Source organism: Myotis daubentonii, chromosome 3 (genome assembly GCF_963259705.1).
Source record: "Myotis daubentonii chromosome 3, mMyoDau2.1, whole genome shotgun sequence".
NCBI lineage: Eukaryota > Metazoa > Chordata > Mammalia > Chiroptera > Vespertilionidae > Myotis > Myotis daubentonii.
Genome location: NC_081842.1, coordinates 60708078 through 60780166, shown reverse-complemented (window position 1 = coordinate 60780166; position 72089 = coordinate 60708078). Strand labels below are relative to the sequence as shown.

General features: G+C 44.6%; 1 protein-coding gene across 1 annotated transcript; it reads right to left on the bottom strand.

Moving 5' to 3' along the window:
* Positions 1-13950: 13950 nt before the first annotated feature.
* Positions 13951-69858, bottom strand: FSTL1 (follistatin like 1). The gene is made up of 11 exons (XM_059687726.1): positions 69713-69858; positions 69504-69566; positions 33543-33647; positions 31099-31228; positions 30184-30216; positions 28406-28536; positions 24600-24718; positions 23176-23288; positions 22761-22871; positions 19913-19989; positions 13951-16629 (listed from the first exon to the last, which is right to left on the bottom strand). Exons 1-11 carry the CDS (start codon positions 69713-69715, stop codon positions 16585-16587), a joined length of 930 nt encoding a protein of 309 aa, XP_059543709.1. The 5' UTR covers positions 69716-69858; the 3' UTR covers positions 13951-16584.
* Positions 69859-72089: the final 2231 nt, after the last annotated feature.

Sequence of the window (72089 nt, the reverse complement as noted above, 5' to 3'; positions counted from 1 at the left end):
ACTACAGAGATTGGCAGGAGAACCTGACTGGAACCTGGACACTGAACCTGACTGGAGAGCCTGGACAGAACCTGGCTGGAGAACCTAGCGAGGGAACATGGCTACAGAAGCTCGCTGGAGATCCGAAGCAGAACCTCTCTGGAGATCCAGACCAGAACTTGGCTGGAGACCCGGGCTAGAGATCCTGGCTAGGCTGCTGATCAACTGAACACTGCCCCCGTGTCATTCCTTCTTCGCCAACTCCGTCTACGCCTTTGGGAACCCCTGGACCTGCTGGGGCTGGACCCCGGCACTACTCAATTCTTCAAAAATGTTGGGATGCACAGTATATTCATGTTGAAATATTAACATAATTCAGCTAACTCCAAGTATATATGCAACAATTTCTTTTTAAAAGGCATGTATCCAAAATCTGCAATGTAACTACTCTGAAAAGTGATGAAACATGTTTAGAGTTTTCAGGCACATGCTATCTCTCAGGGACCTATAGCAGTTCTGCTGGACTGCTGGTCTCTTAAAGCTCACAGCAGCTTGAAGGCAACAGGTCTCAGGCTCCAGGGATCTACTCAGGAGTTAGTGCAAGACCTGGTCCACCCAGGTTACTGTAACTGGGTAGTGTGTGTGTGTGTGTGTGTGTGTGTGTGTGTGTGTGTGTGTGTGTGTAGAGGGGAGTAGTAGGTCAAAGTAAGATGATAATTCACTCGTGGTCAGGAACAACCAAAACAAATACATTAAAGGAATGGGTGTGTGTGTAGGTGAGGAAGAGAAAGGTATGTTAGTTCTAATAATACCTTACATTGTAGAGCAACTGTTGACAGCTTAATACTATGTGCTAGGTACTATAAGAGGTGCTTCAGAAATAGTGTCTTTCTACAGTTTTTAAAGTGTTTTCCCATATTACTAGCTTTTTGCTGAGTTTTTACCTCAGCTTGTTAGGCCTTGGGAAACTAAAGACACATGGTCTAGAACAGTGATGGCGAACCTATGACACGCGTGTCAGAGGTGACACGCAAACTCATTTTTTTGGTTGATTTTTCTTTGTTAAATGGCATTTACGTATATAAAATAAATATCAAAAATATAAGTCTTTGTTTTACTATGGTTGCAAATATCAAAAAATTTCTATATGTGACACGGCACCAGAGTTAAGTTAGGGTTTTTCCAAATGCTGACACGCCGAGCTCAAAAGGTTCGCCATCACTGGTCTAGAAATAATACAGTGTGGCTCAGCAGTTGAGCATCGATCTATGAACCAGGAGGTCACGATTTGATTCCCAGTCAGGACACTGTTAGGTTGCGGAAGGAGGAAAGCACGGAGGAATGCGGGAGGCCAGAGTGGTTAGAGATTACGAATTTATTCAATCATCCACGCACCAGGTAGCTGAGCCTGGATGGCTCCAGCACCCAGTCAGGGGAGTCAGTGGCTTTTAAAGGACTTTTGGCGGGATTTTTCTGGGCGGAGACTTCTTCGTGCATACCCGGAGGGGAGATCATGGAATGTGGTCACCGCGAGTGAAAAGTGGTCTTCAGCAAAGGGAATGTCCATAGTGTAATGACCTAAAAAGCCAGTTCCAGGGGCAAGGGTACCAATTCAAATGCTCCATCAAACCTAACAGGCACATGCCCGGGTTATGGGCTTGATCCCCAGTGTGGGGCATGCAGGAGGCAGCTGATCAATGATTCTCTCTCTTTATTGATATTTCTACCTCTCTCTCCCTCTCCCTTCCTCTCGGAAGGAAATCAGTAAAAATATATTTTAAAGAATGCAGATTGAAACAAATAGAAGAGTTATTCAAGTTTAAATAGGACCATCTGCAGACACATCAGAAGTTAGCTTTTATATTACCAATTACATCACCAGTAGTTTGTGTTCCATGATTTGCTGGCTAGAACCTTTGGATTCCTGAGTCTGAGACCCTTTCCTGAGAAGCTTGAATTAAGGACCCTTCATGAGCAAGTTACATATTCTTATGACAGAGGTTGGGAAAAGGGGCAGCTTACTAAGGTATCCACCCATTTGGTTCACTCCTCTGTCCATCTGAAAAATGACTAAGCCATGTCTCTAGGATCCCAAAGCATTTCATAACAACCTGGGGCAGGTGTTCTCATCCTAATTATATATAAGGAACCTATAATTCAGAGATTAAGTGACTTGCCCAATGTGAAATGACTTAGGCATTGGGGACATTTAGAACTTGAATTTACACATCTTCAGACTAAGATTTATTTAAAACTATAATCCATTGCTTCTTGATTATAACCACATTAAACAAATGGCAGCAATTTGAGCAAGACTCGAACTGAAACAGGCTCTCCCTCGTCTTGAGCCTTCAAAGTTCGACTGGAATATACCATTGTATCCCTTTTCTTTTTAAGCATACAAACATACAGAGATATATGGGGATAACCATATCACAAATTGAAGCAAAATGTCCAGGAACAGGGATACGTTACATGCATTCTATTTCCTTTATAATTTCTCTTCCATGTTTTCCAAGATATTTTTTTCAACCATGGTTGACATTCATTACTATTCTGCATTAGCTTCAGATGCACAGAAAAGTGGCCAGAAATCATGCACTCTACAGAGTGGTCCCCTGATGTCCCAAGCACCCACCTGCCCCATACTCCGTTATCATGACATTATTGACCATATTCCCCATGCTGCAATCCATATCCCTGTAACTATTCTGTAACTACCAATTTGTACTGCTTAATTCCTTCACCTTTTTCACTGAGTCCCCTAACCCCTGCCCCTCTGACATTTGTCAGCCTGTTCTCTGTTTCTATTTTGTCTGTTTATTTTGTTCTTTAGATTCCACATATAAGTGAAATCATATACCATTGAATTCTTGCATCTCCACCTTGCCCACTGCAGATCTTGGGTCTCTCACCTCCATAATAACGTGATCTCTTTATATAGGCTTTGTTTGTTCTATTTCTCTGGAGAATCCTGACTAATATGTCAGATAACACTTATTAAGTGTTTTCAATGAGCTAGATTTGTTCTAAAAGCTTTTCCTGAATTAATCCGTTTAATCTTTTTTCTAACACTGAGGTAGGAATTAAGGAAAGAGCATTCTGTACCTAGCATAATGTGGGGACAGGCAAAACACACACATTGCAAATCTCACCTTCTATGCCCATCTTCGGGCTCATTCTTTCAATCTTCCAATGATTTTGTAAATGCCAAATTTCTGTATTAAATTTCTATCTGCTTGAAACAGCTACAGTGATTTCCTTTACCTGTTATTAAATCCTACCTGATACAGTAGGCACTGGTCTTGTTTTAATATTTTTTAATTTAAAAATTTTTTAAATTAAATTAGAGAGAGAAACATCAATGTGACAGAGAAGCAAGCATCCATTGATTGCCTCAAATACTCACCCTGACCAGGAATCAAACCTGCAACCTGGTTATGTGCCCTGACCGGGAATCAAATCTGCAACCTTTGGTGTATGGAATGATGCTCCAACTAACTGAACCACGCTGGCCTGGGCAGTATTCACTGGTCTTTATAAGTGCTTTAGTAAGTTCGTTGCTTCTTTAACCTTTTCAGTGATGTTACCCTCTCCTGCCATTTCTCCTTTGTGGAGGGCACAGAAAATCTTGAGTTTTCTTAGGAAAGAGACAACATCCCAGAGGATTATGAGGTAAAAATTATAAAGAATATTTCCACTTCTTTGGGTACTATGGGTTTGTTTTTTTTAAGTTTTCTCTAAGTTGGTTTACCAATTTCACAATAACACAGAGCAACTAGAGAACCAAAACTCTTTGTATGAGGGAAGAGTCTCCATGGATCAGGTTGAAATTTCTGAGGGGACTCTATCACTTTTACTAAGAAATGTGGGTTTCATGGATGAAGCTATCTACAAGTGCTCAGCCATCTCACCATATGGAAGATTGGAAAGTACAATTAAGCCAATAGTAGAAGGCAAGGAATTACTTGGAGATCTCACAGGGTAGTGGAGGGAGGCATATGGCAGAATTCCTCCAGGGTAGGAGCTGAAAGAGTGAGAAGTTGACAGTGAGAATTATGTTATCTTCTGTATTTCTCGGCAGAGCATATGAGGTCAGTGGGAAATTCGAAATGAATCCCCCAAAAGGGGAAGATTCCAAAAATAAATACAGCAGTAGTACCTGAGACCCAGAGGGCAGGAGCATACATGTTTCCTGATTTCCTCTCACTGTGCCTGGATCAGAATTTTAACTACAGTAAACCTCAAGTTGTGTTGCCTACATAAAAGTTAATGTAAAAACTCAGGGCAAGATTTCTGCTAGCCCGATCCTCCTGGGGCTGAAATAATAAAGGAACTAATTGCTTTGTTATTTTTTTTTTCAACCCAACTCTGAAATGCCCCAGGTGTATTTGATAGGATTGATGATGAGGATGTGGCCATGTGCATCTCCAAGGGCTGGTACCTATAGCCCAATGTGACCTGGTTGGACCGGGCAGAGAGGGACTTGAGCAACCATAGTACTGTGGAGGTCCTGGAGGAGGAGATTAATGGCCTCTCCAGGATGTTCTCCATCCTGAAATACCCTGTCAAGTTGAATGAGAAATATGTCTACCCACATAACAGCGTCAGATGTGAACAACCAACCCTTCAGAATCATCTGCAAGTACCCGAGTAAGTGAGTGAAGGCAGGTTGTATTTCACCACTGGGAAGTTATCAATCATTAATATTTACTGAATGCCAAATGTATCAGGTACTTCTGGGCTCTTTGGAGATTTAAAGAAACATCCGAAACATAAGCTTGTACTTTGGGGCAAGAGAAGGTGGTAAAGTGGAGTCTCTTTGGGTTTGAAAAGAGACCACACTTCAGGGACTGACAACGTTTATCCCGATGGATGTGGCAGTTATTATTGATGAGGCGTCTGTCCCCCTGCTAAGCACATCAACTTTATGATGTGACAGGCCATTTAGCAGCCTCTCACCACATGCCTGGCACGTTATATATTTCATTTTAAGTCCTTCCTCCACCTTGCAAGGTAATTGTTATTGTCCCCTTCCTTTATGAGGAATCCAAGAAGTTAAATAGACTAAGGACATGGCTAATAAGCACAAGAGTTAGGATTCAAACCCATTCTTTCTGAATCCAAACTTCATGCACCTTGTTTTCTTATGCCACACAGCATTTCTATACCTAAGACCACAAACTGCGTGAATTGATCGAAGTCCGGAGAAGGGGAGCCCCTGTGTGATAAGTAATGAGACCAGAAATGAAGTTCCTGCCTCATTCGTGAGTCCTGGGCAGTCTTAATGTTGCTATCTAGCTACATTCTGGGGACCTTCCAGCTCCTTGATAGAGTCCTTGAGAGAAAATTTGATGGGTAATTTTGTGTGTGTCAGTTCTGTTGCTTTCAAACTGTTTCCTGTCCCTCAAGGAGGGATGTAAGGACTTGAAAAAGTGTATAAGAAAAGGAACATGTATCTATTGAATATAAATGGTACGTTAGGGTGGACCTAGGTACCTTCACATACCACATTTAACCCCACAGTGATCTCTGAGGTAGATATTATTACCCCATTTAGCAGTGAAGGAAACAGAGAGAGAAGGTCAAGTTCTAAAGGCCACAGAGCTGAAAGTATTAGATCCTAGGATTGAACCCAGACCTAAATGTTAACAAAGGCCTGTATACTTTCCACAATAACATAGTTGACTCAGGGGGCAGTAAGTTCCTTGTTGTAGCATCCAGAGCCTCAGGCGGCGTCATCCAGACATGCTGCCACAGGTGGCTCTACCTGCCTCTCCTTTCAGGAGGAAGGTGATGGTGATGATTAAACTTGCACTATAGGCTAATTCCTTCTACTTTCCCATGCCCCTGACTTAGATCCTTACCAAGAGCTCCTTGGAGGGTTAGATCTGGCAGGGACTTCAGCCATCATCTCTACTAACCACAGCATGTAAGAGTGAGGAAACAAGTCCAGAGAGGTAAGATAGTGGTCCAAGGTTGTACAGACTCTACCTGAGAAGTTTGAAGGAAGTCTGACTCCATGCAAAGGTTGATTGGTCACCTTTCAGGTTTGGTAAATATGGGCATGGCAGTTAATCAAGCATTCAAGACCCTTTTGCAATACTGGATCTCCCAGTAACTTGCTGTGAATATTTTACAACTATTAAAATTATACCCTAAAAATTTTAATGACATAGGGAAAGGCTCCCAACATAATGTTAAATTAAAAAAGCAAGGTATAAGCTTGTATGTGTCAGATGAGCCCAAGTTGTTTAACTGTATGCATATTAAAAAGATAGGATGTATAATAATAATAACTATTATTATTAATGACAATCACTAGTTATATCTGCATAATTGGATTAATTTTTTTTCTTTTTACTTGCCTGTCTTATGCAGCATTCTATAATGAATATGCATTATTTTTATAATACAAGAGAGCTATACTTTAAAAATCTGTTTAAACACCTTTACGAAATATAATTCACATGCCATAAAATTCATCCATTTGAAGTGTGCAATTCAGTTGTTTTAATATATTCACAGAGTTGTGCAATCATTATCACTCTCTAATTTTGGAATATATTTATTACCCCAGAAAGAAATCCCATATCCATAAGCAGTTACTCCATTCCTCCCAGTATGCCTTCAGTCCTAGGCAAACACTAATCTGCTTTCTGGACAATAGATTTTACTATTTGGACCTTTTATATAAATGGAATAATACAATATGTGGTAATTGGCTTCTTTCACTCAGAATTATAATATTTTCAAGGTTCATGTTATAGCATGTATCTACACTTCATTTATCTTTATTGCTGAATAATATATTCCACTATATGAATATAACACATTTTATCCATTCATCAGTTGATGGAAATTTGGATTATTTTCACTTTTTGGCTATGATGAATGATGCTGAATATTGGTGTATAAGTTTTTGTGTGGACATGTTTTCAGTTTTCTTAGATATATACTTAAGGAGGGGAATTGTTTGGTCATGTGCTAATTCTAATTTCTTTTTTTTTTAATTAAATCTTTATTGTTCAGATTATTACATTTGTTCCTCTTCCCCCCCCCCCATAACTCCCCTCCTCCCAGTTCCCGCCGTACCCTCCGCCCTCCCTCCCCACCCACTGTCCTCATCCATAGGTGCATGAGTTTTGTCCAGTCTCTTCCCGCATCTCCCACACCCCTTTCCCCCCCAAGAATAGTCAGTCCATTCCCTTTCTATGTCCCTGATTCTATTATAATCACCAGTTTATTCTGTTCATCAGATTGTTTATTCACTTGTTGATAGATGCATATTTGTTGTTCATAATTTGTATCTTTACCTTTCTCTTCTTCCTCTTCTTAAAGGATACCTTTCAGCATTTTATATAATACTGGTTTGGTGGTGATGAACTCCTTTAGCTTTTCCTTATCTGTGAAGCTCTTTATCTGACCTTCAATTCTGAATGATAGCTTTGCTGGATAAAGTAATCTTGGTTGTAGGTTCTTGGTATTCATCACTTTGAATATTTCTTTCCACTCCCTTCTGGCCTGCAAAGTTTCTGTTGAGAAATCCGCTGACAGTCGTATGGGTATTCCATTGTAGGTAACTGAGTTTCTTTCTCTTGCTGCTTTTAAGAGTCTCTCTTTGTCTTTTGCTCTTGGCATTTTAATTATGATGTGTCTTGGTGTGGTCCTCTTTGGATTCCTTTTGTTTGGGGTTCTCTGCGCTTCTTGGACCTGTAAGTCTATTTCTTTCACCAGGTGGGAGAAGTTTTCTGTCAATATTTCTTCAAATAGGTTTTCAATGTCTTGCTCTCTCATCTTCTGGCACCCCTATAATTCTGATGTTGGTGTGCTTGAAGCTGTCCCAGAGGCTCCTTACACTATCTTCGTATTTTTGGATTCTTTTTTCATTTTGCTTTTCCGGTTGGGTGTTTTTTCTTCTTCGCATTTCAAATCTTTGACTTGATTCTTGCGCTCCTCTGGTCTGCTGTTGGGAGTCTGTATAATATTCTTTATTTCAGTCAGTGTATGCTTAATTTCTAGTTGGTTCTTTATTACAACCTCGAGGGTCTCATTAGATTTCTTGAGGATCTCACTACATTTATCGGCAGTTTTTAGAAAATTATTGAAAGACCTTAAAAGTGTGATTTTGAGCTCTATATCTTCCATTTCTGACATTTGTGTCCTGTTTCTTTGTCTCCGCATTTTTTTATCTTTTCTTGGTGCACCCCCTAGTGGTCTTTGTGCACAGCCTTGTTGTAGTTAAGCCTTGATTGTTGTAGGTAATACTAGAGGGGATTTGAGCTCCAGGCCAAGTGGCTGTGAGAATCAGCTGTGTCTGCAGTGAGAGAACTTCTGTCCTCTAGGGAGGTGCTAATCTAGCCTTTGCCTGAGGCTATCTGGCAAATGGCTCTGTGCAGGGCTTGGGCAGGGCGTGTCCCAGGGGATCAACAGGGAGGGCTAAGGGAGCAGTTATGGCTGCTCTCAGTCCCGTCCCGGGGGCTCTGTCTCTCAGAGTCCCAGCAACCGCTGCAAACCTCGGAGAGAAAGCTGCCTTCGAGTTCCAACCGAAGCCAGACAGTCCCGCTTCTCCCGTTTGAGTCTGGGTCCCTAGAGACTCGCCGGGGTCTGGAGCTCAGAATCTGAGACTCCCTCCTGATTGAAAACCACAACCGCGCCCTCAGCCGCCAGCCCGCTCTGCGCACCTCCGCACCTTAGTATTTGACTTCAGCACTGCGCCTCCTTTGAGTCTTGCTATGTTATTCTCTTTTCTCCTAGTTGTAGAACTTCCACTCAGCCAGCCTTCCTGTGGTTCTGGATGATGTCCATTCTGTCTTTTAGTTGTATTTTTGAAGTGGTTGTTCAAGGCAGCAAACTCTGGCGTTAACCTATGCTGCCATCTTGGTTCCCCCTAAGGTATTCTCCTAATTTCTTAACTGTTTTAAAAAATGGGCTACCTATTTTTTTATTACTGAGCTGTAAGACTTTATATATTTTGGATTCCAGTCCCTTATCTAATATATGATGTACAAATATGTTCTCTCCTTTTGTGGGTTATATTTTCACTTCTTCATAATGTCCTTCAAAGCAGAAAAGTTTATTTGCCTAGTCCAGGATTACACATATTTACTCTTATATTTTCTTCTAAGAGTTTTATGATGTTAGCTGCTACATTCAGGTCTATGATCCATTTTAAGTGAATCTTTGTATCTGATATGAATTAAGGGTCCAATGTCATTCTTTTGTGTATAGATATTCAGTCTTCTCAGGACCACTTATTGAAAAGACTATTCTTTCCCTATTTAATTCTCTTGACATCCTTCTAAAAAAAACCCTGATTATAAATGTGGGATTTTCTGGACTCTCAATTACATTCCTTTGAACTGTTTAACCTTATGCCAGTACTATACTGTCTTGATTACTGTAGCTTTTTAGTAAGTTTTGATACAGGGAAGTGTGGATCCTCCAGCTTTATTCTTTTATTTAAGAATTGTTTGGGCTATTTTTGTTTTGATATTTCCATATAAACTTTAGGATCAGTTTATCAATTTCTTCAAAAAGGCACCTGGGATTTTGATACACTTGGGATGCATTTCTTTCCTTGAATTGCCTAATGGACTCCTGCTCATCCTTCAAGATTTGGCTCAGACTCTAAACCCTTTTTAATTCTCTTACTCTCATTTCCATTTGTTCAATATTTCATTCACTCATGAAATATTTGTTGGGCTACAACTCTGTGCCATATTCTCTTTTAGGCATTGGGGATGCAACAAGGAATAAAACAAATCCCTACCCTAGTGGAGTTTACATGCTAGTAGTGGGAAGAAGTAGACAGGAAATAAACAGATCATTAAAATATGTAGTATGTCACTGAATGAATCCATTTCATATGAAATACAAAAACAAGCAAAATTAATCTATGCTGTTAGAAGTCAGGATAATGGTTACTTTGGAGCAGGAAGGGGATAATGGCTAGAAGAGAGCATGAGGGGATTCCAGAGGTGTTGGTAATATTCTGGGGTTTTTTTTGTTGTTTGTTTTGTTTTTTGTGTGTTTTTTTTTTACATCTGGGTGCCATGTTCAGTTTGTGAAAATTTTGAGCTGGCTGTGTTCAGTTTGTGAAAATTTTGAGCTGGACACTTACATGAACTTTTCTGTATATATATATATATATGTATATATATATATATATATACACATATATATATTATATTTTAATATAAAGTAAAACATTTATGTGGTATATCATATGGTGAAGTTGTGTAGAGAAAAATAAAGCATGGCAGGCAGATTGGAAAGAGGGGGTTGTGGGACGGAGGGTTATAGTTGTAAATAGGCTGCAATTTCCAGAGAAAACCTCCCCAAGTGTTTAAATTTTAACAAAGATTTGTAGGAAGTGAGGAAGCCAGGCCTTAAGGTGGGTTTGAGGAGCAGTAAGAAGACCAGTGGTTGGAATAAAGAGAATGTGTAGGAGAGTGTAAGAGACAATCTCAGAAAGATAACAGGAGGCTGGATTGAATGGCACTTGTAGGCCATTATAAGGGTTTGGCTTTTGCTAATACTATGGTAAGAGATGGAAAGCTGTTAGAGGGTTTTTAACAGAGGAGTGAAATGATCTGACTTATATTTAAAAATATCTTCCCAGGTCCTTTTGAGAAAAGACCCAAGAGTGTCCAAGTGTGGGAATAGGTTTAGGAGATTGTTACAATAATACAGGTAAGAGAGGATGATGACTTGGTTCAAGGTGATATTAGTGAAAGTGATGAGAAGAAATTGGATTATGTACATATATTTTAAGGTAGAGCAAATAGGATTTGCTGAGAGATTAGATAATAAAGTGAAAGAAGGAGAGGGTCAGTGTTGACCAAGGCTTTTGCTAGAGCAACTGGAAGAATGGAGTCAACATTTATTCTGATCAGAAAGTCCTGGAGTTTGGTTTGGGATGTGTTAAGTTAGAGATGCCAATGTCAGATATGTGAGGGGCAATGAGGAGTAGATGGTTGGATATGAAATTAGAGTTTAGGAGAGAGGTCCAGGCTTGAAACATAACTATGGGTGTTGTCAACCTATAGATGGCATTTCAAATTATGAGACTAGATGGACTCACAACGCAGTCATTATAGATGGAGAAGAGTAGAGGTTCAGACACTGAGTCCTGGGACCCTCCAACATTTGTAGGTCAGGGAGGTGAAGAGAAATCAGGAGAGGAGAATGAGAAGGCGTGGACATTTAAATGGAAGGGAAACTAGGAAAGCACCATGACCTGGAAACCAAATGAAGAAAATGTTTCAGGGAGGAAGTGGTGTGGTGAGCTGTGTCAAAAGCTGCTGATGGTTGAGAATAGATCCTTTCAGGGGAGGAACATGGACTACTTGTGGAATCTGAGAATAGATTACTGGACAGTTAACACAGAGGACAGTTTCTTTTTCAAAGGGGAGCAGTAGAAAAATGTGTATTAACTGAAAAAGTTACAGGGTTTTATTTTCCTTTTATTTAGATGGGATAAATAATAGTGTTTGTTGATAATGAACAAATGGAGAGTGTGAAGTTGATGTTGGGGAGAGGGCGAAAATTACTGAGTAATGTCTTCTACTAGGCAGAGGGGATCGGGTTGATGCACAGGCAGAAGGATTTACTGTAAATAAGATTATGTGAAAGGTGGTTACACAGAGTAGATGGGCAGATGCAGAAAGGGGAGTAGTGTGGTGTTTGTGGAAATTCTTTTCTGCTTGCTTCTAATTTTCTTAGTGAGATGGGAGGCAAGTTATCCGCTGAGTGTAAGGCTGGGATGGTGATGTGGAAGATGTGAGGAGAAAGCATGAAATAGCCACCTAGGAGAGTAGGTGAGAATAATTAAAGAAACAGAACAGGGCCCTGGTTGGTGGTTCAGTTGGTTGGAGTGTCATCCTGTACACCAACACATGCAGGTTAGATTCCTGATCAGGGCACATACCTAGGTTGCAGGTTTGATCCTCGGTTGGGGTGCATATGGGAGGCAACCAATTGATCTCTCTCTGTCTCCCTTTATCTCTTTCTCTCTCTCCATATCCTCTGGTAAGAATTTAAAAAAAGAAAGAAAGAAACATAACAGGCTTCCTGGGCAATACTAAAGGCACTTTTGAGGTTTATGGTCATGAGTTTAAAGTGAAACCCCTCAGCATGATTGTGTGCTTTTTTCCAGCCACATTCAGCTGCTCGTGTGTGGACAGAGAATAGGAGGAGAGTCGGGCTAACCAGATGTGGAGGTTTTGCCATGCAGGTATGACAGAGGAAGACAGATGCAGGCTAGACAGTGATGAGAATAATCAATCATGGGATCTAAGCTGGGTTAGGAAGGATGAAGGATGCCAATGGAAGAAAGGACGGTGAAAAGGTGGTAGGATTATTTTTTTTATCCTGATGGCAGCCAAAAAATTTTTGGAGTTGGGTACTAGAGATAGTGAGATGGAGGATAGAAGGTAGTGTTTGGAGAGTTTCAATGCCTGAAATTGAGATAATTTATTTTTACTTCCTGAACGCATACATACTGTAAGAACATGGTAGAAGGTTAGGAGAGGCCAGCCAGTATTTAAAAGATAAATATCACATGATCTCACTCATATGTGGGATACAATGATCAATATAAATGGATCCAGAGACAAGATGGCACTGAGCAGACCATCCAACCTCGGGGAGAAGGCAGGGGAGGGGGGATTAGAGATCAACCAAAGGACTTGTATGCGTGCATATTAGCATGACCTATGGACACAGACACTGGGGCGGTGGGGGCTTGCCTTCAGGGGTGGGAGCAGGGGGGGTGTTAATCGGGGAAAAAAGAGACATGTAATACTTTAAACCAGGAGTGGGCAAACTTTTTGACTCGAGGGCCACAATGGGTTCTTAAACTGGACCGGAGGGCCGGAACAAAAGCATGGATGGAGTGTTTGTGTGAACTAATATAAATTCAAAGTAAACATCATTACATAAAAGGGCACGGTCTTTTTTTTTTTTTAGTTTTATTCATTTCAAACGGGCCGGATTCGGCCCGCGGGCCGTAGTTTGCCCACGGCTGCTTTAAACAATAAAAATAAATAAATAAATAAATAATAAAAATAATGAATTGCATCACAGCCTGTTAAAAACCTGTTAATTGGAAAAAAAAATAAAACAATAAAAGTGGTTGTGGACAAGATACCCTTCAAATTTGGTTTAAGATTTTCCTCTGTGAATGAAAATTTGAATAATCAAACTATGATTAATGAGGTCAGTAATCTATAACAATAACATAACTGAGTTAGCCTTTTAATATTTGATAAGCATTTGAGTAGTACCCCAAATCCAATCAAGGTATTCTGGCTATAATTTTAGAGAAGCAAGACTTCAACACATATGATTAAAATTAAGAAAGCATAAACCTCATCAACCATAATGAGCTCTTTCAGAAGATAGTATTATTGGGGTGGGGATTACATGTCTATAATAATCACTGGGACATGGGAGAGGAAAGCAAGTGTTGGTCATGTGTCTCTGGGACAGAGTAGAACAGAGGGTCTTAACCCGCCAACATCAACCCTCTTGGGAATATTTGTTCCTATGGATAATGCATATATAGCAGGTAAAAGCCATTAAGGTTTCCCAGGCAGACCCTGGCATACCCCCGTGCCACCTGCCCAGGATATTTGGTTCTCAGTTTCCCTGCAGCCAGCCTCACCTGATGCCATTCCAGTCTCATAAGACCCACGAGGGCTTTAGGAGTCTAGTTTAACCACTTTTCAATACAGGAATGCTCCCTGACTTCTTATCATTTCCTACCCCAGACCATCATTCTTTTAAATAAACTTGTTCTATCCCTGAGTAAATCTTCTCTCCCAGCTGCAGTTCCAAGATTTTATTAGGAGAAAACTTTTCAGGCCTCTTTTAAGGTTCCTGAAACCCAGACCCACCTACATCAGGTAAATATGTTCTGATAACTTTACTTAGGGGGGAGGGAAGGGGAAAGGAAACCAATACGACTGTTATTTTAATTTCTTTATTTATCAAGAATAAAAAAAAAGAATCAGGAGTTACAAAAACAAGTTAAATGCAATATGGAAGCCTACTAAATACAAATACATTTCACAAACACATAGGCAACAGAAACCTGTTTAAATTGCTTCTTGAAATTTGACTGTTTAAAAACATAAGTGTAAAGGAAAGACATTCAGACTGGTTCACATGGACTTACTGGCAGGTGGAGGAGCCCTGCTTTCCAAAAACAGTGATGGAGTCCAGAGTCACGGCATGTGAGGTCTCTATGGACACCGGTGGGGAGTACATGTCTATAGTAACAGATGCTGTAATTAATATGTTTATAAAATAGTATACACACAGAGAAAGCCCAAGGAAGCTTGCAGACTAAGCCTTGTGCTTTTAGAGAGCTGGAGGAACGGAACCCGATTTAATCCTGTTTATTTGCTCCTTGTAAGACTCCCCAGACTAGGCTACTTAGCAGCTTTCCATGAATGGTCATCAGATCACATGATTCTGTGGTGCAGGTAATAGCTTCCCTATTTACAGGAGGAATGCAGATTTGCCCTTAGGAATTCAGTGTTGTAGGTAGGTTAAGTCTTGGGTGGCAACCATTGTCCTAAATGTAACAGGTGAGAAGACACTCTGGTTTCTTGCTTTAAACAAACTGGCATTCCTGCTCTCATTCCCATAGTGTCCGAGTGTTGGCAAACTTGATCAAACCGTGCTGCCGGGGTTCTCCAAGGCACTTGGGCAGGGAGGTGCCTTTCGGACAGCACAAGCGGGGTTCCAGGGGAGCGTTTAAGTGGGATGTCGATAAATGCTCAAAATTCTAAACAAAGTGGAATGTTCTCCTTTCAAAGGAGAATAAGGACATTGTTTAGAAGAAATTCCATTTCCAGTACAACTTTCTCAGAGTTGCCTGTGCAGTGCAATCTACATAATTTCCCTCTAATGGTCTGAAAATGAGATCTTATGTCAAGTTTTAAATCTCTGTTATTCCAAATGCTTGTTAAGTATGGTATTGAGTGGGGTTAATAAGGACACAGGCCAAAAGACATAGGAAAGACTGACTGCTCACCAATAACAATGTTAACATTAAATTTCCACTTTTCCGCTCTTGAAATGGGAAACTTCCTTTTGTCCTCATCTCTAAATGAAAAGCCATTTCTGTTTTCAAGAAGGTTTAAGAGGAAATGCAGAAGTGAAGACCAAGTGGACTGGTTCTCCTCCCACTCTTTTCCAGGGCAGGGTTTATCCCAGAGGGCTCTGCGTCACACACCGCACAACCCGTGGGGCCATTTACTGAGGTCAGACTTGGTCAGCTTGTTGTTGGCTATCCGAATCTTCTTCTTATAACAATAAGTTTGCATTTGTCCTAAGAAGGAAAATCACAGGAACCTGTCTCCTCTGGGCCAATGATCAGAACCACAGACTTTACAACTTATGAAATGGAAAGGCTAATGCATTCATACCTGCTCAGTGAGGAAACTGAGGCCCAGAAATAGGAAGAGCCAGGGCCAAAGTCACTCTCCTAGTTAGCGGTGGATCAACAAGCATTTTGATAGGCTGGGATATCTAAGCCTTGCTTTGGCTGCACTTGTCTCCATCCTTTGAAATACTGACTAGCATGAACTTAGAATAATTGAAAACAAATTAGCTTTTGGATCTAGAAAGCGTGTATGGAGACGCTTCTCTTCCCCTGGCTTCTGGCTGAGGTGTCCACTGCTCCTGGGGTAGACTGCTGACCCACTGGGAGCCAGGGGGCAGTCTCTGGGCTACAGCAAGTATGCGGCAGGTTGGGAAGTCTGGGTTATAGAGGTCCCTGCACCAGGAAGAACCCAAACTCCCCCACCTCTGAAATGGTAGGACTACTGAAAAATAATTACAAAAGCTTAATTCCTAGTCAAGAAAATAAAATATAAAAGAACAACAATAACATAATGATAATAATGGAAAAATGAAGTCAACTTGCCAAAAAAGTTTTACAGAAAAATAGCACCTTTGGTAAAAAGTATTTTTAAAATTTGGTTGGGTCTCTAAGGGGCTGGAAGTCCACAAGTATCTGCATCATTTGGGTGCACGCTCCCATAAACTCCATCAAGTATGAGGGACACTGGGTAACTAGCCAATGGCTGTGTATCTAGAGGCAGTGGTTGGGGCCATGAGAAACAAAGACGCTGGAGCCTTATGCCGACTGGAAAGGGCTGGAAGCAGAATGCGTTCTTCTCCACTGAACTTCCCAAATCCCTCCTCTAGGGATAGTCTGCTAAGTTCTCTCTGGCACTCTTTGCCTCCCTGCAGCGTGTTTAGAGCTGCGGTAGACTCAGAAGTGGTTCAGATCTGGGTCCGCTCCTCTCCCAACCCTGATGCAGTTTCCTTACTTGCCTCCAGCCCCCGAGCCCCATTTATACAGTTTCTCTTAAATCACTCCTAGAAATGAAGTCTATGGCCCTTCCCCTCCTAGCCAGCCACCCCCGTTTCCTTTATTGCAAAACAAATAGACGAAATAAAACGTGTTGCTATACAAGCAAATACTGGTGATTTGGCGATTGTAGCAGACACTTGTGTATACTGGACTCAGCGCTGAAGTGGAGGAGAAGGTGCCGGGCTCTGGACACCTTCCCAGGTGCCTCCTCACTAGATCTCTTTGGTGCTCACTCTTTTGGTCTTTTCAGCTGTTTCCTTTGAGAAGCAAGAGAAAAAATAAATGTTATGTAAAAAAAAAAATCAGTGGCATTTACCTAGTCCTCAATACTTTACCTAGCATTGACAGATTCATGCTTATGCTGAATTTTAGTTCTGGTTACTTGTCTGTCTCCTGCATGGATGGCAAACAACTTGAAGGCAAGGAACATGTTTTAGTCACAATATGGTCACGTAGGGGCTGTCACGGAATTAAGAGCTGACCCTATTTGAATTCCTATGAAACAATCAGACCACACATTTTGATGCCTGTCTTAAAGATGAAGAGAAGGTTACAAAATGGAAGTGCTACAAGACATCCTAAGTCCAAGCCCTGAGAGGCTTGAAGAGCGACAGGCCCTGGAGACACAATACCTGGGCTTCAGTCATGGCTGTGCTACTTTCTGGGAGTTTTGGGCATATTATGAAGCTTTCCATGCCTCAATGTCTTCAACTACAAGACGAGGATAATAAAGTACCATCTCTTACAGCAAGGATACATTTCTTCAAAAGGAGACATTTTTCTTACAGCCAATAAGCTCATGAGGAGACATTCAACGTCAATCATTAGGGAAATGCAAATAAAAAAAAAAAAACTACAGTGAGATGCCACTACACAGGGATGGCTAAAATAAACAATAACGGACAATGACAAATGTTGGCAAATTTGTGGAGAAATTGAAACAGCCTGGCACTTCCTCAAAAGATTAACAGGGTTACCATATGATCCAGCAATTCCATTTCTAACTGTTACCTAAGAGAACTAAAAACACAAAACTTTTACAAGAATGTTCATAACAGTATTATTCATCATAGCCAAAAAGTGAAACCTAAATATACACCAGCCTATGAATGGATACACAATATGTGGTATATTCATATCATGGGATGTTATCTATATATATAAAAGCCTAAGTGACTGGCCGACCTGCTGACAGCTATGATGCACAATGACCACCAGGGGGCAGATGCTCAATGCAGGAGTGACAGCAACTTTGCAGAATGCCCTCTTGCACTCCGAGACCTCAGGGGATGTCAGACTGCCAGTTTCAGCCCAAATCCTGCAGGCCATGCCGAGGGACCCCACTTGCCAGAGGGACCCTGCTCACTCTGCAGATGCCCTTTGAGCCCCAGTGCCACCCCAGGTGCAGCAGGCCAGGGAGGGGCTGCGGGAGGTTGGCTCCAGGGCGCGTCCAGCCTGTCTAGCCCAGTCCTGCCCCTCTGGCCACCTTCTAATTAATTTCCTTTCAATCTGTGCACCGGGGCTGATTTTATCCATAAAAAAGGATAAAACATATATTTCAACAATAATTGAAAAATCTTTAATAAAAAAAAAAGAAATGAAGCACTGATTCATGCTATAACAAGGATAAACCTTGAAAACATGCTAAATGTAAAAAGACAAACAGAAAACACTATGTATTGTATAATTCGATTTACGTATGTCCAGAACAGGAAAATCTATAGAGTTAGAAAATAGGTTAATGATTGTAGAGTGACTTCTAATGGGTATGAGGTTTCTTTTGGGGATGATGAAAATGTTCTGGATACATAGTGATGGTGGCTGACAATCTTGTGAATATACTAAAAGCTATTGGATTGTACACTTTAAAGGTGAGAATTTTGTATGTGAATTACAACAAAAAATTTAATAGGAAATAAAAACAACAGTGACTGGTATCTAACAGACACACTGTTGGTGCCCTGTCCATAGCCCTGGTCTTTAGCATCTCAGTTCACTGACATGGCTTCTTACTGCCAGTACTTGCACCTCTTTCTCTGGTTGGCAGGCCAGAAATGCCAGGTAATTTATGTTTGCTGGAGGGAACCTTGCCAATAGCTGACAGGAGTTCTGGTAGGAATACCCTCAGGCATGAAAACTGCTCCCACAGAGGATTAAGCTCCACTTGCCTACAGTGATAACTGCTGGATACGCACTCTGTTACTTCCTTCCCATCCTGAGCTCACTTCCCAATTTCCCTTCTGGTGTTGCCTGGGATTGCCTTCCAAATAAACTATTTGTACCTGAGTCCTTGCCTTAGCGTCTGCTCTTGAGGGAACTCACATAGACAGAGACACTTAAAGATGAGAGCTATTCTAATTCACTCCCCACTCTCTGATCATCTCTCCATCCTAAATGCAAGGAATTCCTATGGACTTCGTTTTTTCTTTTGTGGAGTTGCACTCATCTGGAAACTCAAGACTGCTGAAATATGGAAAAACAGAAGATGGGAGATTCTGCATTGGCTCAAAAAACTGACATGAGGTTTCTACACTATTAATGATAATGACAAAATGCATGTAAAATCAATAAATATGAACAATTACTATTAATATTAACATTTCTTTATTTTCAAGTGAAATATTTCACTCAATAGTTTAGCAGTTCTTATGACCTTTATATTCCTTAAAAACTTCTAGGAGAGAAAAAAACAACCCTGTAGGTTGCTTAGTGTAAAAAAAAAACCCAAAAACCCCCACAAAACTTCTATGAGAGAGAGAAGGCTTGAATGACAGACCCAGTCTACAGGCAGGTGGTCTAAGGTGCAATATCCTTTGTTAAGACTTTGGTAAACGAGTGGAAGACAGGCCCGGGAGTCCAGCATACCCATGTTTTCTCCCTAGGCACTTAGCAAAATATGTCAGTGGATCACAATTCTGCTAAGAACCTTTTACCCAAGAAGGCCTTCAACTTGACATAGAACCTGAACAGAATTCTTATATCTCAAGTCTCCAGGAAGCAGAACCTCGAAGTTTCCTGTGTTTGTCATCCCAGGCTGTTTTCTAGCCAGCTTAATATTTAACTTAAATCTTTTCTGTTCCAGTCCAAATCCACTAATTTCACTGAGAGCCAACTATATACCAAGCCCTATGCTAATACAGGGCTGCAATGATGAGCAAGCTATACTAGTAGAGCCTGGCCTTCAAGAATCCATGGTCTTTGGGTCTGGCCACTGGTTGTGACAGAAGACAGTTAACTTATTTAGCTCATGTTCATTTGCAAACCACTTGCAACCCATTTGCAAATCACCAACTGGCTGATTCTTATTTATTAAGCAATAAATAAGTTGCCAAGTTGTAATCTGCTAGGACCCGTGGGACCCTGCAAGGACCCCACCAGGGAACTGTATCGTAGTTTGATACTATAGGTGTATCATTCAGGACCTACTGTACTAAGCAGAGTGCATCTTCTTGGTCTCCCAGGACATTAGGCAACATCTGAGTGGTGGAAGGGTCTGGTGGCAGCAGAGATACCCGAATCAGCACAGAGGCTGCAACTCACCTGGTGCTTTTGGAACTCTTGGACATATCTGGTCATCTCCTCCTCTGTCTGGGTCTGGGCCCTTTTCTGATTCTTTCCTGCAAGAAGAACCAAGGCTCAGAGGTGGCTGAGGGAAGCCAGTTGGGGGTTCTCACTGGTATCTACTTTCTAGGTCCTTAATTTCATCTCCCATTTAATCAGTAGAAGAGGTGAATTATCCACATTCCTCTGACACCTCCAAATTAACTCACTGCAAATAAAGCATCCTACCCCCACCCTTCTCTGGCCTCTGTCCCTAGTGACTTTAACTGCTCCAGCCCATCCTTTCCAGGAGCTGACCCTGCAGAAAGAACTACAGAGAAAATCTGGACCCTGACTCAGGCATTCTTCTGGGGCAGTGATTCCCTACCTTTCACAGGTCCTGGAGAACACTTCAAATACAAATGCTTAGACTGCACCTCCAGAGACTCTGATTTAATTGTTATGAGGCAGGGCCTGGGTACAGGGTTCTGTAAAGCTCTCGAGATGGTTCTGATGTGCAGCCAGGGTTGATCACCACCACAACTACAGTGTCTACCAAACTTGCACAGTGAAAAAAAAAAATCACAGAATATGTCTTAAGAACACAGGTTTCCAAGCTGCTCTTTTGTGGCTTCTGATTCAGTAGGTTTGGAATGGAGCCCAGGAATCTGTACCTTTATCGAGAATAGCACTGTTGTTAGGAAATACCACTCCACCACCACTTCCAGACTTTAGCATCAAGTTGCCCCCCATGGCAACTTCCCTTGGCTCTGGTTCCAGCTGGCTTCAAGTCTCAGTGCCCCTTCTTTTCTATGCCATTGGGATTTAGGATCTAACTTTCAGGTATTGACCTGAAAATGCCTTGGATGCCATCTCTACAATGTCCTCTCAGGTCCATGGCCTGCATACCAAGATGTGCTAAGGCCCCCGGGGCACGACCATGGAGAGTGCTCTTTATACATAACCACGTAGGGCTCTGAACATGGGCCATCAGAGAGGATAAACAGCCCAGTTGCTGTGGAAATGGGCATAGTCCCAGGAGGGCAATTATTTGGATTCTGTTTACTGCATGTGATGGGGCTCATTATCCAGATGATCGTAAACCAGCTGTTCACCGATTGCCTGCATCTTAGAAAGGGATGGCTACCTTTACTAAGCCAGACCAGGAGCAGTTAGGTGTGAAAAACTATTTTGGGTAGACGAGTAGAGTACAGGAGGCTTCCTGGTTGAGGCAGGCTGGGTATTGTTTTGAAATGTTCTCTCTTGGCTTCACTAGCTACTGTATGCTTGGCCTAGCTACCATGGCTTTAATTTGGCCTCCAGCAACTTCTAGGCATTTCTACCTCTAAACAGCCTCTTCCTGCTTTTTCACTTGTCTCTGGAGTTAGGTAGGCGTCCTGCCCTCCCACACTGAGAAGAGACTTGTTCCTGGGGAGTGGGAGACGAGGGATCCTCCGAGCTCCATTTACATTATTGATGTCTGGGCTTTTAATCTAGAAGAAGCTCTTCCGGGGTCCTTGACTCTGTCTCCAATTACCAGATAACCTGGCCTTGAACATGATCCTAGGACCAGCCTGCTTTTTCTTGTCTCAGTTTGCTTTTTTAAAAAATATGATTTTATTGAGTTCAGAGAGGAAGGGAAAGGGAGAGAGTTATAGAAACATTAATGCTGAGGGAGAATCATTGATGGGCTGCTTCCTGCACACCCCCCATTAGGGATTAGCCCACATCCTGGACATGTGTCCTGACCTGGAATAGAACCGTGACCTCCTGGTTCATGCATCAACGATCAACTACTGAGCCAAACTGGCCGGGTTCAGTTGGCTTTTTAAGATATAATTTTAGGTTCACTCTATCTAGTGTAAATTTGGGGCTTGATTCCTTCCAACTGACCTTTCTTCCCTGAGCATAAGTGACCTGGCTTCACCCTTGTCTGTCCTGTCTCCACTCTGAATGGTGCCTAGTTTTTCCCAGGGCTTGGCTTTAATCTTTTCCATCATTGTTGTCCAAGACCTTAATGCAGCGGTTCTCAACCTGTGGGTCGAGACCCCTTTGGGGGTCGAACAACCCTTTCACAGGGGTCGCTTAAGACCATCAGAAAACACATATATAATTACATATTGTTTACAGTAGCAAAATTATAGTTATGAAGTAGCAACGAAAATAATTTTATGGTTGGGGGTCACAACATGAGGAACTGTATTAAAGGGTCGCGGCATTAGGAAGGTTGAGAACCACTGCCTTAATGGGACCCTAGTGGTTCTGCACTGGCCTCCCAAACTCTGTCTGACATCTCTATATCCCCAACTCACCCTGCCCATGTCTCAACTTAAGGAATATCTAATTCTGTTAGTTCACAGAAGGTCTACATTCTTCCTTTTTCTGCTGAGAATGGGTGGTGAGGAGGAATTGTTTTATCTTCCAAACACCAGAGTCTTTTACATATAGGATTTTCTAAGCTATCATAAGGATTAAGTGGGTTAATATGTAAAGTGCTTAGAAACTGCCTGGCACATTGTTCTCACTAAATAAGTGTTCACTTTCATTATTATTATCACCATTCCAATCTCATATCAACATTTGTTCTTGCCCTGGGTCTTGAACCTCTTTTGTTCTAAGCCTCTGGAGAGATTTTCAAACTTTTGTGTCTGGGATAAGTGCTTTGTCCTCAATGCTGCCTTCTTGCAGCTCCAATATGACAAGTTTGAGTCTGTCACTTGCTGCCCAGGTTCCTTGCTCCCAGCTACCACCATTGTCTTTTCCATCATCCCCACCCTGACTTCTCTCATGGTGATTTCATGAAGGGAGCTCTGCCCCTGTTGTTCCTTCTGCCTGAGGCACAGCTCACCATCACAAGTCATGGCTGTGCAGACCCAGTTTCCACAGGCACAGACGCAGCGGTTACAGTCCACCTCGGTCTCAGCTCCATCGGCGTACATTTCATCCTCCAGGGCACACTCTGTTGGGAACAAAAATAAGAGGCAATCATTTAGGGTGAAGGTGGAACACAGAGTTCTGACTACAGTCTGTGCACCCTACCTTTTCCCCAGACAAGACCTGCCTGTCCCTCAGAAGCACTATATCTGAGCAAATGCTAACCATCAGCCAAAGGTTTTGGACCTGAACATCACTATGGAGATGAAGGGCTAGAGCCCACCTAGAATCGTGGAAGGGAATTTTCTTAGCAAGCACTGGAGAGGGCCATCAATTTCAGTCCCTCAAAATGCTCCCCCCCACTCCTTTGTTTCTTAGGTGAAGCATACTCTTCTCTGGAGGGCTGAAGGACGGACTGAGGCACTTGAGGAACTCTTGGAAGCTGAGTTTCCAGTCAGCATTTTCATCAGACAGCTCAATGAGAGCGTCGACACAGAGTCCCCTGCAACAAAACACAGGAGAAATGCGTCAGCAGACCTCAGGAAGGTCTGAAAGTAAGTGTCAGGACCACGCACACCAGGGGCCCCAGAGGAGGCCGAGAAGGTGACTGCTAATTGATAAAGTTTCTCTCTACACTGACCTCCCACAACCATCAACCCTCCTGACTCCTGAAAGCACCCAACCTTTAGTCTGATATACCGAATGTCAGATCACTCAAATGTTCCTCCCCAGACAACTAAGACTTCCTGTATGGTTTTGTCCAGTTTGGGTTGACAAATGTTTCACTACCTGCACACCTTCCACCAGTAATTGCCTTTCCCTACGGTGTAAGTGTCAAGCCGACCAAACAGGGAAAATCAAAACAGAAGCGAGAGGAATAGACAATATGAAAGCAATGTGTGATCTGAAAGAACGTGGAGTTCAAGCAAGCATCACCATTCTAGTACAAGACCTTCCAGAAGTTTCACAGAATCTCAGCTCTCTCACTCTCCCCTGGCCTGGATTTGAGCCCTGGCTCAATCACTTACTGCCCAAATGGCCTTGAGCTAGTTATTCAACCTTTCTGTGCCTGCTTTCTCATCTGTAAAATGGAGACAGGACTCCTCCTTCACTGAGATGGTATGGGGATCAAACGTTGAACTTGTAAAATATTGCCTAATTTTAGTTTATCAAAATATGAAGGCTTTTCAGATATTATACTTAGGCCATGGACTATTATTAAGAAGGAATCTTCCTAGAGTCTGGGCTTTCATGCTTGTACTTCCTTTGAACAAAGTGGTGCTTAAACTATTTTAATTCTTACCAATGTACTGGAACCACACCAGAGGTTTCTTAGGGATTCATTTTTATTACTATTTGCTTTGGAATGATACCAGAAAAGGAGAGGGACGTACTCACATTTGTAACCATTAGAGTTCTCTACATGAAATAGCACCGATTGTCATAAAAATCAGATCTAAGCTACAGTTAAATATTGCATTAAAGTAATTCCTTCAGAAAATTAACCGTTAAAACATTACCACAACACTCAGAAACAACTTTGTTCTGATGCAACCTTAATCATTTACTTAAAATTACATGCTTCTATTCCTTGCAAGTTCTAGCCAAAAACAGTAACCGTTTGATCAGATACTAGTGGTGCTCAGTATATTAGTTCATAATGTTCACAGATTAGACCCGGACAGAATTCCCATTTTGCTTTTTACTTCGCATTAACACTGGTGGCTCCTTTGTAGCAGGAAGGAGTTCAAATCCCCTCTCCTATCCAGCCTTCCTCTCATGGACCCCTCCCTGTCGCTCTCACCCCACTCACCTAAGCAGCTTGTTGTTCTCCTGGTCTGCATAGGTGGTGATGTTGATGGCGGTTTCATTCTGCTCCACAAATTTCAGGAACTCACTGGAGTCCAAGTGAGAGTCACCATTATCAAAATTCTAGAAAGGGGATGAAGAGATCTTTCAGGAACAGTTTGTAGAACCCAGTTCCAGCATTCCCCCACTAGGCTGGACCCACCTCTGGTTTATCTTGTTCTGGACATGTTCCAACCAACTCTGCCCTGGCTTAGCCTCAGAGAGCTACAGCACCAAAGGCTCGGATCCCTGGGCACCCAGAGCAGGTGCCTGAGCCTCGAGATGAGAGAGTGAAAGTACCTGGGCAGAGGCCACTGAGGGCCTTTCAAACCCAGACGCTGCCAGGGAGGGCAGCCTGAGGGCGGTCCGCGGAACCCAGAAAGCCTGGGGGGCTTCAGGAACTCTGCAGACAGCCTCGATGGCAGACCTGAGTTCAGGCAGCCACCACACCACATCCTTAAACCCTAAAGAACATGTGGTAACAACGCTGTGAGCCAGAATTTCCATGGCAGAGCCCAGGAAATGTATTTCTAACATGCTACTTGGGAATAATGACACAGGTGGCACTCAGAGCTCACAGGGCCATTTCTTAATGCTTGATTTCCAGCTTCCCTGGCCTGCTCAGTGCTTAACTTTCACACTGGTACCCTTCATCAGTGAGGAGTCAGTCACAAATGGCTTGCAGGCAGAGGTGGTGCAAAATCCCCCACCCTTGTCCTGTGTGTGGGCCCCACTGCAGCACAGGTCCTCAGCTGTCCAGGCTGTCCTCATGGCCCAGCTGACATCCCATGAGCACAGGGTGAGGGTGTACTGAGCTCAGGGATTGTCCCCACTTTGTCAAGATGCTAAACCAAGACCTTGTACTCAGGCCCCAGCTGGAGGGGGTTGTCAGTTTTAAGGCTTGGCTTAAATTCCAAGTTGGACACTTGTTTTCCTAAATAGTTCCAATGGAAAAGATTTTGTCTTTCAAAATTCTTCCCTTAGGTTGCCTCATACGGCTGCCCTGGGAGTAATCAGCACCCTCATGGTACCTTCAAGGTGGATTCCCAGATGGTGTAAGGAATTCTGGAAGAAAAGTCTGTCCAGGTTTCTAGGTGGAGGTAAAGACACAGCTACCAACTGTCCTTCGATAACTGTCACAGTTGCATGTATTCCACTCTAAGGCTGTAAACCTCTCCAGGGTATGTATGACAGCAATGTCTGAGACAACTATGACGGCCCTTGTTTAGTATCTGTTCATGATTCTTGTCCTAATTCCTAGGAAGAGTCCTCAGATGTTCTGTAGTCACCATACATTCACCCGAGTGTTCACCTTCCCTAAGTGTTCACCTTGTGAGGTCTTGATTAATGAACATAGAGAAATAAAATACGGTTGGCCAGGTGCCATTCTTAGCAGCATAGGACTTTCTTGGGTCCAAATGCTGCAAGTGCTGGACAGACTGGAGCAGCTTTTACAGACCCAACCCCATCAGGGCCTGAGTACAGACTGAGTGTGGGGAGAGGAACAATCCAGCAATGGCTGTGGACCCAGAGGGCCCTAGGGGCACCCGGAGCCTGGCACCTACAGCCCAGGCAGCTCTCAAAGGGCAGTGCTGAGTGCACTCCCTGCACTTTCAGTGGGACCAGAGTCCAGGCCTGAAGCTGAGGGAGGGGCCAACCTGCCTGCACTCATCTCATGAGGACCCAATTGGGCTACTCCAGGCCAGGTCTGTATGTGGCAGCCACAGGAAAACAGAGGTTTGAAACCAGCCCTGAAACAGCCTGGTATCCTGAAATCCCTAGGGGGCCTGCAGGGGTGAGGGGGAGGTCGGGTCATGAACTTGGACCAAGAACCTACCGAATTCACTGTGTCTCTGTTCAACCAACCGGCTACAAAGGCATAGTACCTCTTTACACCAGCGTTTCCCAGATCTACACTCGAGATAACTGCCCTTTTCTATGTAACAGGGTTGAGGCAGGGCAGGAAAGTGTGCTTCGAGACCCACGTTTGGGCTTACTGCAAGTTTGGAGATTGCTGAAAGGAGATGGGCTCGGCCAGGCACGCAGTCGCGTACAGAAGCTGGGCTGATGAGAAATGTAATCCTGGGGTAAGGGAGATCAGAAGGCTGGATCCAGTTTCAGCCTGGCCACCAGGAGTCTGCCACCCAGAGTCCGGGTTGTGTGTGTGACATGGCCATGGAAGCCTCTTTCTTTACCTCTTCTCACGCTTTCACCTAAGAAAGATTGACTGAATCCCCAGTTGAGGTGAGGGCCTGATTTTGGTCTTCTCTGCATTCTGATTAGATTTGCTTTTTAACTAATTTTTCTATAAGGAGCGCCAGCTGGGCTAAGGGAGATTCACTGGTGCAGAATCAGTCTCTGTGAGGTATCAGATCGCTTAGAAACAGGCAGCTGTTTGCCTAGTGGGCGGGAGTCTCCCTTTGAAGAGTCCACATACTAGTACAGGTCTCAGATAATCATCAAAAAGCAGATGCTGAAGGACAGATCAAGAGCTTCCCAAGGGCTCCACAGCGTGGGAGAGGTTGAGACAGAGGACACAGTGAGAAGGGCTGTGCTTTAACATCCAGGTGTGACCTCAAACACTTGGAATCCAGAGAGATATACTTGTTCTGCCACAGAAGAGAGAACTCGCCATCTAAAGACAATAACACAAGCAGACTCTAAAATGACCAGAGATCCTATTTCAAGCCAATGCAGTATGTAGGGTCCAGAATGTCCATTGGAAGAGGAATCCATAGCCTGGGCTGGTGCTGACCACATTCGGTGACTGCAGAGCTGGCAAGAAGTTCTTCATGTGCCTGGGGTTGCTCCTGAGTCCTGCCTGGTTAGGTTCTGGGACAGAAGGCCCTGAGGCACGTGAGGGCGTGTATGTTTGGGGATGAGCATTCCAGGGCATCTGCCCAGAGATGTGTGTCTGCAAGTGAAGGGGCTTTTGTGCACATGTGGGAATGTGGGTAACGGAGTGTGTGTGTCCGTGAGTAGGATGTGTCTCTGTGTGGCGTGTGCATCTCTGTAAGTGGGGTGTGTGTTGCTGTGCGCACACGCGCTTGCTTTTGCATGTAGTTCGTTTATCTCTGAGAGGACATACATTCATGTGCGTCTGTGTTCTCGTCCATCAGCTGGAAGGGAGCACCCTTAACTGCTTCTTCCAACAGCTATTTCAAGCTCCCAGAAAGATCTCCTTGACATGGTGGCCTTGCTCATTGCTAAGTACTATTTCTACCCTCATTTCCCTTTTTGAGGTAGCATCTCTCCTGTTCCCAATGGGAATAATCTGTCTCTTTAAGAGAGTAGCAATCTCTAGGTTCATGAAGGATCCTGGACCCATGAAATGCCAATCCATTGACTCTTCTCAGAAGAGAGTTGCTCTGTGGGCCATGGGTAGTCAGTTAATGACTTAGAGAAATATCAAACTAGGTGGGAAAGAGACTAAGGAGGCCTGGGTCTGAGTGAGAGCAGAAGGTATTTTTGTATCGGCAAACAGTTCTATAAGGTGTCATATGGGACAGGGGCATGGAGCCTGGCCATAGTTTTCATACATAAGCTTTATGACACCTATGTGGCTTTAACTGCACAAACAGAGCAACACATATGTGTTTGACCATAAAGACTGTACTGCTGGACTCCCTCTGATCAAGCTGGTCAGAAGGCAACTGTCGCTGCTGCATGGAATGATCTATGGTGAGGAAACACTCAAGGACTCTCTGCTGGTTTGCATTTCCTCGTGGTCTGGCCACGGGCGACCAGTCTTTGACCCCAACTTTGGATTACCTTGAAGTACTTGTCCAGGATTTCACTGTAGTTGCTGCCTTTAGAGAACCAGCCGTCTGGAATGATCTCTGCTTCCAGCCACTGGATGATGCGACGCCGGAGCTCATCACGGTTGGACTGATAGCAAACGACTGCAGGAAAGGGGAGAGGTCAACTGACGGTGAGGACCCCAGTGTCCACCAGCACCCACCATGTGAGTGCGTCATCTCCTTGCAGTCCCACAGCACTTAGGGAAGCAGGATGATCACGCACATGCTACAGAGGAGTCAACCCAGGGCACATACTGGAAAGTGTCGAACCCAGGATTCAAGCTCGCGTTGTCTAAAAAATTTTATAAAGATCAAGAATATTGAAACAGAAAGACTATATTGCATAGGTGAAGGGAAAAAAAGTAAAGCAGCAAAATAAAGGTCATTTTCATTAACTTTAGGAAGCTGAGGGGGTGGGGGAAATCAATCAATCAACAGAACAGCTCTCTTGGCCCAAAGATAAGGTAAAATAATACACGAATAAAGGAGAGCATTGCATTTCTTTATGCCACTGGATTTCTGATTCTCTCTGTATAGCTTTTCCTTCTCTCACCAACTGGGTCTATCAAAACTTTCTTCAACCTAAATTTTGCACTGCCTGCGTTATACTTTATTATACACAACAGAAAATGAGGCCAACGCAGGGCCATGTTGAAGCCAGTCTCTGGACAGCTGTGTAGGCCACATGGGAACAAGAGGTGGGCTGAGAGTTGGGGGGATGGGGAAGCAGGGAAGGGAAAGACTTGGCAAAAGGGAATTCCTGGAAGATAATACATGTTAGGATGTGCAAAAGGCACTGAGCCAGTGAATGAAAATCTGGGCACCTCTCCCCAGTGTGCCACTTTTTAGCTGTGGGATTCAGGGAAATTCACCTGGCCTCTCTGAGCCTCCATCTCCTCATCTGTAAGGTAATTACAATAAAACCTACCTCACAAGGTTATTGTGAGGATTTAAGGAAATGTATATGCTAAAGGGGTCTGCATTTATAAATGACGATGAAATTTTACTTTTTATTCGTAGAAAATCACAGAAGGAATCTTACTGGCATTACAGATTCCCCCCTTTCTTAAAAAGTTGTGCCTCTGATTCTGCTCGTCCCCCGACAACAGGCTATCTTGCAGATCCCTGAAGGAAGGACTCAGTGACTTTCTCATCCTGGCAGTTCAATCCCGACTCAACAAAAATGCAAAACGCAGTCAACATTCTGACCCAACCCGATGCTTCAAATGACAAACACACAAAAAACTGCAATGCAGTTTTGCAGCTTTTCTGAGCTATGCTGAAGAGCCACCAGCTGTGGGTCACAGGGCTGACATGGAGCTCTACTGGTCTTCAGCAGGGATTGCAGAACACGAAGTTTCCACTATGAAGAGAATTTCCTCTCTAAGATGCACACTGCATGGACCTTGAGAACATTATGTTTCGTGAAATAAGTCAGTCAGAAAAAGCTAAGAACCGTATGATTTCATTCATCTGTGGGATATAAAACTGAAACTCCTGAACACAAACAACAGTGGGGTGGTTGCCAGAGGGAAGGTGATCGGGGGTAAAGGAGGTCCCAAGAGGTGGTGGCAGGAGAAGATCTGACTTTGGGTGGTGAGCACACAGTGCAATATACAGAACTTGTAACATAGAAACCCACACCTGAAGCCTATATATGTCCATGCTGATCAATGTCCCCCCTATAAATGTAATAACATTTTTATTTTTTTTTAAAAAGGTGCACACTGTGGAAAAACAGGCACTCACCTGGGCTGGCAGATGGACCTACAGATTTCTTTTCTGAAAGACAAAAGAAGATGCACAATGAAAAGTCAAGAAAAAAGAAAATGTCTATGTATTACTAGGATTAAAATGGCCCCACATTAAGTAGCCACCTGTAACCTTTTCATCATTTTGTCTTAAGTCCTGTCTCCTTTCCTTCTTCCAAGACCCAAGTTTGGGGCAGGGGTGGGGGGTGGGGGGGGGGGAGGCGGTCTTTTCTTTCCTGCTTTGTTTGACATTTTGGGGCCACTGAGTCCCTCCTGATCTCACACCTTGTCCTGCTAGATTGAGGGATGGGGGAGGTCACTGGAACTTTGAGATCTCATATGGAATCACGGTGGAAACAGAGTGCAGACCAACATGTGGGAAACGCCTCTTGTTTCTTCAGGGAAGTTTGAGGCTGAGACAGGTTAGGCAGGGCAGCGGTTAGGCAGGGAGCCCAATGTCTAATTAGCAACAAGCATGGGACCCCTTCCCTTTTAACCTTATGGATAATGGTTTGAATGTAAAATAGAGGAAATATAATACTACCAGGGCTGAGAGGTACCCAAATTTTAAAAGCATGGGAAAAGTGAAATTTACCTGCGTTTTAAAAAGATACAGAATTCATTTAAACACTTCCTTATTATTATTGATTACGGATGTGGTTGCCTATCCACCATTCAGCTGCAGACAGAGCTGGAAGCCCCCTGGGGGCCTGATACAGGAAACCCTGGGCAGAAGCCTGGGCCATCCAGGAGGAACCCAGCAGGCTCATGGGTGCCAAGAGGATATGCCTCCAAGAACCTGGGTGGTCTCCACGGCTTCGGGTGCTGTGGTCAGGGTGGAAAGGACTCCGGTATCCCTGCCACACTGCTCTGCCTTCCTGGCTCCCCAGTGAGCAGTGAGGGCACTCCGTACCTTTGCAGTGTCCATCGTAGTCGACCTGGATTTTGGATCCAGTGAGGCAGGCATCTCGATGCAGCTCACAGTGGTTGAGGTAGGTCTTGCCGTTGCTGCCACACACAGGCCTCTTGTGAGGTTTGCATTGCTGAAACAGAGCTGGATGTTGGTGCAATCAAGGGTGCTGGCACACACAGAGCATGCACACACGAGCACACACAGCCATCTCCTGAGGACTCCCCACCAGCAGCAAAGGCCTCAGCAGGAGCCTCAGCCCTGGCATCTGTGACCGTACCCCACTTAGTGCTGGAGGCACCTTATCACCTTGCAGCCCATATGGCTCTGGGTGCTGATCCTGGGTCAGGGTCTTCTGCTATTCAGTGAAGAGACAGACCCCCCCTCCCTGCCACCTCCCTCCTTGACACACCCCTCCCTGCCACCCCGCTCCTAGACATACCCTTCCCTGACACACCTCCCTGACACACCCCTCCCTGACACCCCTCCCTGACACACCCTCCCTGACACACCCCTCCCTGAAATAACCCTCCCTGACACACCCCTCCCTGCTATACCCCTCCCTGACACACCCCTCCCTGACACACCTCTCCCTGACACACCCCTACCAAACGAACAGAAAGGGCATTTTATTAGAAGCCAGGAGTTTGGAATTTTCATTGCTTTGCCATTTTGTAGTAAGTTACTCAATGTCTCTGGCTGATCTAAGATCCCTTAAAAGTCAGCATTCTATGACACAAAACAGCCAGAGCTGAGGGTTGGAAATGTGGAGACTGAAAAGCAGGCAAACGCCGCACGCCTTCTACTCTTCTGGGGCGGACCCTGAAGGATCTTTGCTCTCTTGCTTTGCTTGTACTTTGGGGCCATTTTGTTTTCCTCCCAATCTTACAACGCCTGCTGTGAGGCTGGGGGTTGGGGTGCCCGGATCTTTGTGAAGTATTACAGAGAATCATTATGAAAGAGGAAGTGGACTAAAGTTCACTTGGCAACTTGGCTATTTAAAGTGCCATGGTCACAGGCAAGCTCAGTTTCTTAAGACTTTTGTGGTTTCTGAAAGGAGAGAGGGAGAAGCAAGTTCAGCTTGGACATAATAAAGGCACCGAAGCAAGAAAGAGCAGACGCAGTGAAAGGAAACACAGGACACTGGAGAGGGAGGTAGCCCAAACTTTCTGATTCACAGACAAGAACACCAAAGCCAGAAAGACAAACTGTGCTTAACCAATACTCATGACTGAGTTCTTCTATGTGCTGGGCATGGGGCAAAGCCAAACACAGTCTCTGTCTTCGTGGTATCCTGTGGCACTAGCTTGCTCAAAAATCACACAATTGTATGTGGCCGAGCTGAGACTAGACGCCAGGTTGCTGAACCCTAAGTCTGGGTGTAAGCCACCACACAGTGGCCAGCGCACCTCCAGTGAGGCCCTGCCAGGTCTCCAGCATAATCTGTTTTCCTAATTTCTAAACTGGAGGACTTCCTTTCTGGAGCAATGGGTCAGGATCCCTCCTCTGGGGACTCAATTGGGTGTATTTATTTGCACAAGGACAGATGCACTTCAGGCTTGGGTTGATTTGGCAGAAAGGGGGTAAAGGGCAGGCCTTCAGGGCTGTTTGCTTGGAGAGTGAGAGCTGATCAGAATCCTGCTTATGAAAGAAGTATTTCTCGAAAGCTCACTTTGCTTTTTATGGTTCATTCAAAACCAAAGCAAACTTGAAAAACCTGCATTCTGTCTATTTTTTAAAATTTGCATATCCGGGTGGAAATCAATCCTACAGAAATAAAGGCAGCAGCATGTAGAGCTCTTTGCATAAGGGTGTTGTTGTTCAGTGGGACGTGTCCATCTATAGGGAAATGATTGCGTAAATCTGGTGCATTTATACCACTAAAGATCACGCATCTGTTAAAAAGTGAGTTACAACTATACATCGTGACCTGCAGGGCTTTCCATGATCTATGCATGAGTACAAAATGCAAGTTGTGTATATACATATCTATAACTATATGTTATGATTCCATTTATGTATGAAATAGAAGGAATCTCTCTACATGTTTATAGTAGCAAAGGCAAAAATGTGACACAAATATATTCCAATCTGTTAAACTGGACTTTGGATTAACTCAGACTGGTTAACTCAGACTAATGGGATTTGAAGGTTATGCGGAAGATTAATTTTATGTTTGCATAAATACCTGTACTTATTTGACTTACATAAAGCAATTGTTCATTTTTTAATTTAAAAATCTTATAAAACTAAACTTTAAAAAAAATCCCTGTATTCACATCTGATTTTTAACTCTTGGGATGAAAATTCCACTCTTTTCAGATAGACCAGGTGTGCTTTCATAAAGTTGATGACATTGTTGGCACTGCTGTGCCGACTGGCAGCTCCAACAAGGCAGCCACCCTAGCCTGGGCAGCTGTCCTCTGGCTCCTGACCTCAGGACTTACCTCAATGCAGAGGCAGGTGGGCTCTCCCTTCTCTGTGACTGCACATTCCCGGCCGGCTCCGCAAAACACATTGGCACAGATCTTGGATTTGCTCCTTAGTTCTTCCTAAAACACAAAATCATAAAAGAACACCATGTCACTGAAATGAGCCCATGATGGGATGAACCAATGGTGGTGATTATGGTTCAAGCCCAGGGCTTGGTCTGGAGTCACAGGTTGAAGGGTCCTGATTAGCCACAAGCTGTCCCCAGCAGCCAGCACCAGCCTTGCCAGCACTGCTCCAGCCCAGGCCACCTACGAGTCTGTAAGATTGTTTCTTTAAGAACAAGAGCTCTTTTCTTGCATGCTCCCATTCTTCTAAGAACATTTATTGGTTAATATAATATTATCCATTATATGCCAACACTATACTAAGGAAAGAAGATATAAAAGCACAGTCCCTGGCCTCAAGGCGCTCTGTGACTCTCTGAGGAAACACAAGAGATCTTTAGAAAGCGATATGGAAGCACCAGGGGCTGGAGGAGAGATGGAGGACACGAACCAAGTGAGACTCTGAGATAGGGGGCTTTCACTGATTGCCAAAGGGTGAGAAGAATAGACTAGGCAGAAACGGAAACTTAAAAAAATATTTTTATTGATTTCAGAGAGAGGAAGGGAGAAGGTATAGATAGAAACATCAATGATGAGAGAGAATCATTGATCGGCTGCCCCCGCACACCCCCTACTGGGGATCGAGCCGGCAAGCTGGGCATGTGCCCTTGACTGGAATCGAACCTGGGGCCCTTCAGGTTTGATTGAGCCAAACCAGGTAGGGCAGAAATGGAAATACATGAGAGAAATATGGCTATCTGAAAGACCAAAATCTCACTGAGTAGTGTTCAAAGCAAAAGAAGAATAGCCAAGCTATTGAAACATAGATCTGCTGTTATTTTATTTGGTCTAATTCAGGTCCTGTCAAGATCTGCCTCTGGCTTCAAGACCAAGAGGGCCAGACCATCTGATAAGCAGTAGAACTAGCCTCAAGGCACTTATGGTCAGATATTCCTGTGCAGACATATGCTCTAGAACTGAAAAGGCAGGGAATGGCTCCAACCTATGCCTCTGAAAATGTGGGTGTTTGTAGTTATTCATCTGTCAGTGACACACTTGTTCTCTCGTGTTAATTGGCGACTAAAAGCCAGCCCCACCTCATTTGCCTCTCAGGCCAGCAGTAGTGGAGGTTGAATGAAGGAGAATGGGATTCCTCCAGCCACTCTTCCTGACTGGCTGCACAGGCAGTCCCACCACAGGCCTCTGGCCTGCCCACCAGGGTGGCATTGGCTGTGCTAAAACCAACAAAGATGGCCAGAGTTGTGATGGGGTCATGGGACTGGCCATAGTAAGGGTGGGGATGGAACCTGAGATTCTGCCCTTCGGGCCATGTCTACTGTGTCAAGCAGAGAACTCACACTCACAAACTCACTTCTTACAGTAAATTCTTATAGCTGATGTTTTATATCCAATAATAGGTCACAGAAAACAAAAAACAAAGTAGATATTGAGAGCTTAGGGGCTGTGTCCAATACAGCTGGTCTGCTGCCACCCGGAGGCTGCTTTGCAAACTTCAGGTGATTGTTTTCTCTCCTGAGCCAGCCTGCGTGTCATACAAGGCTCCCATTGGTCTAGAAACCCTCGCCATGTTCACATCACATTGGTTCACGGGCTGTTGCCACACCCATTCTTTTTTGGATGTTGCTAAGGCGAATTCAATAAAGCTGGCAGGCAGGGAAGAAAAGAGGAAGTAATTCCCAGAAGGCTGGGAGGACTAGCTGTTGTTTCCTAAACCAGGAATAGCGATAAAATCAAACATATTCTCCAAGCAGAGCAGCCCTCTTGGAAACTGTGCCTGGGAATAGAAATCAGCTCTAAAAAAGAAGAGGAAAGGCTATCGCTGAGCAGTGTAAAAAAAAAAAAAAAAAATAAATCTCAGATAAGACCCTATTTTCTCCTTTCCCTTTCAGGAAACAACCAGCTAACATATAATCCTCTGTGTGTATCACAGGAGGTACAGACACACAAATGCATAAAAAGCATGCTCAGACATATGCCTACACTTAAAGGCACACCAACGCACAGCTCCATGGCAGACACCCACAGCCGTTAGCACTTATTAGCTGTGTTGTAACTAGTCACTTTAATACTTTGAGCCTCAGTTTTTCCTCTCTATAATAGGGAAAGATACCAACCCTGCCCTGTGAAGATGAAATTAAATAACATGTCTGGAAGTGCATCACAAACTGTAAAACAAATTGCCTATGAAAAGTGTTATTAATGTTAATGCTTATAGAGTTTACTGCAGAATAATAGCCGGTGGCTTTATGGAGCCTCTTTTTTATCTTATGTTGTTGCTTTTAGTGAGTACTAAAAAAAAAAAAAAAAAAAAAAAAAAAAAAGCTTTTGGTTATAGGTTGAATTCAACCCAAGTCATTCATCAGAAATAGATCTCAAAAATCCATGTAAAGAAACAGATACTTTTTATTTAAAATATAGACTAATACTTGAACAATACAATTAAAATTTACAAAGTGTTTACATACATAAGATTTCCTCTTACTTTGTGAACAGCCCTGCAAGAACATGTATGTTATTAACCCCATTTTATAGACGAGAAAACTAAAGATCAGAAAGATCAAGTAACTTCCCCAAGGCCCAAAGCGAAAAATGAGAGGAATTAGGATTCCAACCTACATCCACAGACAAGAGATGATTAAGCTCCCATTTATAAATATCTGGTACCCTGCTGTGAGATTTTTACTATACATTATCTTAGTTAGGCTCTATAACAATGCCATCAGTTTGACACCATAATCATCCCCATTTTACAGATGAGGGTTCTGAGCCTTATAGGTTAAATAACCAGAAAGTGGAAGATTCTACCCAATCTAAAGGAAAAGTTCTTATACACTGCGTCAGAGTTAGATTTGAATCCCTACGTTCCACCTCTGCTCCTCAGTTGCCCTGGTCACGCCTGTGCGCAGTGATAACACTGATCCCTGTGAGGGCTGTGTGAGATGAAATGAGAGGTACCACATGTCGCAGGGTGCCTGCCACACACAAATGAAAGTGGCCATCACGACAGTGCAAAACCGATGCTCAGGCAGTTTTCCCTCAGAGATGCTGTTACCACTTTGGGCTGTCACATCCCCACCCCTCCTCCCTTACACAGGAATGACAACCCTGAGAGCAGGTGGACCAATTAAATGGGAAAATCAAAGGGCCTACCAATCCTTGTGGCCCTGTTTGAAGACCACAGAGAAATGCAGGTGGCACATCTGTCAATAGGTGGCAATCTCTCTCTTTGTCTCACAGAGCCAAGAGCCGCAATGCAGAGTGCAGCCCTGGCTCCTGCAGCGCCTCTCAGCTCTTCCCTGCCAGATGTGGTGAGGAGGTGGGACACTGGGGTTCGTGCCCTGCAGGCACAGGCAGCAGGAACCAAGAACTGGGGAAAAAATGTCTTACCTGAAGCCCTCAGAGTCCTCCCCAATTCCTCCCATTCACAGGCATGCTTTCATGCAGAAATCAACAATGAAGACAAGCCCTTTCCAAGCCCCATCTTCTCTGGGAGCAGGGGTGCTGAGAGCATTCCCAAAGCTTCTGGGAAGTTCCTGAGGGTGGTAGGTGGTTTTACCCATCGGCCGAGTGACTGATTCTAAGGGAGGGAGAACACCTTGAGATGTTCATGGCAGGAACATGCTCATGGGTATGGAGAAGTGTGGCGAGGAAGAGAGAGAGGAGGTAGGGAGGCAGGTCTCGCCAGCTGACCTGATAGGAGTGAGGATCTTGGGAAGTTTGGAATGGGGCCAGGGACATGATGACGTGGTGTTTGGAATACTGTGTCTGGTCCCATCCAACTTGGGAATTCTGACTCCAGGTGCGGGGCAGCCTGGGTGGAGAGAGGCTGGAGGCCGGGGAACCTGCCAGGCATAAGGCAGAGATCTTGTGGGGTTGACAATGGACGAGGGCCCGATGCTCATATTCATTAGAGCACCTGCACCGAGTGAGGCTCCTTACAGAGAAGTCTCTGTCCTCGCACGTCTGTGCAGGTTTCCATATAACAGATGGGGAGGAAGGTACGATTCAGCAAAGCTCTGTGATGTACGGAGACCATATGACTAGTGCGAGCTGAGTCAGGCTTAGAACTCAGGTCAGCCTGACCCCGGAGCCTCCATATTCTTTTACCAAGAGCAGCAAGGGAGTGAGCCTCGGAGAGAGGGTACAGCTCCAAGGGCAGGCACAGGGAGAGGTCACAGATATACACACCCGTCGGTCTGAATACACTTGTGAGAATATAATTGATTAGGAAGAGGGGGTGTATTCTGGAAGTGTAGACACCCTGATAGATGAATAAAAATCAATATATACTTGTTCCCAATGGGGAAACACCAGGTTTCTAGTTTTATCTGTCTGCATCATCTCCCCGACTGGCTCTATGTTGTTTGCAGTAAGTGTTGCAAGCCATGCCCTGGGAATTTGGCCCCTTGGTTAAGTTTCACAATGCAGACTTCTCTTGGTAAAGGCTGACAGGGAAGATTGCTGACTTTTACAGGAAAAAACCTCCCCTCTGAGCAACTCTCAGCCACTGCATGGGAATAAATGATGCTTTATATTTGTACCGTAATATTGATTAGTCTGTAACTTTGACTATCATTTTTTATTCTCAAAACCTTCAAGGATAGGCAGGCAGGGGTTATCTCTACTGCGGTTCCAGATGTAACATCCTAGGATGAAGAAGAAACCGAGACTTGTGGACGGCTATATGTGATTGGTCCAAGACCTCAGGGGGCTCCACGTGAGGTCTCCAGACTTTAATCCAGCTCTTTCCACTCCACCACTTTGCTTTCTTTACAAATCAAAGCTAGACCGGATCCACAGTCTAAAAAAACAGGAATTATTTTTGCAACTGAAAAAGCAAGTTATTTGCCAAACCACCACTAGAGGTGCTAGTGTGTCTGAGTCTCTGGGCCCACCGGCAGTAAGTCTGAACACAAAATAACACTTTGAATGTTTAAAAAAGTCTTCTGAAGTAAAACAATTTCTGAAAGAACAATGTGCTTTGGTAAGGGAGGGAGCTTATAAGCAAAGGCATAAAACTACATCTTCATATACCATCAACCACGATGTGAACTAAGTCAGCTCTGTGCCTTCCATCCCTTTCCTCCTTCCTAACTTTTCTTTTTGGAAACCCCCCCCCCCAAAAAAAAAAACAAAAAACAAAAAACAGCCCTTACGTATGCCAAGGTGGAATTTTGGCTCCACTTGCCACTATTCTGTGACAGAGCGGCTTTGTTGACGTGAGAAAGGCTCTCCTTGCTTTGCCAGAATTAGTCATGGAAACTTCACAGAAACACCAGGGCTCCTCAGATTCGCACAGCATCATGGAGTTGGGGACAAAGGAACTCACAGAACTGGGGAGAACAGGAGAGCACGGTGGGGGTAGGGTGGGATGCTGGCTGCCCCCGGAAGGCCCTTCTGGAACGGAACCTAGTAGCCCAGACCTGAGAAAGCCAAGGAGAAAGCAAAACCACTTTAGGACCTTACAGTCTACCTGGAGTACCATGGGACCTTGCTTGAGTTCTCTAATTCCTTTCCCTGAAAAGAATGTGTTGGCGCATGCTACTTATTCCAGGTAAAGAGGAAGGAGTGGTGATTTCTAGCAGATGTCCCGATGCACTTGGCAGCAGGCACTGCATTTGCAGGGACTCGTCCCCCTATGTGTTCACAACCCATCCCTCAATCTCGAGTTTATGCACCAGAGCCAGGTCCAGGTTTTGTGGGATCTGAAGCTTACAAAATTTAAGGGGGTCTCCTTAAGAAAAAGGATGCTTGCCCTAGCCCTAGTTGGTTTGGCTCAGTGGATTGAGCATCTGTCTGTGGACTGAAGGGTCCCAGGTTTGATTCCCGGTCAGGCACATGCCCAGGTTGCAGGCTCGATCCCCATTAGGGGGCATACAGGAGGCAGCCAATCAATGATTCTCTCTCATCATTGATGTTTCTACCTATCTCTCCCTCTCCCTTCCTCTCTGAAATCAATAAAAATATATTTAAAAAACAAAAACAAACAAAAAAAGCAAAATAATGCTTAACGATGACTGCAAAATTGGGCACAGGGGCCGTGGATGGGCCTTGTAAGTAACAGGTCTGAAAATGAAGCTTAATTGGCTTTACGGTAAGTCGGACTGTCCACCTACCCTACACTTTCTTCCTAAACGAGAAAGCTCTGCACCGGTAGTCTATTAGTCGGAGCCTTGTTTAATATTTTATGCACATATAGCTTATCTCAAGTAGACTAAGCGCTTGCACATTTTGGCTTCCCACAGACCCACCACATTGTCCTGCCTGAGAGAATGCTTAATGAACGTTTCCTACACTAAATGTCATTTGGGGTCCATTCAGATTAGTGTCAGTGTCAGTGGCCAGTGACAATGGCGTTTGGGATGTCTGGAGGAAGGTGTGGGCTTTATGACACCAAAATAAGGGATGCATTACCCCAGAGGATTCGCTTTAAGATAAAAATATCTATTATGGACTTGTCACTCAAGAATGATCCAGTTCTCCTTTCTGTTGATGTCTGCCTCTATCACAGCTTATGGGATAACATGCTCCTCACCTTTCCTCTCTTGTGATAATATATGGTGTGCCTGAAAATTACTATCAAATTTCAAATGGGACAAAGCTGCTTACCTTAACCACTGTCTTTATTATGTGACAGGTTCTGTCACATTCTCTAAGTGTCTGCCTGAAGCACCTTGTCAGCCTAAAGCACCTAAAGTACCACCTCCACAGAGAAGCCCTTTCTCTGCGACCCCTCTCCTCCATAGACTAGGTCTTTCTTGAGGTGGCCCAGACCCAGCACAGCCACCTGGGTGCTTGGCTTCTCCATGGCGCTAAGTTCTGTTGTCTGTGATGGTCTTGTCCAGTCCTAGCAGAAGTATACATCAGCATCTAGTAAGCACTTACAGAGTTAGAGTTACGCTAGGCACTTCATACAGGACTGAAAACCATCTCACAAGGGTCTAAGACAGTGGTTCTCAACCTGTGGGTCGCGACCCCTTTGGGGGTCGAATGACCCCTTCACAGGGGTCGCCTAAGACCATCGGAAAACACTTATATAATTGCATATTGTTTTGTGATTAATCACTATGCTTTAATTATGTTCAATTTGTAACAATGAAAATACATCCTGCATATTAGATATTTACATTATGATTCATAACAGCAGCAAAATTACAGTTATGAAGTGGCAACGAAAATAATTTGGGGGTCACCACAACATGAGGAACTGTATTAAAGGGTCGCAGCATTAGGAAGGTTGAAAACCACTGGTCTAGGAGGCGGGAGAATGCATCCCTATTGGTAGGGAGAGGACTGTGGCTCTGGATCGCCTCCAGCACCTGAGGAGGGTGTTTCTGCTCTCATGCCTTCAGGTCCTGGTCCTCACTGATGAGCTGGGGTGTCTCCCCAGGGAGTGCCATGCTGTTTCCTCAACTCAGGCACATCCAGTGACTCCACTCTTACTGAACGGTTCCCCAAGATCTGTCTATAGTCCTAAGAGTTATCCCTGGGAGTGCCCGAGATATTCCGTTAGTCTTCCTAAAGAGTGCTTTTTGCAAGTCCCCCAGTTTCGCAAATTCACCCCCTAGCTTTCCCAGAACACCTGGTTGGCGGCGTGAGGGCGGGGGCTTTTAGGTCAGACCAATTTCTGCCCTGAATTAGCCTGTTAGGTCTGAGCATAGTATTCATTTTCCGTTCTCCAACTGTCTGCCTAAGACTTGCCCACATGGAGGACAAAGTAGGGCTAGAGAGAATCCTCCAGTCTTCAGGAAAAGACAGACAGGTAATTTAATCCATTAGAAAGCATGTTTATGGTGAGTGCCTATAACAACAAAATAAGAATAATAAGTCTGTGCCCAGCATGGTGCAAGCTCTATGGCATACACTCGAAAGGAGTGGTCTCGGCCTTGGCAAACAGCCAATGCAGTCCTGAAGGAGATGGGGCTGACTCCAGGAGGTGGGACTTCATGGACGAACTGGGACTTGAGCTGAGCCCTGACGAATGGTAGGATTGGGATGGAGGTTTTGAGCAGGAGGGTTTTAAGAATAGTTTGGCAGTGGTACATGGGAAGAAATGGGCAAGGAGGAATTAATGGGAGGCACAAGGAAATCAGCTAGAAAGAGCCTGGGAATGAGAGTCTCATGTAGGATGTGGCAGAGAAGGAAGGAATCCAAGAGAAATTTCTGAAGAACAAGGAGATCTGGCAACATAGCGGCAAGAGAGAAGTGGGGAAGGAGAGAATGGGGGAATCTGCCAACATCTTTGGCTTCGAGGGCCTGGAAGGTTGTTGGTGTATCTCAGAGATGGAGCCCTGGGAAGGGCCGCGTGAGGGAGGGGCAGGCAATGATGCATCAGTAATGGGCATACGTCTCCGGGGATGTAAAACATTCCACTGACAGTTGAAAATAAAGGACTAGAGATACACATCTGGACATCATCCGTGTCAGAGTGAGAAATGCAGCCAAGAGAACAAATGAGCTCCGGAGGAACGGGTGGGAATGGAGGGATGGGGGAAGGTGAGGAGAGGAAGGGACAGGATGTGCGCAGAGAGGAGCAAGGAGAGCAGACTGCCGCCAGCCCTCGTGGGGTCTCCTCGGGGCAGATGCAACACCTGGCCAGGTTACAGGGCTTGGCAAGCAGCGTCAGGTTGGAATTCAGCCTCCCTCACCTTCTCATGTAGTGAACAGCCTGCATAACTGTATGAGGGCTCTGACGGTGAAGCAGCCAAGAAAGCAGAGTAGGCACATTCAGAAAACTGGGAGCAAAACCAGGAAATCTAGAGAGCACCAAGAAATGCATGATGAATGCCATTATATGAGAAATGATTTGGCAAACGTTGGGATGAGACCCTTCCTCTTCCCCGCAAAAAGCCTTTAAACTTCTGCTAAAACCTGAACCAGTAACCCAGAGGACAGACCAGACAGAGACAATGAGGTTCCATATAAAGAGAACTGGTGCAGAAACCTAGAGACAGGCCTGACATATAACTAACTGCCTGTAACACACTGTGTGGCTTAGGGCAAGATGCTTGACCTCTCTGGTCCTCAGTTTCCCCATCCATAAAAAAAGCGGGGGGGGGGGTGTAGAGTAGATGATGTCAAAGTCCCTTAAACTGTTAGGATTCTCTTAACTAGAAAGCACAGGGATTTACCATTTCAGATGTTCTTGAAAATCAAACTTTATTCTCCCAGGGAAGCTAACCCAAATGCCCAAACTAAAGAGACTGTTTACATATAGAGCCCCGTGAGGGTATTTCAGGGGTTTTGCTGAGTTTGGGCTGAGGGATTAAAATTGGCTTTCACAGTCAAAGAATTTTCATAAGAAATGCCTTTTCATTCCCTCCTGGATCGTGGCAGAGGAAATCAGGGAGCAGTAATGGGACCCCAATTGAGTGGCCTTATTTCACTAACCAGTTAACTGCTTGGAACTCTCTACTCCCCTGGAATGCCATTAATAACCTTTTTATTCTATTTGTGTTTGCCTTGCAAGAAAAAAGGAAAGAGAAGAAGGGAGAGAATGGTTAAAGGAAATTCACATGAGATTCACAGTTCTTCATTCCTGCCAAGAACCTGTCACTGAAGTATGTCTGGGACTGCCAGGGCTCACATTTACTCAGCATTCAGGATCTAATTATTTCCACATGTAGTTCAAGGAGAATGGTTGATTAAAAGTTAAAAAGAGAGAGAGAGAGAGAGAGAGAGAGAGAGAGAGAGAGAGAGAGAAAACCCCACACCTAAATCCCAATACCCTCAACTAAAGGAGGGAGACAGCTCTGGGGCAGCTGTGGGAGAGGGTCCCCTGCAGTGCCTGCCACATCTGGACCAACATTCCTGCAAGCCAACCTTCCATTTCCCCCAGCTTCCCAAGCCGGGAAACAGATAGGATTCACATTCATGGGCTTCTGAATAGAATGTAATATTTACTCCCCTGCTTCGGTGGGAAGCAGGTGAGATACGGATATAGCCTAAGAGCTACGAGTTCTCTCCACCTTTTTGTCCCAGGGGTCAACTAAATTTAGGTAGCCCCTAGGTAGCTCCTGATATACACACCTATTAGGGAATAAATCTACTGATTCATTAACATTGAGTACCTTGAGTACCTTCTCTAATCAGGGAATAGTCCCCCCACCTCCGTGGCTCCTTTCCATTATCCCAATTTGTGCATGGCTCCCCTTAAAACCGAAGGCTATCGTTTCTCCAAGGTGATTCACAAGAGCTGGCACTGATTCAAATGCCTGACACCGTCACCTACTGGCATCTTCTTGGCCACATTTAACAAGGCCTTTGGCATGAAGCTCAGAGTCTTCTCTCCCCTGGGTAACGTCATTGTTAACATGGCCTTGAGATCCTCGGCCTCTTCACCTCCAGTAACTCTCTGGCTACATGGAGCGTCAGCTGTGCATATGGGTAGAGCAGGTAGCCACAGCATACTTAAGTCACAAGCAGACTAAAATAAAAGATATAGGACTCCTGAGGTTCTACATTTTGAAATGAGAACTCATTACCCTTTGAAAATGTCAGCACCGTGAGGTATTGTTAGATGCTCCTTTAACTTTCAGATGGGAGGAAAATGTCCTACAAGACCTGCTAAAAAGATGTCACCACCTGGAAAGTCTGATTTTTTGTCTGGATTGCACAAATTCTTCCTGTCCTTCACAGCTTAGCTCAAGTTACACCACTCCATCCTCTGTGACCTTTCCTTTTGGTTGATATGAATTCCTTCTTCCTTCCATGAATTCTCATTCCACTTTGTCTGAACTCATTTTAATCACTTTTTAAAATTTTAATTGATTGTACAGATTTTATCTTCCCAGCTGAACTCTAAGTTCCTAGAGGACAGGATTATATTTTAGAGTTCTTTCATAGGTCCCAGCATAGCACCCTGTGCCATCCATCAACCTTTGCTGAAAGCATGAAAGGGCTGCCCTGAGGACTTGAAGTAGGGGCTGAAAACAGATCCTGTGCCAACTCCTCTTCTGGGGCTGCCCCCTTCCAGGACCAGTCTTTTGGGGGAAATACCCTACAGGCCCCACCTTTCCCCACCAGGCCATAAATATTCAGCCTGAAAATTCACTAATTAGAAATTGTCTTAGACCCATAGAAAGACATTGGTGTGTGTGTATGTGTGTGTGTGTGTGTGTGTGTGTGTGTGCGCGCGCACACGCACGCACGCACGCGCGCGTGCACACTTGTTGGTAAAGTGGACAGGAGAGCAGTGGGGATACTGAAATGGCTTCCAGTCATTTCTTTTGTCCATCAGCAATGTAACACCTAGCTGACAGGCTGTGGGAATGAGAAATTGGTGGAGAAAAAGAGGGTAGAAGATGAGGTAATGTGGGAATGTGAAAATTGGGTGAGACTCTGGAGTGTAGGGGGTGGCCTAGACAGGGAGAAGTGGAAATAAAGAGAACCAAGTGAGAAGAGGCCAAGAGAAATCATGAAATGGGCTTGTTATCCAAGGCAGCTGCTTTGTGTTAACTCTTCCCAGGAACCCCACCCCTACATTGTCCTATGAGGTAGAAGGGAGGCCAGTCTCCCTACACCAGAAAAACAAGCTTCTTCCCTTGTCCTATTCCTCCCCACCTCGAGAATGCCCCAGGGTCTCCAACCACTCCCCTCTGGCTCATCCTTGTAGTGGGCTGCCAGGGACGGGTGAGGTGTTAGTTGTGCCCAAGTGGTTTATTTCCTCTGGGGCTGGACACCTGAAAAGGAACTGTGATGTCCCACCAAGAGCTAAGACAATTTGACAGATGAAGGGGTCAAGGTGGTTGGGTGGGGCTAGCAGGGAAATCAGGGGAGACTGGAGCAGAGAGACCCAGAGACCCAGCACAGCCGAGCAGTGAGCAGCGTGGGTCTCCGTTCTAAAAACAGGGACAAAGCCCTCAGAACCTTTGGGGACAGTGTGGCTGCAAAGCAGCCATCAAGTTTCTAGCAACTTGGCAATTATTTCCTGGCCTGAGGAATGCAGAAGGGGTTAAAACCCAGCAAGAACTCCAGGCTAAATGAAGTCTCCATATGTGTGTCTCGGTGTGGTTCTAGGAGAAGCAGACAGATGCAATTAGAAGTTCTCAGACACTGTGTTGCCATGGCAACTGCTGGCCAGGAGAAAAGTGGGGAAAACCAGGAGTCCGAGGAATACAGTTTTCGAAAGAAATGCCAGAGGCAGGTGGTGTTCATCACCCTCAGGCTCCACAGGGAGGGCTTGTGCCTCCAGTGACTCTTAAGGACCCTCCCAATTCCCCTGCACCCCCCGCCCCACCCCGGAACAATTCCTAACGCAAATGAAGGGCTCCCTTCAGATGGAGGAGTGTGTACCTGTGATGTTGCTCTCTGGGTGGCCTCTGGTCCCAGGGGCTTTCTAGATCTGAGTCTGAGGATCAGTGAAGGAAACTGTAAGCTTAATTTACATGTCACCATGGGACCCAGTTTCTCCAGGTGGGGGGACGCTGGATTGGTGCTGCAGGGCAAACAGGGGTTTGTGAGCTTGAGCGGGAGAAGATCTGAGCATATATTTTATCAGCCAAACTGGGACTTTTTCCAGACTAACGGGGGACCTTTTAAATAGACTTGGACAACAGGAAAACGGTGACACACGGTCACCTTAAATATTAGGCTGCCCAAGGGAAAAGTGATTATTTTTATTTTATAGAGTAGGAATTCTAACCTGGTGTCTGTGAGCTCTCAGAAACATAGTGATAGATCTTGGAACTCGACTTTTCTAGGGAATATGCTAGGAAAGATGAGAAATCCAATGAAAGTGCTACTCTGAGCATGGACTGCCCCTTGCAGCATTAATTGATTCAACTACCCCATGAGGATATGTATGCATGGGGTTCTGCTGCTGGGAAGCTGGAGAACCTGGGCAGATTTTGAAACTGCTTCAAAATCTTGGTCATTACAAATTCTTCCAACTGCTTCTCTAAGGAGGGAATGATTCATTTCATGCATTGTTGACAAAGGGAGCTGGTTCTCTATGAGTTTAAGGCAATAATGTGGGCAATAGAGTGGGATGATTGCAGAGCAGAGAAAGCTACTAAATCTCCCCTGACGAAGGGAGGCTTCCGGGAGTGCATTCTTGCACATTCCTGAACAACTGAACCCAAAACACTGGCTCGGTGATCCTGTGGTCACAAAACCCAGGGGAAGGTCAGACTCTCCCACGGAACCAGCCCAAATGACTGCATTTTAGGCATCATGTAGCCAGCCTAGAAATTATGAGCATGTGGTTCAGCCACAAGCTCAGTTACAAAATTGTAGGATGTTTAAAGGGTAAGGCCCACCCAGGGTGCATCCCTAGTATTTTCTCAGGGACTCTGAGCATCACAGCCATTTGATAGGAATTCCTGCCAGTTACTTGGCAACCATGGCTGGTGGTGGTCTTCTACTCTCAATTCTGGTTGGCAGTCATGGGCCCACCTGATTTATTTACCTGCATTTAAACCTGAAAAGTGGGCCACATATCTCTGAGCTTAATGTAGAGCTTCCCCAAGATTTGGGGTTGGCAATGAGGGGCTCCTTAGAAAGTTCTGATGCTGACTTGCAGATCCCCTAGATTTTAAGAATCCATTTTTGAGGAATGTTAACCTTTCTGGACAAATTAAGAGCCACATAAAATCAGTCCCTTTGAAAAAAAGCAATACGCCAAACGCAAATCAATTTGCATTTCCTTATCATTGCCTGAAGTGGAATTGGACAAAACCTATTTCTGGGCAAGTAAGCAATATATGGGACAATCAAGCAACAAAATACCAAACATCATGCTGGATGCCAGGCTCAGGAAGAATAAAGCACAAGGCAGATTCCCAAGCTGCTGACAGTTCCGATGGGGAAATGGGACATAACGACATGGAATTCTAAATAACAGGACTCAATCTAATAAAAGATAACTCAAGACAATGTGTGGCTAAATGCAATGTATGGTTAAGCGACAAGTGTCTAGAGCAGTAATTTTCAAACTTTTTCATCTCATGGCACCCATAAACTAATTACTAAAATTCTGTGGCACACCAAAATATATATATTTGCCAATCTGCCAAAAAAATTATGTATAATTTGGATTCATTCACACTGGATGGCTACTGTTGTCTTGGCTGTTGTCATTTTTAAATTTGACAATCTAAGGCAGTGGTTCTCAACCTTCTGACCCTTTAAATACAGTTCCTCATGTTGTGACCCAAACATAAAATTATTTTCGTTGCTCCTTCATAACTGTAATGTTGCTACTGTTATGAATCGTAATGTAAATATCTGATATGCAGGATGGTCTTAGGCGACCCCTGTGAAAGGGTCGTTCCACCGCCAAAGGGGTCATGACCCACAAGTTGAGAACCGCTGATCTAAGGGAAGAAAGGTCAGTGCCCCTGAGTAAATAGTTAGGTATTTTGTGTTTTAAAAGTTCTTATGGCACACAGGTTGAAAATTGCTGGTCTAGAGCAGCACTGTCCAATAGGAACATATCAGTCTATAGATAATTTAAAATTTCCTAGCAGTCACATTTTAAAAAGTCAAAAGAAACAGATAAATTACTTCAGCAATTTACTTTAAGAATAGCCAAAATATTACTATTTTAGTATGTAATCGATATTATTAATGAGACATTTTACACATTTTTCCATAAGTCTTTGAAATTGACATGTATTTTACACTAACAGCATGTCTTAATGCGACCACCCACATTTCAAGAGCTCAACAGCCTCTTGTCGCTAGTGGCTTTTCCTACCGAGTAGCACAGCTCTAAGCCGTAAGTTTAAGTAGTCCTGACAAATCACTGAGAGCTGAAGAGGAGAATTTTTAGGTAGAAAGAGTAAGATGTTAACTTGGAATATTGTAGGAGTTGTGTATATAATTGAAGTCAACATATATTATCTGAACACATGAGTGAGGCAGCATCTGAGCTGTATCTGGGACCAGGCTACACAGTTCTCTGAAAATGGCCAGATATCATGTGCATTTAAGCCTAATTCTGGCTCTGCTTTCAGTGCTCGTGGACACTGTAAGGAATGTCTCCTCTGGTCTTCTGTAAGGAAGGCAAAATGTTTGCCACCTCTTGTCATTAAGACTCTATATGGCTTCTCTCATCAAACAATGAGAAGGGGTTAATTAGACTACAGATTTGGAGCCTTGTCTTAACTATTAAAATATACTTTTTTTTCCTTTGCACAAAAGTTCATGGACAAATTTGGCAGATACACTCTGTTGCTGCCAGCTTTCAATAGTATTACATGTGTACACACACACACACACACACACACACACACACACTTTTAGTGTCTTGAGATGAAAGTCAATGAAAACATGCACATTCTATTCTTCCTGAGACATTCCTGCCTTGCATTCTTTCCTTGGAGCAGTAGGGAAGTCACAGCTGGGGGAAGAAGCTGTAAAACCTACTTGTGCTGGCCAATCAGGCCTTAGCTGGCAGGAGGCCCACCAGTGAGAGGCTGCCAGGTATTCTGCTACATTGCAGCAAAATTCCTTATTTTTGCAAAGATGAAAATCCTGTGAGACCCTCAAACTATACCAACAATGCACAATGACCTCCTTTTCTGTTCATTTTTTTTCCCCCAGGACTGTATTAGAAACCCTACACAAAAACCTACCAGCTCAGTGGTGAGTAGTCTGTAATAGATTATGTATCATTCAGGGTGAAAACACTCCCAAGTATTATATAGCAGCATAGTTCTCAGGGCTCTATTCTTCACCTTAAACAGCCTGAGTAGTACACTTTTTAAAACATATGTCTAATCACCTACATAGAAATGCTACATAGTTAGCTGGGTTAGGTTACCCTGGCTCCACTAAAAAATGGAGCAACAGTTTATGTAAGTAAGGAAATTTGGTCTGTGAGCCAACTGTAAGAGAGAGGGCTGCAGGCAAGTGGGAGACTGGCTCCCTGGGACTCCACCCACTGCTGATCACTGTGAATATCCAACGACATTGTTTTACCCATACTGGTTGCCATTCAAATGAAATAGGAGAGAGCAGAAAGGATCCCCAAAAGTAAAGGTCTCAGCAAATGGTAAGGTCAGAAGACAAAGTGACCAGAAGCTTTGGAGCAAAGACTCACCAACAACAGAATTTAATACTTTATGTTCTTTGGGATATGAGTTTATTCTGGAAATAATGGTCAGTGAAATCATAATGGCAGATCATGGAAGGAAAGAATACAAATATTTACTATTCTGCTAGCCTCTGCTTAAATTTCTACTTCACCTGGAGCTGAGAGAATCAAAATCCAGGTGTCAGACTAAGCTAACTCAGCACTAATATCATGTCAAGGTTAAGCAAAGTGCTGATAGGCAAGTGCTGTTAACTATCTTCCCAGGTGCACATATACTTGCAGAATCCAACACAGGGATGACTGGGGTACAGAGTTTATAGGCAGGATATTATACATTTTCTCATCATATAGGCAACATTTGGATTCATTAACTGACCCATTGGGCCAGTGAATTATTTCAACAAATATTTACTGAGCACCTACTATATGCTAAGCTCATTTCTAGGTGACAGGGATTCACTGGTAAACGAGACAGAGAAGGACTCTGTTGTGAAAAAGTACATATCATAAAGGGAGGACAGTGAATAAACACAAATAATAAGATCATTTCAGATTGTGATGAACATTTAGGAGATAAGTTTGCCAGCATATGTTTGACAGAGACATCTGGGTGAGAGAAAGGGCATCACTTACATTGAGTGGTTAGGAAACCTCTCTTGAGCTTAGACCTGAAGAATGAAATGAGCAATTCAGATAGAGGGGGGGAAAAAGTGCCATGTTCTGAAGCAAGATGGAATTTATTATGTTCCTGGAACAGAAAAACTTGTGGCTGCAGGGAGAGCGGTGAGAGGTAAGCTGGGAAGAGTCGGCCCCAGGCTGGAGCATGCAAGGCCTGGTAGGCACCGATGAAAAATTTGCATTTTATTCTCAAATATACAGGGACCACTGTTGGGTTTTACATAGGAGAGTGAGGTGATTAGACATATGTTTTAAAAAGTGTACTACTCAGGCTGTTTGGTAGAGAAGTAGATGGAAAGAGGTAAGGAGGAAAAAGGGGCGAGAAGCTAGGATGCTACTGCAAATGTCCAAGCACAAAATGATGATGGCTTGGACTAGAGTGGTGGTAATGGAGACCAAGAAAAGTCAATAAAGGCATGATATATTCTGAGAGTTGAAAATAAATAATCAAGAAGATTCCTGAGTACTTCAAGTTGAAAACAACAACAACAACAAAAAATTCAGCTAGTTCTAGGCAATGTATAGTCATAGCCATGCCAATGGTCCAGCATGGAGTCATTCCCAGAAGGATCTACACCTGGACTAGCCCTGGGGTCCAGATAAGTTCCATACCTTCTTGATGAAATGGAATCAGTTTAGGTAAGTGAGTTCACTCACTTAAAGCCCATTAAGACCTGGGGTCAGATGTAAATAGTCTCTGCTTATGGAAATCTGTCCAGAACTGACCCATGTTTCCAAACTGCTCCATGGAATACTAGCCTTGACATATTTATGGTATTTTTTGAAATGGTGTTCTGTGGTGTAATGTCTGGGAAACACTGCTTAGACTACTGTCCCCTAGAGAGGAAAATACCTAATGCATGAACACTGTAAGGCTCTGAAAAGTCCTGCAACTAAAAATCCATTTAACCAAACACATATACTGATATCACTTATACAGTTTGAGAAATACGGATCTAGGTTCTGTATGTCTCTCTCTGTAGTTCTGCTGTCCCCTGGAATTCAAGCGAAAACAAGAAGAATAGCAACCACTATTTATTTATTGAGTACTTACCTTGTCTAAGGTGCTTTAGGTCATTATCCCCCTTGCTACACACTATATACAGGTAATGCTTTAATTTACAGGTTTAATATTATTGTTTGCTCTTGTGAGTTTAATTACAGACCATATATTCACTTAGAAAAAGCAGACATACATCTTTTCCAATCATATACAGTATATCAGTAGTGTTCACGCATAGTATTTCCTCATGAAGCTATAAGATAAAGACCAGAAACTCTTCACTTTATCACCTCATCTTCATTTACTGTACTTACCCTATGACAATTAACAGTGGCAATTTCCCACCCTCCACCACTGCCTCCCTTCCCTTCCCCCAGTCCTCCTCATCACTACTTTCCTTCTTCCTATTTACTCCATTCATTTCTCAACAAGAACCTAAGGTACTTGTGTGCCATGTTGTTTAAAGGGCAGTTAACAGGGGTGGTTCACAGGCTTTGAACTCCCCTGGACTTAGAATCCCTAATTTTTGTTTTTCCCTCAAAAAAAAAGCCAAGACTTTCTGAATATGGCTGTTGTCCTATCTAAACCCACCGATTGGTAACAATAACCCTCAGCTATCTGGACACACACACACACACACACACACACACACACACACACAAATTCATCAACCTGGGCAAAGCGAAGACTTTCCTGGAGTTAAACAACAGATCACTGGGGAATGAGGAGGTCTTCATGCTCCAGGACACTGTAATATGAGTGATTATGGTCACTAAATGACAATGCTACTTACACTGGGCAAAATAATGATAGCATTACCTAGAAAAATAATCCAATCACCAACTGAAATATAGCTGCTGGGGAGGAACCCAGCTTGCTCACTAATCCATGCAGCAATTCACTGAAGCAACTTAAGCAGAAAAGAAGAGCCTTCTATTTGATCAAATGTGTAAAGGGAATTTAGAGGGGAAATTCATTTAACTAAGCTGTAAAATGGCCAACACCATGGGGTTAATAATCCTCAAGCATTGGTTGTTCTTGTAGGATTTTATATCATGTTCATGGTTTCTTTATTTTGTCTTAAAAAATAAAAAGAGTGCCCAAATAGGTCATGTAATAAACACCCACAAAAATAAGTTTTATAGTTTCTTATTATCATCCAGGTTGTGTTATACATGTTCTCCTATAGGAAATAAGGAAAAACCAAGAATTATTTTCCAGTTGTATCTCCCAGAGATAAAGCTGTTAACTTGGTAACTGCCCTTTAAACAACATGGCCCACAAGTACCTTAGGAAATGTTATTAAGAAAAAAAGTCTGCAGTGAGTACTGAATTTATTATACCCAACATTTAGCGAAGACTTGAATGTCTGGCCTTGACTCAAAACACTTCCCAATCCCTTTCTCCCTTCTAGTCTTGTCCCTCAAGAAAGGAAATTGAGAAACCCTAAAAGAGCTCACACCTGAAGAGGGAGTCCTTGTGCTGGGGTTTTCTTTGATCATTAGCCAGCCCTTGGTGCCATGAAGAAAATTACTCTTCTGTTGAACATGACACAGACACCAATTAACGCATAAAGTGAGAGTATTAACCTAAAGTAAGTAGCTAAACCAGGAAGTCTGTTTCTCCGTGTGTGGCTGTTGGCAAGGCCAAGGCCACACAGGATACGAGAGGAAAGAAAAGAAAAATGCCAAGGATAGAAGACTAGAGGAAGAGCACAGGAACAAAACAGAAATGGCCATATTCCTGAAAGATGTTAGAACTCTAAGGAGAAGCCAGATGACTTTTCTGCTTCTGATGTGCACCTACGCCTGGGCCCAATTAATTGTAGTGTCATAATAATAATCTATAATGAAGACCCAAGGATGGGGATGCCCTTGGAGATGAAAAGCTGAGTGTTCTGAGCACGTGTGAATTCTGCCTCCACCTCAAAGGCAGGTTTTTGTGAGCTGGGCTGGGCCCTCCTGATAGGGACCCTAAGAGTGAAGGGAACTCAAGTAGGTGTGAGTCTGCTCAATTCAATAGCTTTTAGCTGCTTTACTAGAAATGTCACACATACCAAGTTCACACTGAAGTTTAGAGGAGCCTGGAGACAGTCACCAGAAATTTCTCTGAACTGATTTTTGAGTTCTTCATCCATTTTATTTTAGGTTGCAAATGTTATGCCACAAACTTGGGTCCTTCTCCATAACTGCAAATTGGTTTAGTTAGCCTGATGCTAACAGAGAAGCTAGTGGGACGTGCTAGTCCTGGGATTTGAGAGGAAAAGTGTACCTCTGGTTTTTGGAATGGGGTAGGAAATGAATGAATGAAAAAATGAATGAATGACATACCTTAAGTTAACCTTCATTAGCAAGCAAACCTCACAACCACAAAAAAACACAAAAAAACAAGCACTCCTCATCACTATTTTCTATATGCCCAGGCTCAGAAAGGAATCAGGACAGCAAAATACCAGTCAAACACTGAACTAAGCAGTCAAATTAAGGGAAATTTAATAATATATATACTTCTCTCCATTAGTTCCCATAGAAACTTGTTTTTGTGAGGGGAGTGTATTTGAGCTATAGGCAGGTAGTCATGTTCTCCAAGTAGTGAAACTTAAGTCAATTAAGTAGTGTCAATTAAGGAGTGAAATTTATGTTTGTGTCTGTGCATGTAATCTACCTTGGAGCACAGCCAATTTTAATTCAATTCTGACACTGTACCAAGCAACATTGGGCGTGCTCCTACTTAGGACCAACAGTCTGCACAATATAGCATACCGGGATTATGTGGGATTCAGGAACTGGAATGCAGTTAAGGTAGCAAGCACTTAAGCAGGATGAAAACATCTGCTCTGGCCTCTGTGTCCTCACTGCCTTCACCCCAGTAAGTCACTTAATTTAACCCAGGAGGTCGAGGCCAAAGAGCAGTGTTCTCAGCTGTAACAAAAGCCCTGGACTGATTTAGAGAGAAGGGCATGGGGACTAGAGGAGCAACTTCATCAATACCTGCTCAGGAAACCCAGGATCCTGGGCATGGGCCAGTAACACGGTGAGAAAGCAATAAGGGCTCCAGAAATTAAAATTACGGGTCAGGCAACATTTTAAAAAGAAAGTGTGAACATTTTAGAAGGTCAGAAGAAAGTCATATAAAAGCTGACGTTGCAAACTTTGGAATTTTGGGTTGTCTTCTTTTTTTAAAAAAAAAAATTTCCTTGCTCAACCCCAAGGGGACTCAGCATTCTTCATGTCTCGCCCAGTGTTGTTGGACAGCTGGTTTCTAAGGTGGAAAATCAAGCGACCCCTTCCTACAGAGCCAACAGCATTTGAACTTCCTGGGCACGAGGACTGTTCAGTGCCCCATGCTGTACTGTTTATGTTACACTCAATGCAGGCGGGAGTCAGTAAGGGACACAGAATGCCTCCTGCTTTTACTCATTCTCTTTTTCCATTCCTGCACCAGCTTCTCTTTCAAGCTGTCTCTCCCAGACAAGAGTTAATCAAATATCCTACTGCATTAAGTAGGATATTTTGATAATCCAACCTAAATTGTCTGCCTGCTTTTGTAGGGATAGGACTGCAGATCTGGGTTTTAGAGCTCCCCTACTCTAACCCCCATTTTTTGCAGATGAGGGGTCCAGTGACTCGCCCACGTTCACACTTCCCATGGAAGGCAGGAGGCTCATCACCTGGGTGCGTGGTCTCCCCGGGTCATGCACTCCAGCCCATCTCTGCCCGGCCCCATCAATGGAGGCTTGTCTGAGGCCAGCTCACTTCCGGGCTCTCTGTAAACTCAGTTCCAGCTTCAGGCAGCACTGCTGGTATCTTCCCAACTCTGAACCTCTCAAGACTGTGGAATCCTGACAGTCTCATAAATGTACTCACCTGCTTCTTACTATACGTGGGGTCAGGCCAGTCCCCGAGACAAGTTTAAGGTTAAGAAAACTGGGGAAACGAGTGAAGAGAGGAACCCAAGTCAGCGCTGCAGAGCTGTGCAGATTGTGCTGAAAAGGCTCAGTGCCAAGCAGACACTGTCTAGACGTTCACTAGCCTCTCCAGGGGGGTGCGGGGAGGAGGGGGAGCAAGGCCGGAAAGCCCGCTTGCTTTTTGTTCAGCTAATGCAACACATGACACAACCCCTGACAGGCTCCGGGCTGGGAGTTCACTGCCTAAGACATTTTTTCTTCGGGGCTGGAATTCCGCTGTGGGCTGAGGGAATTTGTGCTAATCCAGCAATCACAGGGAAGCTGGGAATACTTTTCTTAATTCCTGGGGAATCACAGTTCCCAAACTAGACGGAGTTGGGCAACAGCTAAAAGTAGCACATTGGTGAATGCAAAAAAAAAAAAAAAAAGCAAATTTAAAAAAAATATTTTTTTATTGATTTCAGAGAGGAAGGGAGAGGGAGAGAAAGATAGAAATATCAGAGTCAAATGAGAGAGAATTATTGATCAGCTGCTTCCTGCTCGACCCCACTAGGGACTGAGCCCACAATCGTGGTTCGTGTCCTGACTGGGAATTGAACCACGACCTCCTGGTTCATAGGTCAATGCTCAACCACTGAGCCATGCCGGCCCGGCAAAAGCAGATTTTTAAAAAATTTCCACGTGTATCCCCTTAACGAATCCAGAGGAAAAATTGGCAAAAAGTACAAAACTGCCTTTTGATGGAGGCCTGGAATGAAAATTTTGCAAGACTGAATGATGTCAATTTATAAAATGTACAGATGGATAAATGGCCCAGCATAGTCCAAAAAGCATCATATATATGAAAGAAAATGTTGAGTTTGGGAGCTTTGCACATCAGTTAGGAAAAAATGTCCCTTCTTCTGGTAAGCAGAGTGCAGAATGGAGTCGGCCTCATTTGCCCCCTGAGGCAGCTGCACTGGTGCCGTAGATGGTCTGAACAACCTCACCCAGCAACTCAGCTGAGTCTTAGACATGTCTTGCAATTTGGTCCTATTCAATGTGGAGGGGTTGTGAATATACCGGAAGGACAAAGGGACTGCCTTCAAACATCGCCTGAGCCACTGACCATGATGCTACAAGGGCTCTGATGGAATAACTATACTTCATGGGGGTCAGAGAAGCAGCTGGCTGAACCAAGTCGGGACTAGACTACTAGTATGCCCATGTCTATGTGGCCAGAATGACCAGCCTGAAGTGTCGATCGAGGCGCTTAGCTGACATAATGGAAGAGGACTGTACAGGTTTTTGTGCGTGTGTGTGTGTGTGTGTGTAGTTTGTTGTTGTTGGGTTTTTTGTTGTTGTTGTTGTTGTTTTTAGTCCCTGTTACCTAGAAAAACCGTTTTAGTTTGGTTTCAAAGTCACTTTCAAAGTTAAGACACAGAGGGTCTAGAACAGGGCATTTGCCGAGAGTCGAAGTCCTGTTTACTATGTACGTAGGTAGCTGATTTTGAGTCACTAACTGAATCCTCTGAGTCATGGTTTCTTCACAGATAAAAATAAGATGATAATCATGTCATTATCCGGTTGTGAGAATTAAATTAGATAAGGCTTTTCCCTCTCCTCCACCGGTTGTCCCGCCAACCAGCACTCAGCTTGTGGGGCACCCCCTCTTGGAGGACTTCCCGGAAGACTCGCTGCTGCCCCGTCCTAGCACTTACCACACTGGATCAATCTGAGCCTGATCAATTGAGCACGGGAGGTGCTCACTGAGGACTTAATTCTTCCTCTGGAGAAATGATAGGGCTCTGGCTTCACAGAGGAAACACTATCTAGAAATGTGAAGGCAAGATTGGCTCAGTAGAAGCAAGGGTTCTGATATGAATTCTGGGCGTTAAAGCATCCACTGAAATAAATACCCTGGTTGCATTTTTAAAAGAAGGTGACTGCAAGCACCTGGGGAACAGGGTCTTTGTCCTCGTCACCAGCACTAACTCAGTGCCTGACGGAGAACAGGCTTGTGATGCTTTTTACTTTCCTTTCTTGAGTTACTTTAAAAAGTTGGCTTTGCTCCAGAAGTGTGAAGCACAATAATGCATCAACACTCCGTGCTGCTTTCTCTCTGCATTAAATGTGAGCCTGGTGCCTGAGATGTTCCGACAGCTCCTAATGCAGCCCACACACCCCAGGGTGACCTCTCTGTAATGGTGGAGGAGGAAGATGAGATGGAGAAGGAGAGGCGAGAAGGAAGTGGGGAAACATGAACAGGAGAGCAGACAGCCACACAGGCAGCAATGGAGACCCGGCTCTGGGGCCTGGGAATGGGTGGTCACGTGAGGCTGCAGTCAGGGCTGGACGCCAGATACAGCAGTGCCCGGTCGCAAGGTTTGTGTGCAAAACACCCTAGGCATTGCCGTGGCTCCCAAAGGGACAAATCCAGCCTGCTCCAGGAATACTTCCGACCCTGTCTTGAGAGGAGGTTATTTTTCAAACAATGGAAGCAAAAGGTTCTATTCCTTTGCCTGATCAAATTTTTCCAAACCCCAAATTTAGGATTTGTGGCCCAGTAATAGACATACTAAGGGGACTACAGCAAGAAAATGTGAAAATGAGCATTCCACAAAAAATCCAAGATATCTCGTGGCTCCCTCCATTTTTAAGGAGGGACATAAAAGAGAGAAAAGCTAAATGTGGAAAAATTCCAGACGAGTTTGATTATCTCTCTTTTGTGCTTTTTCTCACTCTGCTTCCCTTTCCAAGTCTCTCCCTTGTTCTCTGTCTCTAGGAAGAACCTACGCTGGCTTGCACAGGTCACTGCCGGTGCACGAGGTGCTCCCTGAGGACTTAACTCTTCCCATGGAGGAATGATAGGGCTCTGGCTTCACAGAGGAAACACTATCTGAAAATGTGAAGACAAGATTGGCTCAGTAGAAGCAAGGGTTCTGATATGAATTCTGGGTGTTAAAGCATCCACTGAAATAAATACCCTACTTGCATTTTTAAAAGGTGATCATTAATCTCTAGAGCAGTGGTTCTCAACCTACCTAATGCCGCGATCCTTTAATACAGTTCCTCATGTTGTGGTGGCCCCCAACCATAAAATTATTTTCGTTGCTACTTCATAACTGTAATTTTGCTACTGTTATGAATCGTTATGTAAATATCTGATATGCAGGATGTATTTTCATTGTTACAAACTGAACGTAATTAAAGCATAGTGATTAATCACAAAAACAATATGTAATTATATATGTGTTTTCCGATGGTCTTAGACGACCCCTGTGAAAGGGTCGTTTGACCCCCAAAGGGGTCACGACCCACAGGTTGAGAATCGCTGCTCTAGAGAAAGTAAAAGAGGCAAGAGGAGTTCTGCAAGCCATGAGCACAGGCATGTGCGTGTGTGTATGCACGCGCACGCGCACACACACACACACATTCCCCCCCCAACACACACACACAACACACACACACACACCCCATGGCTTTGGAACTCTTCCAAAAGATAGGGATGCTGCAAGAATGATAATAATAGCTAACACTTATTGCACTCTATGTGCCAAACCACTTTCCTAATTGCTTTACATGTAATAAATAGCTGTTTAATCGTCACAAGCAACCTATGGGTGAAATACTCTGTGGTAAGCCCATTTTATAGATGAGGAAATAGGCCCAGAGAGGCTAACTAACTTCCCCAAGATCACAGGGCTATAAGGGCAGTGCTTTAAATTAGGGAAATCTAGCTTCAAAGCCCGAGTGTCAAACCATTATGCATACTTTCCCCCAAAGATAAATCAAAAACAGAGCAACAACCTGAGCCAGCACACAGGTCAGACAAATACAGACAATGCCAAGTAAATGCTAATGTGTAACTTGAGAATTCTCTTGCTGAAATCATGACAAAGTCAGCAATATTGTCAGGCCTATTAGGGAATGGCGAGAGGCACTTCATCTCTTGCAGATGTTTGGTGTCAAGTATAAGCCATGAGTAGAGGAAAACTTTTCCATTGCTGAACTGGATAGATAGGCAGAGAGACAGTCATTATTCCCATTTCGAAGATGAGGAAAGTGAACTCAGGGAGATTAAATAACTCATACAAGGTCTCACAGCCAGATGACACCAGAATTGTAACCTGCTCCACTACCCCTTGCTCTCACCATAACTGAGGCCGCAGTGAGGCATCAGGTGGCTTTAGAAAGGTAACATCAACAAGAAAGAAGTAGAGCAGGCGTCCTAAGACAAGGACTCTTTCACGATTTTATAATGTCCCGCTTAAAAATGAGAAGGTTCTGTAACAGGTCCATGTTAAAGATAAAAGTTGGAAACACCCAGATATGAGACCAAGAGAAGAGAATGAAGAAAGGAACTGCGTGGAAGGCTGAGGTGACATGAACATGGGCGATCAGAGAAGAGCACCAGCACTCCAGGGACAGACACAATTTCAGATCAAGTTCCACACAAAAAAACCGCCCCCTACTGGGCAGATTGGCTAGTGGTCAATGGCCCAGCAGCTCCAGTGGAGCCTCTCAAATTCTGAGAAGGCGTCCTCCACTGCCGCACTTCATCATTTTCTGAACCAGCAGTAGGAGATGATTAAGGGTATGGTAATTTCTTCAAAAGCCATAGAGTTGGCCCCTTGACGGCCAGGTCCATTCGAGCTGCACAGTAGGTATGGTGGTAGCAGCTCCTTCAGAACAGGGACCTATGTGGTGTGCCTTCTGGTCCCACACTATTCTTCATAGCAGCACTGGTGCAAAGTGACTAGCATTAATGGCTGGCACTTTCGTGGGAGATTAATAAGTTACACTCATTAACTATGGTTGGAGGATAGGAGGAAAGACTGGGGGGGAAAAGACAAACTTCACTTCAGACACAGGGTTTTAAATCTTGAACACAGTAACAAATAAAGACAAGGACGCATTTTCCCTACATCAATTCAAGCCAATATCCCACGACGCACACATATACAAATCTGGGCCTGCAACACGTCATGGCTTTTGACATGTGTCACATGACTTGTTTTGACAACAGTTTAGTTGGTCACAAATAGTATCCAGGATTATTTAGGGGACATTTTGACATTATTTAAGCTTGACATTCAAACTTAACCCTGCGAATAGGCTCATAGGTGATGGCTTCTAAATGAGCATATAAAATGTCTGTGAAGAGATTATATGGAAATCCCCCAACCACAGCAGAAAATGCTGATTTATAGAATCCATTTTGTACTCCAACTACCCAAAGAGCTTTCTATTAGCAGGTTATTGCCAGGCGCTGCTAATGCAGAAGCTGTTATCTATGACAGCAGCAGCTCTTAGAGCCTCAGCGAAAGCCACGCTTTGCCCCATCAGAACAGCCAAGGAAGCTATCATTATCATATTTTTGTTGATGGCTAACATTAGAGGGTTTGCCTTACTTGAAGGTGTTCGAATCAAAATCATTTAAAGAACTTAAAAGCTGGGGCCAAGAACAAAGTGCTGTTTTATTAACATTTTCATCCATTTGCTACTCTGGTACTAAACACCTATTACCCCAGGTCACATAGTCCCAAACTCTGCCTTCTATGCACCTTCATTTTGGCTAAAGATATAGCAAGGTTGTCAAATTGGATTGACTTTTCTAGCAGGAATGGCAAATATATGTGTATAGATGCAGATGTGAACAAAACCAACTCCATCTCTGTGTCCCGAATTTCATTTCAGTTTTAAGTTTCATACAGTGACCTTTGAACAACCTCACAATATTTAACAAGCATATTAAAGCTTTCTTTTTTTGTTGTTTGTTTTTGTTTTTGTTTTTTACAGAGAGGAAGGGCGAGGGATAGAGAGTTAGAAACATCGATGAGAGAGAAACATCGATCAGCTGCCTCCTGCATACCCCCTACTGGGGATGTGCCCGCAACCAAGGTACATGCCCTTGACCGGAATCGAACCTGGGCCTTTCAGTCCGCAGGCCAACGCTCTATCCACTGAGCCAAACCGGTTACGACCATATTAAAGCTTTCTAGTTGATGATATGTGTTCCTTAAAAATGTAGCCATGAATATTTTTGTCAGTAACAGCCAGAATGGCATGACATTCAAGATAAATATAAGCTGATAATAGTATGGATTATAAACAATCGTCTATCACAAGACCACAAGGAGGTAGGGCCCCTGATGTCCCTTTGTCTTGTTAAGTGGAGAATAATCTGCAGATTGCTGGATTGTCTTTTCTGCTCCACCCCAATCTTCCCATAAGTAAATTACCCTTTAATAAATGTGGTCATTTTCTATGGTGTTGCCTGCTTCATTTTTTGGTCTTAAGATACCTTCTCATTGTGGTAGCCATTACACCTTTTATCTCACAAACAGGATAACTGATGTGAAATAAAAGTTGCTAATGGCTACTTAGAATATTGCTGAGAAAAACTTTCAAACCTCCTCTAGGCTCATAAGGACAGAGTTCTATGATTGATTAACAATATCTGTCAGGGGAAGGGGAGCGGGTAGTAGTGACATGCATGTCATGTTTGTGCTATCTCTGCAGGCCATTTATCTCATAGAATTAAGAGGTACTTATTTTTATTGCCTACAGTGTCTAGTAGGCACATCACATACATCTGCTGATTGATTTTGATTATTTCTCTGAAAGGAGGAATGAAGGACTGGTTTATCTGTAGCTGGTGGAATTATGGGTAATTTTATTCTCTGCTCTAGTTTTTCTATATTCTCTAAGCTGTTATGAACAGAGGCCTTGTGCACAAATTCGTGCACAGGTGGGGTCTGGCCGGCCTGCCCCTATCGGGGTGGGGAAGGCCAATCAGGGGTAGGGGCCTCAGGCTGTTGGCCAGCCGGCCCTGCCCCCGGTCAAACTCACAGATGAACTCCCGATAGAGGAGACAATTTGCATATTAGCCTTTTATTACATAGGATTTTATTTTCCTATTTTGTCAGAAAATAACACATTAACTTTTATTTAAATAAAATAGCATATATTAGGAGGGTAAATTCCTCTTGAAAAAGGAGATGGGTCACAAGAATCTTCATGATGGAGTCCAAGAATTTTCTAACACTTCTCCATAAATTTTTACACAGTTGTGAGGATAAGGCATTGGTGTGAGGGGTGTTGTGCTTTTTAAATGAAATCATAATCATTTGCCAGAGCCTTAAAAATTTTTGCAAATGTAAGTTTTAATGGCACATATTGCTGTTAACTCTTAACTCTTAAATTATTGCATGAGTAATAGGTTTTAAGTTCTTAGCTATCATAAATGCTGTGACAGGCATCTTATATAGCATCCCTTTAAAAGTAAAAATGGCCAGGACAAAGTAATCAAATCTAATTGTTTTAGTTTCTTTCTTTGATTTAGTTTCTCAGTGTAGATTATATTGAGTTTTGAAATATACCCCCTGCAAAGCAGCAAAGTCAGCTCCCCCAAAGCTGATCCAAAGTTTGCTAAAATGAATTCATGTCAATAAAAAATATATTAACTGAATTTACTATATGTCTTATAGCTAATAAGAAAAATAACTTTGTACTGCAAGCAGGTAAGTACATATTAAAATGCTTACAATAGCATCCAAATTGCAAGTGTCATTATTGATGGGATTAATTTACCTTTTCATTAATTATTAAAGGTTTAACATGAATTAAATGTTACTAGGGCCAGACATCAAGAGACTGGACTAATTAAACCATAATGATCCTTGAGTGATGAAATGTAACCTTGATCATATCTACTCACTTTTTTTACTGTAACTGTTTCTACACACCTGGACTCCTTCACTCTTGGTTGGGTGGTGGCTACATGGGTGTACCCTTATGTAAAAATTCATTAAGCTATATATTACAAATTTGTGCATTGTACTAATGTAAAAGAACTCTAAAAATCAAGATAAGCCTTACATTAATGTAAAGAAGCAAAAATAATACTCGCAAAGATACTTGTTCACCATCTAGTTATAATAATACTAGGGGCCCAGTGCACAAACTTTTGTACCTTGAAAGGAACTGTGGGCCACGAGGCAGCAGTGAGCACAGGGGCGGGTCTCAGCCCATCCTCTGTGCCCCCATCCAGTCCCTCCCACCACAGCCCCTGGTCTCCTGTCTGCCAGCAGCCCCGCTCCCACCACTGCCGCTCCCACATGCTGACTGCGCTGGCCCTGCTCGCTTGCACCTGCGCGAGCAAGCGGCTGCTGCTGCCCCCATCACCCCTCAGGAGCAGGGGGAGGTGGAAAGCCCTCAGGGGCTATTGGGGACGACAGCTGCGGCTCACCTGCTGACGGCACCAAGTGATTGGGACCAGTGCCAGGCGCCAGCAGCGGTTGCAAGTGGGGCCATTGCCAGCAGTGGGTGTGAATGGCGGCTGCTGGCCCTGATCACCCCTCAGGAGCAGGGGGAGGTGGAGAAGCCCTGAGGGGCAATTGAGGCTGGCAGCCGCCGCTTGCACCTGCTGATGGCGCCAAGCGATCGGGACTGGCGCCGGGCACCAGCAGAGAGTACAAGCAGCGGCTCTGGCGCCAGCAGCGGGTGTGAGCTGGGCCAGCACCAGCAGCAGGTGCAAGTGCCCGGCGGGACTGCAGTGCACGGGAGCAAAGAATTTTCAGTAACCACCAGAGGCTCGCCCCAATGGCAGCTACTGGAGCCCTGCCTTGGTCTGGCACCCCTGCTCACCTGCTCCACCATCCTGCTGACGCCCATGCCCGCCATGTTCCATGCGCGCCCCATGGTGGCCAGAGCATGTCATAGCCACTGGTTGTTCGGTTGTTCTGCCATTTGGCTTATTTGCATATTAGGGTTTTATATATATATATATATATAGACTCGAGGCCTGGTGCACAGATTTGTGCACATTGAAAGTAAATTAATTAGAAGGTGGCTGGTGGGATGGGACTGGGTGAAATGGGCCGGACATGCCCTGGAGCCAAGCTCTCGCGGTCCCTCCCCCTGCCGGCCACACCTGGAGCAGCGACGGGGCTTGAAGGGCATCTGCAGAGTGAGTGGGGTCCCTCCAACAGGTGGGGTCCCTCTGCCTGGCCTATGGGATCAAGCTGAAACCGGTAGTCCGGCATCCCCCAAGGGGTCCTGGAGTGTGAGAGGGCACTCTGCAAAGTTGTTGTCACTGGGCAGCTCCTCTGTTGAGCATCTGCCTACTGGTGGTCAGTGTGCATCATAGCTACCGGCCAGTCAGCTGGTCGCTTAGCCTTTTATATATGTAGATACGTTGTACCTGCCATTTTAAAGCACCTGGCCCACCATTAAGTTGTAAGCAACCTGAGAGCAGAGACCATGTCTTCTACTTCATCCATGACTCTGTGTGTAGGGTTTGCGCTGCCTGCAGAAGGAATGCTGACTGTCTGATGGCCAGTGAAGGGAAGGTCCATGCTGTTAATGACTCACCCCCAGAGAAAGGAACTGGCATCAGTCACAGATGTCAGAATATAGCACTTTAGAGAAAAGTGTGCATTTGACCTGCAGGACATTAATCACCTGACTTGAAAAATGAACCTACCAAAATGCAAGTATTTTTTCACTCCTGTAATATCTGGCATCATTAAGCTAACACTATTTGTGGCTGCTAGAAATTTTATGTCCAAATGTCCAATTATTTGAAGAGAGCTGGGGAAAAGCCATGGTGAGATTGACAGTTCTCCATGTGTAACCCCTGGTATTTACAGCTCACCCTTTACTTTCTCCATTCTCCTGGAAACACACATCTTTCTGCCTCACTGACTTTATTTCCTTCCTCAGGACATTACATCCACTGCAACCCATGCCTCCCAATCTTCACCTCACAGCTCCTCCCCAACTCATTCCTCTAAGCCTGGGACCCAACTCAGCTTTCCAGCACCCAATCCAGAGACTTCTATGGGAAGGGTAGCATGTTGCCCTTCTAAAGACATTTTCAATGGCCAGGGCTTCAATGTGCAGGGCACTTGCCCATCTGTTTTGGCCATTCAGCTGAGTCCCTGCTATGTTTTAACATCCCAATTTCCAATAATGGTCTTTGAAATCACTGCAAGTAGTGTATTTGCCAAAGGATAAACAAACAAGAGATTATTTTAGTGGTTAATGTGCAAGATGGATATTAAAACCTTAGTTTTGCTGCAGCTCCAAAAAGTCAGAGGATATGGGCGAGACTCTAAGCCTGCCTGAATCCACCATTAGAATAATCATACAGCATATGGAGGAGCTCCCACATCAGCCAATAAAACTGAGACTCGCCAAAACTGGTTTGGCTCAGTGGATAGAGCATCGGCCTGCGGACTGAAAGGTCCCAGGTTTGATTCCGGTCAAGGGCATGTACCTGGGTTGCGGGCATATCCCCAGTAGGAGATTTGCAGGAGGCAGCTGATCGATGTTTCTCTCTCATCGATGTTTCTAACTCTCTATCTCTCTCTCCCTTCCTCTCTGTAAAAAATCAATAAAATATTAAAAAAAATAAAATAAAACTGAGACTCAAGGGCATATGTGCTGGCACCTGGGTTCTCAACCTTTCCCAGCCTCCCAGTCAACTGCAGTCATTCTCAGTGGGAGGGAGAAAGATAAGGGAGAGTGAGCAGGTCCACAAAGCCCCCTCCTAACAGAATCTAGAAGAGGGGAGGCTGTGCAATTGTTAGTTGAAGCACTCCCTCTGCTGTTGCCGCCCCCATTCTTCACCCATATGGGATGCTAATATATGCTCATCCAGAGATGTGCCCCACCCCAACACCCCTTTCAAGCACAGACTCTAAAGCAGCCATGGGCAAACTACGGGCCCGCGGGCCAGATCCGGCCCGTTTGAAATGAATAAAACTAAAAAAAAAAAAAAAAAAAAAAAAGACCGTACCCTTTTATGTAATGATGTTTACTTTGAATTTATATTAGTTCACACAAACACTCCATCCATGCTTTTGTTCTGGCCCTCCGGTCCAGTTTAAGAACCCATTGTGGCCCTCGGGTCAAAAAGTTTGCCCACCCCTGCTCTAAAGAGTGCCTGGGTGTGAGCTCAGGTGGCTGGGCCAGAATGTTGATGGAGACTGCCAGAAGGAACACATTGGTGGTAGCGGATGAAGGCAAAGATAATGCAAGAAAGAGGAAGCAATCAAAAAAGCAACCCTGAGGTGCCAAGCAATAACACTTTCCTTAAATGAGATTTGAGAATAGATTCTTGAATCTAATGAAACAAGATTTATAGCCTGGCATTAACAATGATGACAACTACCTTTCCCCAAGCCTGGGACACCTCTACTACTCCAAAGGCTTGACTTCAAATAGCAATGTAATTTGTCAGGCAATCATATTTATTTATTTATCCTCACTCCAGGATATGTTTTATTGATTTTGAGAGAGAGAGAGAGAGAGAAGCATTGATGTGAGAAACATCGATCAGTTGCCTCCTATATGCACCCAAAACTGGGATTGAACCCTTAACCTAGATATGTGCCCCAACCAAGGATCGAACCCGCAAGCTTTTGGTGTACAGGACAACGCTCCAACCAACTGAGCCAGAGCATGGCAATCACATTTTTAAAAATTATGTTGAATTGACTCATTGTGCTTGTATTCAACCAAAAGGCACCAAGAAAACTTGAGTTTATTTTCTAAATTTCAGTTTTAAAAGGTTCAACAATATTTGTACAATTTGAACCCTAAAGTCTACTGAAGTGGAGTCGTGTCAATGAAGACTGCAAATATCATCACTTGGCTTTGTTTATGTTGTTATAGCTAACAAGGAAACATTTTCTACTGCAAGCACCGTTAACTGCATGATAAAATGCTTAAAATAACATCGAAATTGCTGGAGTTAATTTACCTTTGTATTAATAATTAAAGGTATATTATTAAAACATGGATTTAAAAATTGCTGAATGTTACTAAGGCCAGACACCAAGAGAATGGATTGGGCCCAAGACAGTTTTGTTCAGTGGATAGAGCATTGGCCTTTGGACTGAAGGGTCCTGGGTTCGATTCTGGTCAAGGGCACATGCCTGGGTTGTGGGCTTGATTCACGATAGGGGAGTGCAGGGGGCAGCCAATCAATGATTCTCTTCTCATCAATGATGTTTCTATCTCTCTCCCTCTCCCTTCCTCTCAGAAATCAATAATATATATATATATATATATGAGATTGGTTAAAAGATAATCCTAGATCAAACCTACTCCTCATTCCTAATACCCTGATTTCACAGCCTCCTTTATACATCAACTTCCTCCATTTTCATATCTCAGCATTTCTTGATTTTACCTTATTCCCCATGGATTTTGTCTGGGAATTCTGCGAGAGTGCTCTAGGCTCTTCTACCTGAAACAGGAAATTGCTGCTGGGGGAACTTCCTATGAGAACTAAGCTTTTCCCAGCAATGCCCTGGGGGGAGGGGGTGTAACACAGGCTGCCTAGAATAGATCCTGGACCCTGGGCCACACAGCCTTATGGAAAGAGAACCCACAGACTCCTCACACCTCATACTAACATTCCAGTTCACAGAGCGATTTCACACACTAGCTGGCAATTCCTAAGCCTGCCGTAAAACCAACCAGGGAGCCACCTCATCCATCAAAGGGCTGCAGCTGCCTTTTGAGGGCCCAGCAAGGGTGTTCCTTAGCCAGGCCTCAGTCAGCCAGTGAAGAGGGGTCTTCCCTCAAATTCAGACCTGGAGAGCAATGCAAGAGAAGCTGACTTGGAGTTCGGGATGGGCTCCAAAGGTGGAAGGAGCTGTGTTCAGAGCCTTCTTCAGAACTAACTAGCGGTGTGACCTTGGGCGGGTTACCCGGTCTCCCCAAGCCTGTCTCTCCCTCTGAAAAATGGGATAACAAAGCAGCCCTTACAAGGCTGGAGAAGTTTTACAAGAAAGGATGCATGCAGCCCACCGCCTGCTGTACAAGTACGAGGCAGTTATGAGGTCCTGGTATAGGGTAGTGGTTAAGAGCATGGAGTGTGATGCTAGACTGTTGGGGTACAAATCCTACCCCTACCATCTCAGAGCCCCGGATACATTGTGTAACCTCAGCACTCAGTTTCCTCAACATTAAAATGGAGTTTTATTACAACACAGAAGAGATAGCCAATTAACATTCGCTATTTTTTAATTCTTTGTTAAAATAGCCTGCTTCTAGCTCAGCCAAGACTGTAGTAGTGATTTAAATGAGAGTTCAATATAATGAGTGTGTGTGTGTGTGTGTGTGTGTGTGTGTGTGTGTGTGTGTGTTTAATCGTAAAGACTTGCATGCTTCCATGATTTTTTTCTGGGCAGAGTCCAGCGGTGGTGTGAAGGGTGGGGCTAAGCTGTAATATGAAGAAAAAAAACTCCAAGAGGGAGAATAACCACCCACCAGGGAGCTATTCCTTTTGTAATGTACATTCCATTTCTTCTCCCTCATGCTTTTTAATTCCTTCCACATTTCCTGCCATAATTATCAAATGTTTGGTTTCTGACCTCACTTTTCTGGAGACTAGAGCCCAGGGAATTTAGAATTGTTTATTTTCTGTCCATAAACCTTTGAGTTAATGGAAGGGCTGGTGAGTGAAGGGTTTGTTGGTCTGTTTGTAGTGTCTCAGGAAGGTCACTGGAGCACTGGAGTTGGAAAAAAAACACACACATTACCAAAAAAGTGCTGAAATACTTTGGAAAAACCGAGCCCTCCAAGAGCTGAGCAATGGATGGCTCACACTTGCGCAATGCTAGTTTAAGGGAAAGCTTGAGATTTTAAAAGGCCGTTATCCGGTCCCGACCTGACCATAACACACAATCCGAGGACACTTTACAAAGGAAGAAAAAAAAATCAGAGAATTATAAACTTGCTTTATAAGCGAGAAAAAAATTTATTCCGCCCAAAAAGAAGAATCTTTTGGGATTTTTGTGGGAATTTCTATTCCCCCCACCCCCACCCCAGTCCCCACAGGAGACAGAAGACAGACTAGAAAGGAAAAATCCCCAACTCTTCTCAGATTCCTCTTAAGTGAAGGAAAGAACTCAAGGCGCCTTTTTGAACTCGGCTGCGGCTCTGGTCGCCGCCCCCGTCCCAAACCCCCCATCCCGTCCTCTCCCCCCTCCCCACTCTCCCTCCATGTTCGCCTCGGTGGGGCTCCCGCTCCTGGCCCAAACTTCTCTTCCTGATTTTGAGGTTTAAGTTTCGTAGTAGCATTCCTGACCCAAGCGCCCCCCTCCCCACGCTCAGAAGCTCCCCGTCCCACCCGGGAGAGCATCCCCAGGGTGCAGCGCCCGCCCCGTGCGCAGACCCCAGCGGCCCCGCGCCCGAGCGGGGACCCCTGCGCGTCTCACCTACCTCGGCGCGGACCCAGGCGACCGCCACCAGCGCGAGCGCGAGCGCGAGCCAGCGAGTCCACATCTGCGGAAGAGACAGAGCGAGATTGAAGGCACTGGGCCCGCGCCGACCCCGGAAACTTCCTCGGGTCCCGGAGGCTCGCCCACGCCGCCCCGCCACCCTCGGCGGCCCCGGCGGGCCGGCCACTGCGCGCCGCGCCGGGCTCTCACCATGGTCCGGTCCCGGTCTCCGGAGGCGCGGGGCAGGGCGGCTGCAGCGAGCTCTAGGTGGGAGCTCTGCCGATCGCCAGCCTCGAAGGAAATCCGACCTGGGCTGGCCGCCCCTTAAGACCCCTCCTTCCCCGCCGCCTGCCCCCCAGCTCCTCCCCATTCTCCTCCCCTTCTGCAGCGGCGGCCCCCGCGGCTCCGGCTCCGCTCACCCCTCCCCGCCCCTGGCTCCCCGAGCCGCGTGCGTCCTGGCGCCGCCCGAACCTCACCCCCCGACCCCCCTCTCCCGACCCCCAGGACCTGGAGGCAGAGGCAAGGAGGGGTGTCCCAGGGGACACTGCAACAAAAGCGGAGGGTGTGTGTGTGTGTGTGTGTGTGTGTGTGTGTGTGTGTGTGTGTGTGCAATGGAGGGGAGGGCGAAACCCACCCCCGGGAGGGGCCCTGGCTCGCTGCGGCTCCGGCGGGCTGCGGGCGCAGGGTGCAGTGGTGCCCAGGTGGGCGGTGCTGCCCGGGGGGCCCCGGCCGGGGTGGGGTGGGAACCTGAAAGAAAAGGCGCCCTGCAGCCCAGGGAGCCGCTGCCGCCCCCCACGGGTGAGAGAGAGACAGCTGGAGGTGCCCGGGGACACCCACAGCCCGGGGTCGCTGCAGCCAGGACTCCAGGAAGTGGGCGCAGGGCCCGGAAGATCGGTCAGAGTGGGAAGGTTGCTTTGGGTTCAACTGTGGGTTTCCTAGGGGGAAAGTGGCGGCAGCCCTGCTCTGCTGGAAGGATCCTGACTCCAGCGTTTGTTACCGGCCTCCCCGTCTGTCCTTTCCTCCAATCCAGGAACCGTGCCCCCTCCTCTCTTCAGCCCACCCGGCACATGTGCCCCTGTGTTCCTAATCCTGTCATCCCAGGTGCCCTCCACATTCATGCTGTCCATCTCCACCAGCTTCCTTCCAGCGGCCTTCAAATGGTGCTGCCTCTTTGTATTGACCCCCCAAACTCCCAGCTGCGGCCTCGTTCCTAAGAGAACAAATCCACTTGGCACCTTAGAGTTGACATGCCCAAGGCTGAGCCCCACGTCCCACCAGCTCCCAGGCCTCCTCCTCTGCCTCTTTCCGAGTAAAGCCACGAAAATGTTCTCCACTTCCCAGACCTGGGTTGTCACCATATCCTTCCTGGCAACTTCCCCTTTGACCTCTCCTGTGCATCTCTTCACCAGCTTTCGAGTTTCCATTTCCCTAGGCCAGACCTTCATCTGCTCTCACTGGCCGAGTTCAGGAAATGTTTGCCTGCCTTCCAGCTCCAGGCTCTCCTCCCCCAGTCTCCACCCCAACTCCTTGCCATAATCGTCCTACCTGATTTAAACACTTTCTCATGCATTTCCCCTGCTGGGAAACGTTCAGCATTCTTCTTCCCATATCAAATCCTAACTTTCTACCGTACTTGTTAAGTCTTCTGTTACTGGGCCCGCCCATCCATCTAACCTAATTTCCACTACTAAACATACTCCCCATGCTCACATCAGTCAGTCTTGTCATTGTCCTCCAACCCTGTCTTGTTCACTCTATTACCATGGTTTGCTGAGTGCCTAATGTTGTGGTTTTAGGGGCTTCAGAAAACACCCATATTCCCCACACGTGTTCACAAGCCACTGAAACAGCCACCAGAGTCAGACTGCTGGAGAGGAAAATGTCAGCTTTGTCGCTGGTAAAAGCTGGAATGGTGACCATGCTTTAGATTTGCAGGCACAATGGACCTGCTCATACTTCAGCCCAGAACTGAGTAAAACAAAACATGTTGAATGACTCCCCTTAGTACCTGGCTGTCACACGCAAAGTTGGAAAATCTGCATGTGTGAAATTGCGGAGCTGGAGCCACCCAGGGCTGATAGGGAGAGGGTTGGAGGTGCAGAAGGACCCATCTTGGGAAAATCTGATCGTGTAAAATGGCAGTTTTACAGTTTCTGCAAAGGCAGAAAATACAAGCTTCCTAGGGCAGGTTGCTCCCCAAACCTCAGGGGTCAGAGTGACCTATGCATTCCAGCTCACCAGTCAGATAACTCACTCCTGCTTCTTTGATATGGAAATAAAAGAAGTGGGAATAGCTGTCCCTCACCTCTATGCCAGGACCGAGGTCAGCTGGGCTGCACAGGGTTTGCTTCGGCCCTCTAATAATTTACAATACTTTTCATCCCTTACACATGCACTGTACCCCTCCGCCCCTCAATCTGGCATGATCTTTTCTCTCTTCCTCCTTCTGTCTATTCAAATTCTGCCTCTTTTTTTGTTTGTTAGTTTTTTCAGGACTCGAAGTAAAGTTTTATTGCCTCTCTAGCACCTTTTCTGACAATAACTTGGCATAGTGAAAAGCACTGGCTCAGTGGTTGAGCGTAGGCCT

Coding starts and splice junctions, on each gene's coding strand:
- FSTL1 (XM_059687726.1), bottom strand. Junction 31,229..33,542: donor CCACCTGCCTCTGCATTGAG/GTAAGTCCTGAG, acceptor GCTCTGTTTCAG/CAATGCAAACCTCACAAGAG. Junction 23,289..24,599: donor GAGAACAACAAGCTGCTTAG/GTGAGTGGGGTG, acceptor GTTTTGTTGCAG/GGGACTCTGTGTCGACGCTC.